This window comes from Salmo salar, chromosome ssa07 (assembly GCF_905237065.1).
Source record: "Salmo salar chromosome ssa07, Ssal_v3.1, whole genome shotgun sequence".
NCBI classification, from domain to species: Eukaryota; Metazoa; Chordata; class Actinopteri; order Salmoniformes; family Salmonidae; genus Salmo; species Salmo salar.
The window spans coordinates 66,390,906-66,462,047 of NC_059448.1; the positions used below are offsets into that span (position 1 = coordinate 66,390,906).

General features: G+C 42.2%; 4 protein-coding genes across 11 annotated transcripts; 1 reads left to right on the plus strand and 3 right to left on the minus strand.

The window, feature by feature from the left end:
* Positions 1–846: 846 nt before the first annotated feature.
* LOC106592662 (ras-related protein Rab-19) lies at positions 847–9,754 on the minus strand. Its single transcript, XM_045722483.1, has 4 exons — positions 9,303–9,754; positions 8,929–9,158; positions 3,596–3,779; positions 847–3,296 (listed from the first exon to the last, which is right to left on the minus strand). Exons 2-4 carry the CDS (start codon positions 9,130–9,132, stop codon positions 3,013–3,015), a joined length of 672 nt encoding a protein of 223 aa, XP_045578439.1. The 5' UTR covers positions 9,133–9,158; positions 9,303–9,754; the 3' UTR covers positions 847–3,012.
* A 2,657-nt stretch (positions 9,755–12,411) lies between these two features.
* Positions 12,412–19,175, minus strand: tsn8 (Tetraspanin-8). Of its 2 annotated transcripts, NM_001141205.1 has the most exon segments (9): positions 13,158–13,750; positions 14,315–14,398; positions 15,323–15,433; positions 15,803–15,901; positions 16,126–16,221; positions 17,260–17,334; positions 17,635–17,748; positions 18,023–18,088; positions 18,916–19,170. In NM_001141205.1, coding segments are annotated over 9 exon segments (834 nt in total). In that variant the 5' UTR covers positions 18,976–19,170; the 3' UTR covers positions 13,158–13,621.
* A 1,886-nt stretch (positions 19,176–21,061) lies between these two features.
* LOC106598666 (tetraspanin-8) lies at positions 21,062–40,738 on the plus strand. 5 transcript variants are annotated; one of them, XM_045722489.1, is made up of 10 exons: positions 21,062–21,350; positions 21,565–21,686; positions 36,709–36,774; positions 37,047–37,163; positions 37,498–37,572; positions 37,812–37,907; positions 38,213–38,311; positions 38,567–38,677; positions 38,847–38,930; positions 39,982–40,738. In XM_045722489.1, exons 4-10 carry the CDS (start codon positions 37,056–37,058, stop codon positions 40,108–40,110), a joined length of 702 nt encoding a protein of 233 aa, XP_045578445.1. In that variant the 5' UTR covers positions 21,062–21,350; positions 21,565–21,686; positions 36,709–36,774; positions 37,047–37,055; the 3' UTR covers positions 40,111–40,738. The 5 variants fall into 5 exon arrangements, with proteins under 5 accessions (XP_045578445.1, XP_045578442.1, XP_045578441.1 ...); XM_045722485.1 differs by lacking the exon at positions 21,565–21,686 and having other exon boundaries at positions 21,098–21,350; XM_045722487.1 differs by lacking the exons at positions 21,062–21,350; positions 21,565–21,686 and adding an exon at positions 34,675–35,891.
* A 23,071-nt stretch (positions 40,739–63,809) lies between these two features.
* Positions 63,810–70,198, minus strand: LOC106609751 (tetraspanin-8). Of its 3 annotated transcripts, XM_014208740.2 has the most exons (9): positions 69,997–70,198; positions 69,109–69,174; positions 68,803–68,916; positions 68,429–68,503; positions 67,494–67,589; positions 66,698–66,796; positions 66,208–66,318; positions 65,263–65,346; positions 63,810–64,416 (listed from the first exon to the last, which is right to left on the minus strand). In XM_014208740.2, the coding sequence occupies exons 1-9, from the start codon at positions 70,054–70,056 to the stop codon at positions 64,288–64,290; spliced, it is 834 nt and encodes a 277-aa protein (XP_014064215.2). In that variant the 5' UTR covers positions 70,057–70,198; the 3' UTR covers positions 63,810–64,287. The 3 variants fall into 3 exon arrangements, with proteins under 3 accessions (XP_014064215.2, XP_014064216.2, XP_045578446.1); XM_014208741.2 differs by lacking the exon at positions 68,429–68,503; XM_045722490.1 differs by lacking the exon at positions 66,698–66,796.
* Positions 70,199–71,142: the final 944 nt, after the last annotated feature.

The window sequence follows — 71,142 nt, forward strand, 5'->3', positions numbered from 1 at the left end:
ACTAACTGTCATACCTGCTGCAGAATCAAAGGCTCTCTCCTGGTACTAACTGTCATACCTGCTGCAGAATCAAAGGCTCTCTCCTGGTACTAACTGTCATACCTGCTGCAGAATCAAAGGATCTCTCCTGGTACTAACTGTCATACCTGCTGCAGAATCAAAGGATCTCTCCAGGTACTAACTGTCATACCTGCTGCAGAATCAAAGGCTCTCTCCTGGTACTAACTGTCATACCTGCTGCAGAATCAAAGGCTTTCTCCTGGTACTGTCATACCTGCTGCAGAATCAAAGGCTCTCTCCAGGTATTCACTGCCAAGCTATGTGCATTCTCCAAACTCACATTTCGTCCAGATGTTGCCGAGTTCTTTGTCGAGAGTAGAAGTATTATGTCAAAAGCAGGATGGTTTGGCAGGCCATACACATTTCAACAGAATTTCCGTATTTGGATAAATGAGTCTATACTTTTTTTAGCAACAAGAGGCCCTGTGATGTTAGGTCATAGCAGGTCTAGGAGTTACAGTATCCAGGCAGAAATACTGTGGCTGTTGTCAATGATGCTTAACTTGACTCATAATGATGGAGCTGCTTCGTTCTCTCTTCTTCTGATGCTCCGAAGTGGATAAGTGAATGTAGACCTACTACTCCCTCTAGTGGTATCCAGAGAGTTACACCGGTTTTCAGTGTCTTACCAAAGTGTACGCATGTCCTTATTCTCCTTACTGACACACAGGTATCGTACTTTTCCAAAGGCCCGACTTGAAAAGCCCGTAGTGCAGCACTTAGTTCAAACTGAACCTCAACCTTTTTCCTCAACGAATTACTGCAAATCATCTTTTACAATCTATGTATTCTTTTGTTGTTGATTTTATTTGATCTTTGAGAAACAATACAAAAGATACAAAATACATCACACCTTCCCAGACCCACTAGCTTCCCTTATCACTTTCTGCCACATGGCCTCAAATGAAAATCTAATTGAATGTCTATAACAATAGTATAACGTATGACCACTGACCAATGACGGTCACATATTAGGCATCATTGTACATAAAACATCACAAATGAAAATGTCTCTGGAGACGTCAGTAGTACGTCACTGATGTGCACGTTTGTTCTAATCCAATACCATAGCTTGCTCTGTGTGAGGAAGCTGCTGGGAGTCACACTACAGGCAATGTGCAGGTCCTGTTCAGGTCCTGTTCAGGCACCGTTCAGGCACTGTAGGCTTTCAGCAACAACATGGATAGCAGCAGGTGGAGCAGTAATGTAGTGTTTCATCCACTGCTCCAGTCCACTCCCCCCCGGGACACTCACAAGGTCACAGTGTCATAGATCCCCTGGCATAGCACGCACCCCCACAATAATAGGTTTTTTTCAAATCTTCTAAATACTTTCAATATTATTCATTTCCATGTCGGCTCTATGCCTGGAAATGCCCTGTCCTGAGCAAAGGATCCCAATTTCAAACTCCCCAAAATTAACTCCCCAATAATGGATATTAACTGAAACATGATCTTATGTAGTTTTATGCAATAGCCCTCTGTGACTTAAATGTAACATATTTGAACCAAAATTCATATTCTATCGTAATCTAACGAGGAGATGGACAAGGGGTCCTTATGGCATAGCTGACCCTCCTCATTCCTGATTCATTTCAGATTTTAGAAAGTTGTGAGAGAAATATTCTTTAAATGAGGATTTAGAGTCATAAAGCAACTGAGTAAAACATAATTGCTACTGTGTATACCACTTGAATTAAGCATCAATTTCTGTCCACTCTGTTAAGCATCAATTTCTGTCCACTCTGTTAAGCATCAATTTCTGTCCACTCTGTTAAGCATCATTTTCTGTCCACTCTGTTAAGCATCAATTTCTGTCCACTCTGTTAAGCATCATTTTTTGTCCACTCTGTTAAGCATCAACTCTGTCAGGTTTTTGTCTAACGCCAACTCCGAGTGCTGAAATTAATCATTTTCCATATTTTACTTTTTTTTTTATTGAACTCGTATTTTTAGAGGCAGTATCAGTATCTGTTGCCAACTACCCCTTAAGATTTTGTTGTTGTTGTCAATATTCAGACAAAATATTTGAATTGTTCTGCAACAGATGCTTAAAGAATTGTAATATTTGCTATGTTAGACGTAGGGGTGATGTTTGTTTTATAAATGTTGTTTTATGTCCTACATCTAGAAAACTAATCAAAAAGAAGTTTGGAGATTTGTATTACATATTTGAATAATCTAATGTTAGAGTGAAACAATCGTGGGAAAAAGTTGAGATTGTCGCGTCTTTAAAGAATCCCCGAGAACTAAAACAGCAACGTGTTCTCTCAGCAGAATATGGAAAAGAGCCTGAGATCAGCTATAAAACGCTACAGAGCATTTTTTTATTAAATTGCTCGTACCTTGTGGGGGGGGTCGGGGGTTTGAGAAACTGCGTTACACCACTGCATAGGTCATAGGTCAATAGTACCTAAAGGCACCCACAAAAAGGTGTGTGTGTACTGGGTAACAGTCTCAGCTTCCCCTATTCCAGGGTTCCCCAGCTGGCGGCACGCCGGTGGGTTTATTTGGCCCCCAAGTTAAAAAAGAAGAAGATATATTATATATATATATTTCTTTGTGTAATTTTCATTGTTGGACATTAAAGATTGTAGAAACACCAGGAAATCAGCTCCAAGTGATTTTAATTGAAGAAATCTGTTCCCAAGTATTCCCACGCATAATAGAGAGATACGTGATCGTATACAAATGTGAGCAAGGTTTGAAAAGATTATGTTTTAGTCAAACTATATCTGTTTGGGCTTCTGGCGGTCAATTTGTGGTTTACATATGAATTGTAATTGTGTTCCGGCCCTCCGACCATCCGTTCCAGAAAAAAATCGTCCCACGGCTGAATCTAGTTGATGATCCCTGCCTTATTCTGTCCTCCTCCAGGCAACACAGTGGCACACACATGTCCCCCCAGGTATCCATTCTTAAACTCCCTCTGTTGTCCTTCCTCCTCTCTATGTCAGCAACACGTCTTCTTGTCTGTGATCACCGCTGGCCCGTTGATTGGTCGTGAGTTGGCTCGGAGCAGGACGCGGGGCGAGTCATTGTTGCTAGGGGCCTGTTGCCGGACGGCCATGCCGTTGCGTGCCAGCAGCTCGCGGGCCATCATCATGAAGGCATCGTCCACATTCTGGGCCTCCTTAGCTGAGGTCTCTAACGCTGCCAGGATGCCTCTCTCCTCAGCCATACAGCATGCCTCCTGGAACAACACCTGACGCTCAGACTCCAGGTCAGACTTGTTACCTGGGAGGGAGAGGAAGGACATTGTTGGAAATGTGACTTGTTGCCTGGGAGGGAGAGAAATAGGTGTTTAAAGTTTTGTTTTTAGAACTGATTTGTCAAAAACCTTTATTTGAACAGGAAGGGGTCAGGGGTTAAAGTATTTTAAAGGTTTGAAGCTCTTTTCTGAGAGAGGCCCGGAAACCTTTTTATTTCAAATCTTTACATCACAATTATAGAAATACAAATGATAGAACAAACAGTTCAATTCAAAACAATGGCCCATCCACATAGCGTTAGCAAATATTTTTGCTCCCACTCACCAATGAGACAGAGCACTACATTGGCCGCGCCGTACAGCTCCACCTCCCTGATCCAATTGGACACGGAGTCAAAGGTTCCGTGGCGTGTGATGTCATAGGCGATCATGGCGCCGTGGGCGCTGCGGTAGTAACTCTGGGTGATGGTCCGGAAACGCTCCTGTCCAGCCGTGTCCCATACCTGCATCTGTTTTACACAGACACACACAGAATTAGATAAATATCGCACACACAAACACAATGATCTCACAGTCTAATATACTCCTGGAGGGAACAATACAAAACAATGATCTCACAGTCTAATATACTCCTGGAGGGAACAATACAAAACAATGATCTCACAGTCTAATATACTCCTGGAGGAACAATACAAAACAATGATCTCACAGTCTAAATACTCCTGGAGGAAAATACAAACAATGATCTCACAGTCTTATCTCTGAACACAAAACATCTCACAGTCTAATATACTCCTGGAGGGAACAATACAAAACAATGATCTCACAGTCTAATATACTCCTGGAGGGAACAATACAAAACAATGATCTCACAGTCTAAAATACTCCTGGAGGGAACAATACAAAACAATGATCTCACAGTCTAATATACTCCTGGAGGGAACAATACAAAACAATGATCTCACAGTCTAATATACTCCTGGAGGGAACAATACAAAACAATGATCTCACAGTCTAATATACTCCTGGAGGGAACAATACAAAACAATGATCTCACAGTCTAATATACTCCTGGAGGGAACAATACAAAACAATGATCTCACAGTCTAATATACTCCTGGAGGGAACAATACAAAACAATGATCTCACAGTCTAAAATACTCCTGGAGGGAACAATACTCTGTGTGAAGGCAGCACTACTGAAATGGCACCTTAACAAAATGATGATGTACTGTAAATGTTAAAAAAAGGCTGCAATATGCCACTGTACGTCTGAGGCATCTCCTTCAGCCTCTGCCTGACCTGCTCCTCTCTTCATGTTAGCATAGCAACAACTGCCATAGCAACCTGACACACCTGGCACCAGAGTTCCTAATCTCCCATGCTCACCTGGTCTTAACCTGCATTGGTTTCTTTATCACTCTCCTCACAGACTTTATCTTTGTCTTCCTCTAAAACCCCTGTTAACTCCGTTCATCTCTCTTTCTCCTAATCAGCCACACAACATGTACACAAGCACAGGAGAACTTGTTGGATAAAACATATTTTATATGCTTCCAAAAGCTACTGTAGGGATTATCTATGTCTTGATTCATATGTGCTGTAGTTGTAATGTACTAAACATGTCTCTGGCTTTGGGAGGGATAGCTTATATACAGGATGTGTGCAGTGATGCACAGGGGATTTCCACTGGTTCCTGTGTTTAACAATGACACACCTCTATAGGGCGGGAAGCAAAACACCCTGCAACTCCATTTCTGCCTGGAGCAAGAGCACTGCCTGGAGCAAGAGCACTGCCTGGAGCAAGAGCACTGCCTGGAGCAAGAGAACTGCCTGGAGCAAGAGAACTGCCGTTTTCATGCAAAGTGACTAAAGAAACTAATTAGAACTCTTTACAGCGGAATGATATCCATGTTCCTGTCAGTAAATAGAACTCTTTACAGCGGAATAATATCCATGTTCCTGTCAGTAAATAGAACTCTTTACAGCAGAATAATATCCATGTTCCTGTCAGTAAATAGAACTCTTTACAGCAGAATAATATCCATGTTCCTGTGAGTAAATAGAACTCTTTACAGCGGAATAATATCCATGTTCCTGTCAGTAAATAGAACTCTTTACAGCGGAATAATATCCATGTTCCTGTCAGTAAATAGAACTCTTTACAGCAGAATAATATCCATGTTCCTGTCAGTAAATAGAACTCTTTACAGCAGAATAATATCCATGTTCCTGTCAGTAAATAGAACTCTTTACAGCAGAATAATATCCATGTTCCTGTCAGTAAATAGAACTCTTTACAGCAGAATAATATCCATGTTCCTGTCAGTAAATAGAACTCTTTACAGCAGAATAATATCCATGTTCCTGTCAGTAAATAGAACTCTTTACAGCGGAATAATATCCATGTTCCTGTCAGTAAATAGAACTCTTTACAGCGGAATAATATCCATGTTCCTGTCAGTAAATAGAACTCTTTACAGCAGAATAATATCCATGTTCCTGTGAGTAAATAGAACTCTTTACAGCGGAATAATATCCATGTTCCTGTCAGTAAATAGAACTCTTTACAGCGGAATAATATCCATGTTCCTGTCAGTAAATAGAACTCTTTACAGCGGAATAATATCCATGTTCCTGTCAGTAAATAGAACTCTTTACAGCGGAATAATATCCATGTTCCTGTCAGTAAATAGAACTCTTTACAGCGGAATAATATCCATGTTCCTGTCAGTAAATAGAACTCTTTACAGCGGAATAATATCCATGTTCCTGTCAGTAAATAGAACTCTTTACAGCGGAATAATATCCATGTTCCTGTCAGTAAATAGAACTCTTTACAGCAGAATAATATCCATGTTCCTGTGAGTAAATAGAACTCTTTACAGCGGAATAATATCCATGTTCCTGTCAGTAAATAGAACTCTTTACAGCAGAATAATATCCATGTTCCTGTCAGTAAATAGAACTCTTTACAGCAGAATAATATCCATGTTCCTGTCAGTAAATAGAACTCTTTACAGCAGAATAATATCCATGTTCCTGTCAGTAAATAGAACTCTTTACAGCAGAATAATATCCATGTTCCTGTCAGTAAATAGAACTCTTTACAGCAGAATAATATCCATGTTCCTGTCAGTAAATAGAACTCTTTACTTCAGAATAATATCCATGTTCCTGTGAGTAAATAGAACTCTTTACAGCGAAATAATATCCATGTTCCTGTCAGTAAATAGAACTCTTTACAGCGGAATAATATCCATGTTCCTGTCAGTAAATAGAACTCTTTACAGCAGAATAATATCCATGTTCCTGTGAGTAAATAGAACTCTTTACAGCAGAATAATATCCATGTTCCTGTCAGTAAATAGAACTCTTTACAGCGAAATAATATCCATGTTCCTGTCAGTAAATAGAACTCTTTACAGCGGAATAATATCCATGTTCCTGTCAGTAAATAGAACTCTTTACAGCGGAATAATATCCATGTTCCTGTGAGTAAATAGAACTCTTTACAGCGGAATAATATCCATGTTCCTCTCAGTAAATAGAACTCTTTACAGCGGAATAATATCCATGTTCCTGTCAGTAAATAGAACTCTTTACAGCGGAATAATATCCATGTTCCTGTCAGTAAATAGAACTCTTTACAGCGGAATAATATCCATGTTCCTGTCAGTAAATAGAACTCTTTACAGCAGAATAATATCCATGTTCGTGTCAGTAAATAGAACTCTTTACAGCGGAATAATATCCATGTTCCTGTGAGTAAATAGAACTCTTTACAGCGGAATAATATCCATGTTCCTGTCAGTAAATAGAACTCTTTACAGCGGAATAATATCCATGTTCCTGTCAGTAAATAGAACTCTTTACAGCAGAATAATATCCATGTTCCTGTCAGTAAATAGAACTCTTTACAGCGGAATAATATCCATGTTCCTGTCAGTAAATAGAACTCTTTACAGCAGAATAATATCCATGTTCCTGTCAGTAAATAGAACTCTTTACAGCGGAATAATATCCATGTTCCTGTCAGTAAATAGAACTCTTTACAGCAGAATAATATCCATGTTCCTGTCAGTAAATAGAACTCTTTACAGCAGAATAATATCCATGTTCCTGTCAGTAAATAGTACAAGCAGTCTCAATAAATGCTGTTTGCATTGATCTGTCTCGTTGTGTGGTTACAGTCGTCACGTGGAGTTGTGTGTGGTACAGGGATAGCAACAATGGTCTAGTGTTGTCATCATGCATGATTTGCATACGTTCTGATGTGCGGTCAGTTGAGGCAACAAGGCCCTATTCACACAGAGTGGCCATAAACCAAATGGCACCCTATTCCCTATATAGTGCACTACTTTCGACCAGAGACATGGGCCCTGGTCAAAAGTAGTGCACTAGATTAGGAATAGGGTGCGCTCTGGGACAGAGCCCCAGACTGAGATACATTCTGAAGCCATCCACTTGCCTGCTCTTCCTTCCTTCCTGTGTCAAAGGTCAGTTGGTTGAGGATACGGTCAGTAACACAGAATGAAATAGAAGCCATTCTAGAATGAAGGAGGTATATGACACACAGTAGGCCCCTCTAGTAATAATGTACAGATACCACTCTTAAACAAAAAGGTGCTATCTACAACCCAAAATGGCTATTTGGCTGTCCCCATAGAACCCTTTTTGGTTCTTTCCACAGAGGCTTCTACATGGAACCAAAAAGGTTCTCCCTACGGGGACAGTGGAATAATCCTTTTGTAACCCTTTTTTCTAAGAGTGTTTCTCTATGGTTGGTAAGAGGAAGAGAGCGCACCATAAATACCTTCCTATCACCTTGCCTGGCAGGTTTGGGGAACAATACAGTTAGCAGGTGTAGGTAGAGGAGGGAGGGAGGTGCCCTCCAGCTACAAAATCATTTAAACCTAAAGTATCTCGAAAGTATTTAAACCTTCACTCTTAGAAAAAACGGTTCCAAAAGAGTTCTTCTGCTGACCCATAGGAGAACCCTTTTTGATTCCAGTTAGAACCGTTTTGGGCTTCAGGTAGAACCATCTGTAGAAATGGTTCTACATGGAACACAAAAGCATTCTACCTGCAACCAAAAAGCCTTTAAGGTTCTAGATAGTAAAAACAATGATAAGAGTGTAGCTAGCCCCTCATAGAGTTTCCTATTCAAGCATACAGTAGTTTGACCTCAATAGGTACTGACGTTTTTGGTCAGGGAAGAGAAAGAGGAATGACTGATGTGTTGTAGGAGAACCAGAAAGGCGAGTCCCTCATGAAATGCTGGTCCAACTTGTATTAAGTGTCAACTTAATTAAGGCCTGCAAAGCCTTCTTGGCAGTATCACAAGACAACAGCTGTATTTTACACCAACCACTCTAATGGCCTGGAAACTGAAGTATTCAGACAGCAACTAATCTGATCAGGAGGCAACACTTTGACATTTCAGTTATAAGTTATGTGTATAGTCAACAACAGAAGATGTGTTGTAGATGTTCAAACTATCAACAAACTACCAACTGCAGCTCTGTTGCTATGCAACAGCTTGCTGGAGTGACAGTGACTGTAGGGTTAGGTTTAGGGTTAGGCTGACTTTCATTGAACCCTTTTTAGTTCTATAAAGCACCATTTCTTCTAAAGGTTTGAGGCTGACTTCCTTACCTTAATTTTCTTGCCCTCGATGTCCACTGTCCGCACGGTGAAGTCCACGCCTATGGTGTTCTGTTGCCTCTCTGAGAACTGTCCTGACTTGAAGCTCTGGACCACGCAGGTCTTGCCCACGTTGGAATCTCCAATCAGGATGATCTTGAACAGGAAATCAAAGGATTCGTCCTGCTGCTCCACTCCTCCAGTTGGCTGCTGCATCGTGAAGAGGAGCGGGCTGTCTGGGCCTGGGAGCCACACCAACACACGTCACAATGCTAGGACTATGTTACAACTGTGTTATAAGCAAGTGCCTGATGTCTGCCTTACAATGCTATGGTTGTGGCTAGGTTATAATCACTGATGACATAGGGTCTCTTGTTGACTTGTACCTGTTAAGAATTGAGCACAGGTCTTTCAGTCAAGCCCAGAATGTTCCCTCCAATCAGGCCTCTCTCCCTCTCCCTCCCTTACATCCACCAGGTGAGGATAACAGCGGCTCAAATCATTCCCTTTCTGCTCCCGACCAGCCTCCTTCTCAGGTGTTGCCCCAGTTCATTTCCAACGGCAACAGAGTGCACTGAACAGCCAATAGTAAGCACTACTCTTCCACACAGAATAAGAAACAGATTGAGTCTCCTTTACACTGTCAAAAGAGCTGCCATCTTTCTCCTCCAGATTGTCTTTGTTAGTGGATGACTTTCTCTTTCTCCATCCACCTGTTGCCTTCCCGCCCTCACTATGTTTTTCCGTCTCTCTCTACACGCCCACCCTTAACTGTCCAACTGCACCGCAAACAATTTAATCCCGCCCTACCTGCTAATCGTCACGTGAGCCCCCACCTGTGGTATTGTGGGAAATGTAGTGTTTCAGTTCTCATTGACATTGCTCTCAAAACCTGGATACAATATGTTAAAAAGACTTTGTTAAAACACTTTCAAAATTAAATAGATAACAAAATAGATACAAAAACAGATAAACCGTTTTGATATATTATAATTATATATCATGTTATCATTATTGTTTTTAACTGAGAAAAACAACTTTCAGTATTTGTGGAAACTCTGCCTCACATTCTATTCAATGTTGGAACTCAGAACTGTAAAGCAGTTGCTTTGAATGAAACATTATATTCAAATGAATATCATCTTCCAGAACACTTAAATCAAAACATTCTCCACCACAACATAACTCCTTGTGGATTGGTGGAGCAATGGCTTGGTTACCATTGCAGAGTCTTGGGGACAGTGACAGAGAGTATGAGATGACGAGTGAGGATCTCCAGGAAAAGCTAGGAAAGAGTTTGGGGGAAAAAGAAACTATCAAAATAAAAAGAAAGAAAACTTAAAAGTAGAAGAAAATTAGTTTCAGAAGAAGAGGGAATAGATGGATGAAGAGAAGAAATAAGGGGAACTGGATGAGAAAGAAAGGCTGGAGCTTGCAGTAGACCGGGCAATACAAGCAGCGGGGGAGTGTGATCCATTAAGATCTGTGATACAGAAAGAGACTGAGAGAATCAGGAAGAGAAAGGGAAGAATGTAGTGCAGAGATAAAGCAGTCTGAGAGACGGAGACGGACATCTGAAGCAAGACGGGGAGTTGGAATGGCATCTAATTAAGATGGAGAGAGAGAAGGTTGTTAGAGGCAGAGTTGAGGAGGACAAGAGAAGAGAAGGAGGAGGTAGAGCTGGAGAAGGATAGAGAGAAACAGTGCATGTGGAGATGGAGAGAGCAGAAGAGAAGGAAGAGATAGAGCTGCAGCTGGAGAAGGAGAGAGAGAAACAGTGCATGTGGAGATGGAGAGAGCAGAAGAGAAGGAAGAGATAGAGCTGCAGCTGGAGAAGGAGAGAGAGAAACGGTGCATGTGGAGATGGAGAGAGCAGAAGAGAAGGAAGAGATAGAGCTGCAGCTGGAGAAGGAGAGAGAGAAACGGTGCATGTGGAGATGTAGAGAGCAGAAGAGAAGGAAGAGATAGAGCTGCAGCTGGAGAAGGAGAGAGAGAAACGGTGCACAGTGGTGATGGAGAGAGCAGAAGAGAAGGAAGAGATAGAGCTGCAGCTGGAGAAGGAGAGAGAGAAACGGTGCACAGTGGAGATGGAGAGAGCAGAAGAGAAGGAAGAGATAGAGCTGCAGCTGGAGAAGGAGAGAGAGAAACGGTGCACAGTGGTGATGGAGAGAGCAGAAGAGAAGGAAGAGATAGAGCTGCAGCTGGAGAAGGAGAGAGAGAAACGGTGCACAGAGTTAACCAGAAGAAGGAAAAGGAGATGATAGATTTAGAGGATAACAGAGTTAACCAGAAGAAGGAAAAGGAGATGATAGATTTAGAGGATAACAGAGTTAACCAGAAGAAGGAAAAGGAGATGATAGATTTAGAGGATAACAGAGTTAACCAGAAGAAGCTTTGGTTAGAGTGGAACAGCTAGAGAGAGATATGCTGGAGTACCAGCTATAGCTGGAGTACCGTCAGGAAAGTATGTTGGGGGTAATGGTGAGGTTTAGGAGTGTGAGTAAGATGATCAAATAATTGTAAAAGAAAGAGATAGAGGACAGAGAGTGGATAAAAGAGGAGAGCAAGGCAGCGCAGGAGGAGATCGAGTCACTCAGCAAACTCCTGGATCTAGCGATGGAGAGAGCGAGAGAACTGGAGAAGATGGAGGAGAAGAACAAGAAGAGAGAAGAGTGGGTGAGGGAACTGGAGGAGCAGAGAGTGGGACAGGAGGAAGAGGAGGAGAGAGGGGGAGGTGGAGCACTGAGAGAAATGCAATGGAGGAAGAGAACATGCATCTGAGGGAGACTATTGACGTGCTTAATACCATCATTGACTTGCAGGGCATGAAAAGCAATGGAAACATGGCGAGAACCATGCACCAGTAGAAAAGACCCTTCTTAATCTAGGTTATTTGGATAGTCCATCTGTGCAAACTTGTAGTGTATTCAAGGTTTAAAAAAGTATTCTAAAGTTTGTAATTTCCATTTAAAAAATGTCCAACTTGATTTGCCCTAATGAAAAATGTATCAACCCCTACAAAAAATGTCCATTAATTATAACCCACATAATAATTCAAATGTTTTCCTGCTGTGAAAAACGGGGGATAACAAACAAACTATCTGTTCATAAGCAACTGCTTGCTAAAGTTACGGTTAGGGTAAGGTTTAAAATAAGGATTAGGGTTAAGGTTAGAGTTACGGTTTGTAGACAGATGAAATGCTACTGATAGAAGTATCTGTAGAAGTATCAAGGGCCCTTCTTAGCCTGGGAACCAGTCTGTTTGTGCCATCATGCCTCTGCTTGTCATGCCAAACACATGATAACACAAACAGATCTGGGAACAGGCTAGGCCCCTCTCTCTCTCTCTAGGATGTGTGCATCTAACTAACTTGATGAGTTAATATCTACTGCCCTCCTGTGATTTTACAGTGCAATGCAGGTCATTTGGGGAGCCATGACGATGGAACCACAGCAGCGCAGCACATTGCCAAGGAAGCTTCTGCCACACAGGTAAATAGAACAAAGTAGTTTATTGAATTAACGTAAAATTATATTATGAGTAGGTACCACAGTAGCCTGGGTACCAGTCTGTTGAGTTAACATTCCACCCCTTGTACTGCCAAATGTTTAGCATGACAAGGAGTGGCAAGGAGTGGAATGATAGCTAAACTGACTGGTACCCGGGCTACAGCCACTGGTCTAATATCATACAGTTTACAGTCCTTCATTACTTCTTCATTGTTTTAATCAACTTTTCCCCCTGAGTCAGACTGTATTCAGTTGGAAGAAAGAGAAAGACAAGTTGAAGAAACAAGAGAAGGAGGAGAGGAAGAGAAAAGAAGCAGAGACAAAGACAGAGAAGGTAGAACAGAAGAGGAGAGAGAAAGAGCTGAGGGAGTGTGAAAGACAGGAGGAGAAGAGGGTGAAACAGGAAAAGAAGATGAGAGGAAGAGAGAGGAGGATGAGAGGAGAGAGCAGGAGGAAAAGAGTTAGAGAGAAGAGGATGAGAGGAGAGAGCAGGAGGAAAAGAGTTAGAGAGGAGGATGAGAGGAGAGAGCAGGAGGAAAAGACAAAGGCAGAAAATGAATAGAGGATGGGGAGAGGACAAAGGTCATTGGAGGAAATTCCATTTTTGTCCGAGTCTGATTGTGACTTCCTGTGATAATGGCAAAGTCATTTTGATTATACAGTTGGGTTTAGTAAACAAAATATATAATTTTTTTAAAGATGTTGGTTGTCGAATAAAGGAACATAATCTTAAAAGACGCTTCTCCCTTTATTCAAGACACTGTCACCAACACTGAGGCACTTCAATGGTTAAATGGTTACTAATTATTTACAACAGAAAAACAAACCACAGGTTTTATAGAACCCTTGACAGCCAATAAGAAGACTCTTGCTGGCAGTCAGATGGATAATCAGTTGAACAGTAATACTTTGGACAACACAGCAAAGATGTCTAATGTCTAATAATGTCCCTTGTTGTCATTTCAAGTGTGTTATGAGTATGTACATAATATGGATGCATTGCTAGCCTGATTCCAGATCTGTTTGTGGTCTGGACAATGACAACTCCATTGCTGTCATTGCCAAGCCAACTCTTTGTCACCCATTGTCATGTTTGGCTTGACACAAATGAGTGACAGGAGTTGTCATGATGGCACAAACAGACTGGCACTCAGACTAGTGCATTGAGTATCCTTCATAAGAGGACCATTTCATTTCAGACACTCTCTGCTGTGTCACACAGCTCTCTGTACTGAGGTGGTTGAGAGGTGAAGATCACAGGTGGCACATCAACCTTTCTTCTCATCTGGCAGAGTATTGTGATGGCCAGGGCAACTCCAATATCCTGAGGACCAGACACACAGTAACGGCTCAGTCAGGATTGATGGAGCAGGTGACTAGGTGCTGAGTGTGATAGATAATGGTTAAATCAAATAGGCCTACACTTGAGAGGTACGGTAAAAATCACTATGGTACAGCGCTGGGGTCAATTCATCCATCCTTCAGTTAGCATCCTGACTTTCAGATGTTTTAATTGTTCTTGTTTACTTGTATGTACTGTGTACTGCAATTCAGCTTTTAGCTGCCACATACGGCCTGCGTGTAATAATTATAATAAACTGTAACGGCTGTCGTAGAGAGGGGACCAAGGCGCAGCGTGTTGAGTGCTCATACTGAATATTTATTTTAACTCAGAATACTAAAGACAAAATAACAAACAGCCAACAGTTCTGTCAGGTACACAGACTAACTAAACAGAAAATAACTGCCCACAAACACAGGTGGAAAAAAAAAATACTTAAATATGATCTCCAATTAGAGACAACGAGGACCAGCTGCCTCTTAAAAACTGAATGGAACCCAACCCTGGAAAGGTTAAATAGTACAGACATAGATATGAAATACATACCCATAATGCTTGAAGTGCTACTAATGTTCCTATCATCAGGCTGATTCCATAGCCCACCAAAGAGAATAAGATGGGAAGACATGGCTGAAAAGGAAAAATTAAGAGTTTGTCATTTTGTGTGAAAAACAAGAGTATACAGCTCTGTATTATATCAGAACTTGAACAAATATCAGTTTATTGTTGTCACGCCCTGACCTTAGAGAGCCTTTTTATTCTCTATTTTTGATAGGTCAGGGTGTGACTAGGGTGGGTACTCTAGTTTTTTGTATTTCTATGTTGGCCTGGTATGGTTCCCAATCAGAGGCAACTGTCTATCGTTGTCTCTGATTGGGGATCATATTTAGGCAGCCTTTTCCCACCTGTTGTTTGTGGGATCTTGATTCTGTATTGTTGCTTTTTAGCCCTACAAGGCTGTACGTTTCGTTGGTTTCTGTTTTGTTGCTGGTTCACCTTAAAAAAAGATGATGAACCCAAACCACGCTGCGCCTTGATCTGACCATTCTTCCAACGACGTTCGTTACAATTGTATCAATGAGTACTGCAAAACCTTTGGCGCAAAATTTAAAATCAACTTTTTACTTCTTGACAGCAGAGAGACATTTATTTTTATTTTAGAGTTCATTTTGTGCAACTCTACACATTTTGACATTGGGTGAAGAGAAAATGTTGCCGTTTTAAAGCAAGTTTGCTGCAATTCTACACATTTTGCCATGGGGTGAAGAGAAAATGTTGCCGTTTTAAAGCAAGTTTGCTGCAATTCTACACATTTTGCCATAGGGTGGTGAGAAATGTATGCAGTTTTTAATATGACATGAGTGAGACTGACACACAACATCAATGGGGACCCCATGGGTGGTAATTCAGCCATGATAACAAGTTTCGATAGGTGGCCGGTAAACAAATTTAGCAATCTAAAAAATATTAGCTGACATGGCCTAATTGATCCAAGGGACTTCAAAATGGCTGCCAGTTGCCCATCCCCGGTGTAGTGGAATGACATGTTTTTACCTCTTTATATACCAGCATGTGTTCATCCATTAGTCCCTTGTGGTCATCATCCTCAGACATATCACTGTTGGGATAGTGAATAACAAATCTTGTATTGTTACCAGGAGCAACCTGAAATAGAATGTGACATGGTTTAAAACAGTGCTTTACTTTAGCTGCATGATTTCTTATTAGGCTGCATCATGTCATCCATGATAATTGTCTGGTCCAAATGTGTTCTATCGTTTTTGTTGCTTTTACAGTTTTGTCATGTACATCTTCTTCAGTTTATGTATGGTTGTCTTATCACTGTCCTCATCTGTTTTGTATTTTGTTTTAAAAATATTTATTTTTTTATTGCTCTTATCGAAAGACGAGAGATTTACACTTTCATATTTGAGTGATAACATTTTTAACACAGACTGACACATTGAAACCCATCCTCCTCAGCATACACATAACACCAGCAACAAGTTAACTTATTTAACGCAGCAGACTCACACATTTAAAGTTTGTTGAGTCCTCATCAGAACAGAGACAGGAGAGGGGGATGTCTGTGCCCCAGTCTTGGTAGCCTTGTACGAGCCCACAGCATTTGAACTGAAAGTGAAGGAAACAGACATTATAAAAACACGATTTACCAGGTATAGTTAAGGCCTAGTCCTGGAAGAACCTGGAGAAATCTCCAATGAAAGTGCTTTTAGTCCAGGCCTAGATTTACATAATATGGAAAACCGGCCCTAAAGATACATTGAATTGGCACTCTGGGGCTGTGAATTGGCACAAGCAGAGACCATAAGAAGCATTAAATAAAGGTGACTTACCTTAGTCTGTATGTTGTATAGCTCTTCTAAATCTGTTTGATTCGCTCCACTTAGAGGCATCATAGCTAGATGTTCCTCTCTGATTAACTCCTCCATCTTGAAATGAATCAAGTTAACATTGCGTTTTATATTCACAGCTGAAACCTAGAATCAGTTCTGAATTTGAAATGGACAGATACAGTACATTGAATTATCAAGAATCAGATGTATTGCACCATCATACAATAACTTCTCAAATATCTTTTAACCAGAACAGCAAACAAACATTCTCTCAAGGTTGAATTAGAAAGTTAAGATATATACAGGTAACTGCCAAAATAATGGAAACCCTTGAGTAAATGAGGGACATGGAGGATATTGAAAGTAGCTGCTTCCACACAGGTGTGGTTCCTGAGTTAATTAAGCAATTAATATCCCATAATGCTTAGGGTCATGCACAGTATGAAAATGATTTTGGCTACCATGACATGGCTATTTCCCCATGGCTAGGGCTCCCGAGTGGTGCAGCGGTCTAAGGCACAGCAGTACTAGGGGCATCACTACAGACCCGGGTTCGATCCCAGGCTGTATCATAACCGGCTGTGATTGGAAGTCCCATAGGGCAGCGCACAATTGGCCCAGTGTCGTCTGGGTTAGGGGAGGGTTTGGCCGGGGGGGAGGATTTGGCTGGGGGGGGGGCTAGGCCGTCATTGTAAATAATAATTTGTTCTTAACTGACTTGCCTAGTTAAATAAAGGTTCAATATAATAAAAAGGATGATATGCCCCCATCCAAAGGGCACGAGTGGTCTCTGAATGCTTTGATGAGCATGAAAACGATCAATGTAAACCACATGCCATTGCCGTCTCAGTCACCAGATCTCAACCTAATTGAACACCTATGTGAGATTCTGAAGCAGCTCCTGAAACAGCGTTTTCTACCACCATCAACAGAACCCCAAATGATGGAATTTATCGTGAAAGAATGGTCTCGCATCCCTCCAATAGAGTTCCAGACACTTGTAGGATCTATGCCAAGGTGCATTAAATCTGTTCTGGCTCGCTGTGGCCCAACACCCTATTAAGACACTTTATGTTGGTGTTTCCTTTATTTTGGCAGTTACCTGTGTGTGTGTATATATACAGACTACTGTACCTCGGGTTTGGCTTGATATGTTTTCACGGACTCCACAAACAGGTATAGGCTGGCCAGTGACATACCTACTGAAAACTACATACACATATAGGGGTTGTAAAGCAAAATCAATACTAAAGGTTAATTCAAACCTTATCACACTTTCTGGAAAACATGTTGGAAACAGGTCATGGGAAAAGCGTTGTTTTCATTTGAGTTGTATGGCATGCCCTTACCTATCAGAAAGGAACAGTTTGCAGTAGGGGAGATGTCAAGTCGGTAGCCAGATCCCAGATCTGTTTGTGCTGTATAGCCAACTCCTATGATAACTATCCAAGACAAACAAACAGATCTGGGATCAGGCTAACACTTTGGGACAGGTCTTGGCAAGCTTACCAGAACCACAGCCCATTTCTTCTCCTTGCGAGCGCCATAAACCCCAAAGATTGACAGGACCAGGGTTGCTGCTTCTAGGACATAAAGAATTGCTATCCCTGGCAGAATCTCTATCTGTGAATAGGAAGACAAGCCAGATTAATGATATGACAATTCTGGGTTTATAATCATAATATTACAATGATACTGCTGAAGTCTAGCCTGGTCTCAGATCTGTTTATGCTGTATAGCCAACTTCTATGGTTGTTGTCATACTAAACACTGTAGGAGTTGGAAAGACAGCACAAACAGATCTGGGACCAGGCTAGATGGACACATCATTATTATAACGAAATGTGTATGATATAATTAGTAAATGTAATAGGGGCTATAAAAATAACATAATTACTTCTTCTGATTTGTGGAAGTACCCATGTCCAAATAATGTGATGGCCAGCAAGAGGGTGCTGATGATCTGAAGAGAATACAACACATGATACAATCAATCATTACAATGTACAGGGTATTATACTGAGAATTCTACTGATATTGCACAGTAAAGGTTGATACAGTCATTTGTTTCAGAGGAGAGTTGAGGGATCTATTTCTTCATAACTTCAATAATGCATTTGACCAACACCATCTACAAATGGTTTGTAAGCAGACAGTAAATTGTATTTACATATATTATACCTCATTTATAAATAGACTAAGAAATTATACATTATTAAGAAATGAATAGCTGAGATATTTACTTAGTCAGCTGTTTATAAAAATCTAATATCAGTTATTGAGTAGCCTAATATTCTGACAAAAACGTGATAACTAAGGTCAGTAGGCCTATTTGAAGATGAGAATAAACATAACTCATAACTTTAAAATATTTAGCAGCTAAAAAACAAATAGTGGACAAATTAAAAGGCTGAAAAATAAATAAATAAGCTGAACACACCCACAAACCAGCGCTAAAAAACGTGTTCCAGTGAAAGATTAAAGCCCAGTAGCCTAATTGCAACATTAAATACAACATTTCAATTTAATTTCAGTGCTTGTTTTGATACTGCACTATAAAACAATCGGCTCATTATTGTTGATGAAAGCGGCACCACTCTTTATAGCGTCCCGTGTAAACGGCAACTCTCACTGCTTGCGTTGAAGTTACAAAAATAACCAGCAATAATGTAAACAAATAATGTCGTATTAAAAAACGTGTATCTACAGTCATAATTGGCGACCTGCTCCTATAAAAAATGGTTTATCTACTCGAATACGACCAGGCCAATAGAATGAACTTTCACTTACACCGATCAAGACACAGACGAAAATGAACGCCCGTTTTACGCAGATATTAATTCTTCCCATTTCTATATTTGGTTATAATAAAAACAACAGTTTGGATAAGCAGTTCACTTCAGAGTTGGTCTAGCTGAAGCCCAGAATCTTTAAGTCCAGAAAATAGATTGTCCGATTCCTTTAATAACTGTTTCTTCTTCTTCTCAACATGAGTGTGTTGACATGCTGCTGAATGGGGTTTTGTGTCATGGGAGGGACTAGCCCGCATGAACGCAACGCCCATGAACTTGACTTATATTTTCTTTAAATGGGCTCTTCCGGAAGTTAGAGAGAGATGTGCAACCACAGCAGCAAGATTTGTGGCCAGTTGCCCTGATAAAAGGGCAACCAGTGGAGCACAAACAACATTGTAAATATTGATGTGTTTATTGTCTGCCCTCCTATCTGTTGTCTTGACAGAACAAAGCATCTACTACGTGAATCCAGAATCCAGAGGTCCAGTCCAGAGCAAGGAGGCCTGAGTGAACATGAAATCAGTAATCATCCATTTCTGGATAACTCTGACCTCACCACTTTACGTCCAAAATGGCACCCTATTCCCTAGTGCTCTATAGCCCATGGTCAAAAAGTAGTGCACTATATAGGGAATAAATTGCTATTTGAGAAGCAGCCCCATTGGGTCCCTAGGAATCCAGAGAAGGGCCAATTGTTAAACAATGTCAATGCAACCCCCGCAAAACATCTGGAGCACATTTTGTACAGAGGAAGATAGTAACGGAACAGACTCAAGCATATGATAGTAACGGAACAGACTCAAGCATATGATAGTAACGGAACAGACTCAAGCATATGATAGTAACGGAACAGACTCAAGCATATGATAGTAACGGAACAGACTCAAGCATATGATAGTAACGGAACAGACTCAAGCATATGATAGTAACGGAACAGACTCAAGCATATGATAGTAACGGAACAGACTCAAGCATATGATAGTAACGGAACAGACTCAAGCATATGATAGTAACGGAACAGACTCAAGAATATTCCCCATTCACAGGAAAATGATGTACAAAGGAAGGATAGGTGGGCATAGTTATTTTACAGTAGGTTTGAAATGCTGGAAAGTAACTGTTCCTTTCTGGGTAACAGATTAGTTCAACAACTACATAACTGAGCACATACAGTATGCCCAGTTGTTTCCTGTGAGGTCTTGATTGTCAACATGACACTCAACACTCCTAATTAACACTCCTAACACTCCTAATTTCCTTTAGTAATCACTGAAATAACACATCTACGGTTAATCTAAAGTAAAATAAGAACTCAATGTTTATATCCCAGGACAAATTAGCTAGCAACAGCAAGCTAGCTAAATAGGACAAATTAGCTAGCTAGCAAAATTACACAAACAAAACAGCAAATGAATCCAATTCTTGATGTAATCATTGTGTGCTAAGAATATGGGACCAAATAAACTTTTGATAACTTTGATACACACAAGTGAACTTGTCACAATACTTTTGGGCCCCTAAAATGGGGGGGGGGAAAGAGTCCATGTACAAAAAGTGCTGTCATTTCTAAACGGCTCATATGGATGAAAATACCTTCAAATTAAAGCTGACCGTCTGCATCGAAGGTGCTGGAGTACATAGCCAAAACAAAACACACTGTCCCAATACTTTGAGCTCACTGTATCTCTGCTAGAGCTGACCTTATCTGCTATTGTCCCTTCTCAGTGTACAGGGCTTGAGAGGGATGCCTAAGGTAAAGCCAAACATGTTTAATGTTAAAATCTGCTACTCTTTTGGAACGCAGTATTGTCAAGATAACTACTTTTTACCGTGTGTAAAATTGCTTGTTTCATTTGAAAGCTTTTTATAAAAATACAAAAAATGCATGAAATGAAATGTATGCATTCACTACTGTAAGTCGCTCTGGATAAGAGCGTCTGCTAAATGACAAATGTAAATGTAATCTTCTGAAACGTTCACCACTCCACTTATGATATCACTGGTTACTCCAAGCCAATGAACGGAGGAGAGAAGGAAGCATGGATTGTGTAGTAGTTGGAAATGTCCCAAGTGTTTACCCGTGACAGGTCCCGCAGTACTAACTGTCACCACTAGAGGGTGTGTATTGCCTGTGACGGTTGTGTTTGGTGCTGTGTTTACATCTGCGTGCTGTTGACGTGGAAGAGACGCAGAAGAAAGATGGCGGCGCCCTCTGCAGAGCAGCAAAACGGACAAAGTGATGAATCTGATCTACAAAGCCCTATATCGACAAATGATGAGGACTCCGAAACAGGAGCGGGGGATGGAGCACTCCCCGACTACGTTGTCGACTTGATAGAGAAAGAAATCGGAGGGGATCTGAAGTCGCTGAAGAAAGTTAGCTCGCTCCTGGAGAAACTGACAGCGGAAAACAAGTTGCTGGAGGAGCAGGTAGCTAGCAAGCGCGTTGTTAACTTCATGTTGCACACTCAAATAAGCTTTCAATGCTGAATCAATTATTGAATTAAAATAATAGAATAGTTAATTATGAGAGTATTAATCTGCCCTTGACAGCAGCTAATTTAATGTAAGTAATAAAACATGATCTATCCAGCTAGCTAACCTTTGCTAGCTAGTTAAGGGTGTGCATTTCCCTTTCTGACAGGTCTCCCAGGTAGCACGGTGGATCTGGGCCGATTCCGGTTGAGCGTTAGACTCGGCCGACGTCATGCCTTTGGCACTATTACTTCTCGCTAGGATGCGGGGATTGAGCTCGCGCTGATTCCGGTGAGAGTTATCTGTCCCAAATGTATTACTTGGGTCTCGGGCCGATTGGGGCTACTCTCTGGCAGATGATTACACAGACTGCTTTATATAATTAACATTTCATTATTTATTTATTTTTCCATATTTTCTCATTGTTTCTGTGATCAAAAAATACAATTAACATTTAAATTAAAGTATTTTAAGAGAGGCCTGTTTAAGTAGTATTTTAGTATTTTGAAACTTTGTGCATGGCAATTGATAAGCATTAAAATCTTGGTGGATGAAGCCTCCCGAGTGGCGCAGCGGTCTACGACACTGCATCACAGTGCAAACTGCGTTGCATTTACATTACATTTAAGTCATTTAGCAGACGCTCTTATCCAGAGCGATTTACAAATTACTACAGATGCTAGTTCGATACCCGTGCCGGCCACGACCAGGAGACCTGCACAGTTGACCTAGCGTCGTCCGAGTTAGGGGAAGGTTTGGCAGGCTGATATGTCCTCCTCCCATGGCACTGTAGCGACTCCTGTGGTGGGCTAGGAGCATGCATGCTGACAGGTCACCAGGTGTACGGTGTTTCCACCAACACACATTTTTTTGGGTGGATGGGTATAATTTGTATGCATAAAATCTATATTAGTAATATTTAAAATTACTAAATTCTGTAATTTTGTATATGTTTATTTAAATTTGCATCTGGCCGCTTCTGGGGGATTCTGGTAAGATACTGCCAAAAGTCGACTGAGTTCACGTAGACGGAAACAGGACGATTCTTGGCAGTCATTCATTTTAATTTCGGGCTGAGTCCGACACCCGATTCCAGGTCGATTCAATCAGGGGGCCGCTTCTGGGCCGATTCTTCATTGCTAGCTGGGCTTCCTCCACCCACCATCTCAGGTTCTAAAGTTTGTGCTTCTGTGTCCCAGGCCAAGACCGGTCCCAACAAGTGGGAGTTAATGACCGGTCCCAACAAGTGGGAGTAAATGACCGGTCTCAACAAGTGGGAGTAAATGACCGGTCCCAACAAGTGGGAGTTAATGACCGGTCCCAACAAGTGGGAGTAAATGACCGGTCCCAACAAGTGGGAGTTAATGACCGGTCCCAACAAGTGTGAGTAAATGACCGGTCCCAACAAGTGTGAGTAAATGACCGGTCCCAACAAGTGTGAGTAAATGACCGGTCCCAACAAGTGTGAGTAAATGACCGGTCCCAACAAGTGTGAGTAAATGACCGGTCCCAACAAGTGTGAGTAAATGACCGGTCCCAACAAGTGTGAGTAAATGACCGGTCCCAACAAGTGGGAGTTAATGACCGGTCCCAACAAGTGTGGAGTAAATGACCGGTCCCAACAAGTGTGAGTAAATGACCGGTCCCAACAAGTGTGAGTAAATGACCGGTCCCAACAAGTGTGAGTAAATGACCGGTCCCAACAAGTGGGAGTAAATGACCGGTCCCAACAAGTGGGAGTTAATGACCGGTCCCAACAAGTGTGAGTAAATGACCGGTCCCAACAAGTGTGAGTAAATGACCGGTCCCAACAAGTGTGAGTAAATGACCGGTCCCAACAAGTGTGAGTAAATGACCGGTCCCAACAAGTGGGAGTTAATGACCGGTCCCAACAAGTGGGAGTAAATGACCGGTCCCAACAAGTGGGAGTAAATGACCGGTCCCAACAAGTGGGAGTAAATGACCGGTCCCAACAAGTGGGAGTAAATGACCGGTCCCAACAAGTGGGAGTAAATGACCGGTCCCAACAAGTGGGAGTTAATGACCGGTCCCAACAAGTGGGAGTTAATGACCGGTCCCAACAAGTGGGAGTAAATGACCGGTCCCAACAAGTGGGAGTTAATGACCGGTCCCAACAAGTGGGAGTTAATGACCGGTCCCAACAAGTGGGAGTTAATGACCGGTCCCAACAAGTGGGAGTTAATGACCGGTCCCAACAAGTGGGAATTAATGGCCGGTCCCAACAAGTGGGAGTAAATGGCCGGTCCCAACAAGTGGGAGTTAATGGCCGGTCCCAACAAGTGGGAGTAAATGACCGGTCCCAACAAGTGGGAGTTAATGACCGGTCCCAACAAGTGGGAGTTAATGACCGGTCCCAACAAGTGGGAGTAAATGACCGGTCCCAACAAGTGTGAGTAAATGACCGGTCCCAACAAGTGTGAGTAAATGACCGGTCCCAACAAGTGTGAGTAAATGACCGGTCCCAACAAGTGTGAGTAAATGACCGGTCCCAACAAGTGGGAGTAAATGACCGGTCCCAACAAGTGGGAGTTAATGACCGGTCCCAACAAGTGGGAGTTAATGACCGGTCCCAACAAGTGGGAGTTAATGACCGGTCCCAACAAGTGGGAGTTAATGACCGGTCCCAACAAGTGGGAGTTAATGGCCGGTCCCAACAAGTGGGAATTAATGGCCGGTCCCAACAAGTGGGAGTAAATGGCCGGTCCCAACAAGTGGGAGTTAATGGCCGGTCCCAACAAGTGGGAGTAAATGACCGGTCCCAACAAGTGGGAGTAAATGACCGGTCCCAACAAGTGGGAGTTAATGACCGGTCCCAACAAGTGGGAGTTAATGACCGGTCCCAACAAGTGGGAGTAAATGACCGGTCCCAACAAGTGTGAGTAAATGACCGGTCCCAACAAGTGGGAGTTAATGACCGGTCCCAACAAGTGGGAGTTAATGACCGGTCCCAACAAGTGGGAGTTAATGACCGGTCCCAACAAGTGGGAGTAAATGACCGGTCCCAACAAGTGGGAGTTAATGACCGGTCCCAACAAGTGGGAGTTAATGACCGGTCCCAACAAGTGGGAGTTAATGGTGTCAGGTCAAAGCAGCTCTGCCTACTCCACCGGATCACCACAAGGTTGCATGCTCTCTCCTCTCCTGTACATACTATACAGTAATGACTGTGGTAGCCAATATGAAAACAGGCACATCATAAAGTTTGCTGATGACTGTCATCGTCAGTCTACTACAGGATGGAGAGTCTGAGCATGGGCCTCTGGTAGATGACTTTGTGTCATGGTGTGAAAACTTCTTCCTCCAACAGAATGTCTCCAAAACTAAAGATATGGCCATTGACTTTAGAAGGCAGCCACTGAACCCCACACCCACTGTGGTCATGGGAAAGGACATTGAGCTGGTCAGTACCTACAAGTACCTGGGAACAGTGCTGGACAATAGTTGACGTTTAAGGAGAACACAGAGGCCGTCTGTATAAAGGGACAGCAGCGGCGTTTTGTTGTTGACAAAGATGAACTGTTTTAATGTCAGCAAGACAATGATGAGACTGTTTAGATTGGACAGGGTGGTTAAGGTGGCCAGACAGTGTGGTTAAGGTGGCCAGACAGTGTGGTTAAGGTGGCCAGACAGTGTGGTTAAGGTGGCCAGACAGGTCATCAGGGTGCAACAGGCACAGCTCTCAGTGACATTCAGAAAGCATGTGGTGGGGAGAGCTAACAGTATCCTAGACTGTCCTGATCACCTCCTCCTTGACCATTTTGTACTTCTCCCCTTAGGTTGACGTTTTAGACTTCCCAAACTCAATAGCAACAGATACAATAACTATTTTATCCCACAGCCCATAAACTTTCTGAATCTGCACATTAAATTAAATGTTGATTTATTGCTGCACTTCAGCACAATGATTGCTCCTTTATATCAATCTTATTGTTTCATGTTACATTTACATTTACATTTAAGTCATTTAGCAGACACTCTTATCCAGAGCGACTTACAAATTGGTGCATTCACCTTATAATATCCAGTGGAACAACCACTTACAATAGTGCATCTAAATCTTTTAAGGGGGGGTTAGAAGGATTACTTTATCCTATCCCAGGTATTCCTTAAAGAGGTGGGGTTTCAGGTGTCTGCGGAAGGTGGTGATTGACTCCGCTGTCCTGGCGTCGTGAGGGAGCTTGTTCCACCATTGGGGTGCCAGAGCAGCGAACAGTTTTGATTGGGCTGAGCGGGAACTGTGCTTCTGCAGAGGTAGGGGGGCCAGCAGGCCAGAGGTGGATGAACGCAGTGCCCTTGTTTGGGTGTAGGGCCTGATCAGAGCCTGAAGGTACGGAGGTGCCGTTCCCCTCACAGCTCCGTAGGCAAGCACCATGGTCTTGTAGCGGATGCGAGCTTCGACTGGAAGCCAGTGGAGAGAGTGGAGGAGCGGGGTGACGTGAGAGAACTTGGGAATTTTGAACACCAGACGGGCTGCGGCGTTCTGGATGAGTTGTAGGGGTTTAATGGCACAGGCAGGGAGCCCAGCCAACAACGAGTTACAGTAATCCAGACGGGAGATGACAAGTGCCTGGATTAGGACCTGCACCGCTTCCTGTGTGAGGCAGGGTCGTACTCTGCGAATGTTGTAGAGTATGAACCTACAGGATCGGGTCACCGCCTTGATGTTAGTGGAGAACGACAGGGTGTTGTCCAGGGTCACGCCGAGGCTCTTAGCACTCTGGGAGGAGGACACAAGGGAGTTGTCAACCGTGATGGCGAGATCATGGAACGGGCAGTCCTTCCCCGGGAGGAAGAGCAGCTCCGTCTTGCCAAGGTTCAGCTTGAGGTGGTGATCCGTCATCCACACTGATATGTCTGCCAGACATGCAGAGATGCGATTCGCCACCTGGTTATCAGAAGGGGGAAAGGAGAAGATTAATTGTGTGTCATCTGCATAGCAATGATATGAGAGACCATGTGAGGATATGACAGAGCCAAGTGACTTGGTGTATAGCGAGAATAGGAGAGGGCCTAGAACAGAGCCCTGGGGGACACCAGTGGTGAGAGCACATGGTGCGGAGACAGATTCTCGCCACGCCACCTGGTAGGAGCGACCTGTCAGGTAGGACGCAATCCAGGCGTGGGCCGCGCCGGAGATGCCCAGCTCGGAGAGGGTGGAGAGGAGGATCTGATGGTTCACAGTATCAAAGGCAGCAGATAGGTCTAGAAGGATGAGAGCAGAGGAGAGAGAGTTAGCTTTAGCAGTGCGGAGAGCCTCCGTGACACAGAGAAGAGCAGTCTCAGTTGAATGCCCAGTCTTGAAACCTGACTGATTAGGATCAAGAAGGTCATTCTGAGAGAGATAGCAAGAGAGCTGGCCAAGGACGGCACGTTCAAGAGTTTTGGAGAGAAAGGAAAGAAGGGATACTGGTCTGTAGTTGTTGACATCGGAGGGATCGAGTGTAGGTTTTTTCAGAAGGGGTGCAACTCTCGCTCTCTTGAAGACGGAAGGGACGTAGCCAGCGGTCAAGGATGAGTTGATGAGCGAGGTGAGGTAGGGGAGAAGGTCTCCGGAAATGGTCTGGAGAAGAGAGGAGGGGATAGGGTCAAGTGGGCAGGTTGTTGGGCGGCCGGCCGTCACAAGACGCGAAATTTCATCTGGAGAGAGAGGGGAGAAAGAGGTCAAAGCACAGGGTAGGGCAGTGTGAGCAGGACCAGCGGTGTCGTTTGACTTAGCAAACGAGGATCGGATGTCGTCAACCTTCTTTTCAAAATGGTTGACGAAGTCATCCGCAGAGAGGGAGGAGGGGGAGGAGGATTCAGGAGGGAGGAGAAGGTAGCAAAGAGCTTCCTAGCGTTAGAGGCAGATGCTTGGAGTTTAGAGTGGTAGAAAGTGGCTTTAGCAGCAGAGACAGAAGAGGAAAATGTAGAGAGGAGGGAGTGAAAGGATGCCAGGTCCGCAGGGAGGCGAGTTTTCCTCCATTTCCGCTCGGCTGCCCGGAGCCCTGTTCTGTGAGCTCGCAGTGAGTCGTCGAGCCACGGAGCAGGAGGGGAGGACCGAGCCGGCCTGGAGGATAGGGGACAGAGAAAATCAAAGGATGCAGAGAGGGAGGAGAGGAGGGTTGAGGAGGCAGAATCAGGAGATAGGTTGGAGAAGGTTTGAGCAGAGGGAAGAGATGATAGGATGGAAGAGGAGAGAGTAGCGGGAGAGAGGGAGCGAAGGTTGGGACGTCGCAATACCATCCGAGTAGGGGCAGAGTGAGAAGTGTTGGATGAGAGCGAGAGGGAAAAGGATACAAGGTAGTGGTCGGAGACTTGGAGGGGAGTTGCAATGAGATTAGTGGAAGAACAGCATCTAGTAAAGATGAGGTCAAGCGTATTGCCTGCCTTGTGAGTAGGGGGGGAGGGTGAGAGGGTGAGGTCAAAAGAGGAGAGGAGTGGAAAGAAGGAGGCAAAGAGGAATGAGTCAAAGGTAGACGTGGGGAGGTTAAAGTCACCCAGAACTGTGAGAGGTGAGCCATCCTCAGGAAAGGAACTTATCAAGGCGTCAAGCTCATTGATGAACTCTCCAAGGGAACCTGGAGGGCGATAAATGATAAGGATGTTAAGCTTGAAAGGGCTGGTAACTGTGACAGCATGGAATTCAAATGAGGAGATAGACAGATGGGTCAGGGGAGAAAGAGAGAATGTCCACTTGGGAGAGATGAGGATTCCAGTGCCACCACCCCGCTGGCTCGATGCTCTAGGGGTATGCGAGAACACGTAGGCAGACGAGGAGAGAGCAGTAGGAGTAGCAGTGTTATCTGTGGTAGTCCATGTTTCCGTCAGCGCCAGGAAGTCTAGGGACTGGAGGGTAGCATAGGCTGAGATGAACTCAGCCTTGTTGGCCGCAGACCGGCAGTTCCAGAGGCTGCCGGAGACCTGGAACTCCACGTGGGTCGTGCGTGCTGGGACCACCAGGTTAGAGTGGCAGCGGCCACGCGGTGTGGAGCGTTTGTATGGCCTGTGCAGAGGGGAGAGAACAGGGATAGACAGACACATAGTAGACAAGCTACAGAAGAGGCTACGCTAATGCAAAGGAGATTGGATGACAAATGGACTACACGTCTCGAATGTTCAGAAAGTTAAGCTTACGTTGCAAAAATCTTATTGACTAAAATGACGAAAATGATACAGTACTGCTGGCTGGTGGAGTAGGCTAGCTAGCAGTGGCTGCGTTGTAGACTTTGAACGTGTAGCTGGCTAGGTAACCTCGATAGTTTCAGTACTACACCTTGTCATGATACAAAGCAACTTTGTAGCTAGCTAGCTAACATAACACTAATCAAGACGTTCCTAGTAATGTATTTGGTTTCTACAATGCTACTCGTCGGTAATAGTTGGCTGGGTTAGGATAAATGGTGTCGCGGGGGACGGAAATAGCTGGCTAGCTAACCTCGATGGCTGGCTAGCTAACCTCGGTAATTACTAAACTACACAATTATCAAGCTATGACAAAGACAACTAAGTAGCTAGCTAGCTAACACTGCACTAGTCAAATCGTTCCGTTGTAAAGTATTAGTATTAGTATCTACAGCGCTGCTAGTCGGTAACGGTTGGCTAGCTAGCAGTGGGTTAATGATGACTAGGTGTGTTGACTAAGTCTGGCGCCGCGGCTGGCTAGCTCACCTCGATAATTACTCAAACTACACTATTATCTTAGATACAGAGACAGCAAAGACAACTATGTAGCTGGCTAACTAACACTAATACCACACTAATCAAGTCGTTACGTTGTAATGTAATAGTTTCTGCAGTGCTGCTAGTCGGTAGAAGTTGGCTAGCTAGCAGTGATGACTAGCTAGCTAGCAGCTAGCAGTGTTGGCTACGTTAGGAGGACGAAGATAGCTAGCCTCGATAATTACTCAATTACTCTAAACTACACAATTATCTTTGATACAAAGACAGCTATGTAGCTAGCTAAGAAGAATTGCTCAGATCAAACAAATCAAGCCGTTGTAATGTAGTGAAGTGTAATATTACCTGTGGAGCGATGCGTAGTGCGACTGCTCGCTCCAAACTCGCTCCATATCGTTTGTATGGTTGTCACTGTTTTTAATGTTGTCATTTTGTATTGTTGATCCCTGACTGCATAACAAATCTCCCAATGGGAACAATAAAGATAACTTGAGGGTTTAAGAAAGGATTTTTAACAGTGTGTGATATCAGTGGTCTTAATATTGACTGTCAACATGACATGAAAACATCCTTCAAATTGTATTTGTCACATGCTTCATCAACAACAGGTATGGACTATTAGTGAAATGCTTACTTACGAGCCCTTCCCACAATGCAGAGAGAAAGAAAAATAGAGAAATAATAGAAGAGTCAAACATGTAATAATAGATACACAATGAGGTATAGAGGTCCTGGATGGCAGGGAGCTCTGCCCCAGTGATGTACCGGGCCGTACGCGCTGCGGTCAACGTGGAGGATGTGTTGTTGCCGACACTCACCACCTGGGGGCGTCCCGTTGGGAAGTCCAAGATCCAGTTGCAGAGGGAGGTGTTCACCAGGATCCAGTTGCAGAGGGAGGTGTTCACCAGGATCCAGTTGCAGAGGGAGGTGTTCACCAGGATCCAGTTGCAGAGGGAGGTGTTCACCAGCATCCAGTTGCAGAGGGAGGTGTTCACCAGCATCCAGTTGCAGAGGGAGGTGTTCACCAGGATCCAGTTGCAGAGGGAGGTGTTCACCAGGATCCAGTTGCAGAGAGAGTGTTTTCAGTCCCTGGATGAGCTTGGAGGGCACTATGGTGCTGAATGCTGAACTGTAGTCAATGAACAGCATTCTCATGTAGGTGTTCCTTTTGTCCAAGTGGGAAAGGGCAGTGTGGAGTGCAATAGAGATTGCGTCATCTGTGGATCTATTGGGGCGGTATGCAAATTGGAGTAGGTCCAGGGTGTCTGGGATGATGGTGTTGATGTGATTCATGATAAGCCTTTCAAAGCTTTTCATGGCTACAGATGTGAGTGTTACGGGGCGATAGTCATTTACGCAGGTTATCTTGGCGTCCTTGGGCACAGGGACTACGGTGGTCTGCTTGTAACATGTAGGTATTACAGACTGGGTAAGAGATTGAAAATGTAAATGAAGACACTTGCCAACTGGTCAGTGCATGCTCTGAGTACGCGTCCTGGTCCTGGGGCCTTGTTATTGTTAACCTGTTTAAAGGTCTTACTCACATCGGCTACGGAGATCATGTATTTGGAAATACCATATTTATTTGTGTTTTATCATAGTACAATCGCAGTATAATGTATTAAATAAATAAACCCCCCAAGGTCAAAAGAGGTTGGTTGGTGTTATATTGATGAATTTATATACCAGTATGGAAACTTTCTGATAAAGTCAGAGGCAGGCTACTTGTTGGTCTTAGTTTTCTGTAAAGAAAAAGGGAAATAGTTGCTGTAAAAAAGGGGTAATACTTTCTGTTTTAATAGTACCGTTTTTTGCTAATGTTTGGGTTCCTTGTGTTGCCAACCTGAAATGTGGGAGAAAGTGAGGTATATGGTAGCCACATTTTAGGCATTTTGTAATCATTTACACTATTTATAGTCAATGGGTGTTCCGCTTGTTTCGGCACTCTGAGGAAGCCGCTTGCTCTAGTAGTGGTTGCTTCATGCACTCTCTCTCTACAGTGGCTCTCGCGCTAGCCTGCCTAGTCAGTGAGTCATTTGAATGAGTGAGAAAACTGAAGAGAGAAGTAAATATTTTAAACATTATCACAGTGAGCGAGTTATAAAGCATAGGATATGAAACACCAAGTTAAGCGGAGTGTAATGATATAATTGTTATTTTTTTGATGAGGTTCTGAGTTGAATTAATTTATAAAAGTCTTATCATAGAGCTAACGTTGGCTAAAGTTATCTCCAGTCAAGCTAGCCTGCCGTAGTAATGGCGACAGGACCAACGAACATTCACAGAAAGTGGAAACAAAGGGAAACATTCTAACTTGCTGTTTTTAGGGATATTCTGAGAATTACATTAAAATGTATCTATGAGATAAAATGGTAATTTATACCTTTTTACTAATAGTGTTTTAGTACGTTGGATATTTGGAATGTATAAGACTAGCCAAGTCAGTTGAACGGGAGAGAGACAACTGAAAACTGTATTGAAGAGAGAAGCACCAGATAAACTATTTTAAATCTTCAAGTTTTCGTCATTCTTCTCACCATACTCTATCCAGCTCCCTAGGTTTAAGAGGGTACACTACACTACTAGACCACGTGTGTTGTGGTTTTTCACCATGAGCTAAAGGGGTTAAAGAGAGTACTAGGCCTATGCTTTGCTGTTGCAGGGCGAGTAGTCAATATTGCATCATGTGAGTACCATAAATTACAACGTTTTTGGTCACTTTACCAGAAAAATGGTGGGACACAGACCATCATAATACATGGTAAACAACTACCATGCTTTCATGTTTCACCACGTGCTGCTAGTACAACATTTTACAGTAGCTAGTACAATTTAAAAATATATATATTTGGTCACTACCGCCACAATTTCTCCTGCCATAATAGTAACAATTTTATTTTCCTGCCATGCTAGTGACCAAAAAAACGACTGATATAAACTGAAGAAAAATATAAACGCAACATGTAGTGTTGGTCCCATGTTTCATGAGCTGAAATAAAATAACCCAGAAATTGTTCATATGCACAAAAAGCATATTTCTCTAAAATGTTGTGCACAAATTTGTTAACATCTCTGATAGTGAGCATTTCTCCTTTGCCAAGATAATACATCCACCTGACAGGTGTGGCATATGAAAAGCTGATTAAACAGCATGATCATTACAAAGGTGCACCTTGTGCTAGGGACATTAAAAGGCAGTTTTGTCACAACAACGCCACAGACGTCTCAAGTTTTGATCTAGCGTGCAATTGGCATGCTGACTGCAGGAATGTTCACCAGAGCTGTTGCCAGAGAATTTTATGTTAATTTCTCTACCATAAGTTGCCTCCAACGTCGTTTTAGAGAATTTGGCGGTTCGTCCAGCCGGCCTCACTGAATGTGAAAGGTAGTAATGGTTGAATCAAATAGGCCTACACTCAAAACCTATGGTAAAAAAAGTATGGTAGTGCATTTGGGTCAAATCAGTTTTCAATTCAGGTATAGTCAATTGAAATTCACTTCCTGAATGGAAAAATCCACATAAAAAAACAATGGACAATTTTCCAATTCAGGAATTGAATTCAATTGATTGAATTGAAAGCTGAATTGACCCCAACCCTGGAATGGTGAATTAGTAAAGACAGATTGGAAATACATACCGATAACACTAAGTGCTATTAATATTCCTATAAACAGGTTCATTATCAATGTTACTTCAGAGATCAGGATGGGAAGGCATGGCTGAAAGTGAAAAATTAAGAATTTGTAATTTTGTGAGAAAAACAAGAGTATAGAAGTCCGAATGATATCAGAATTTGAACAAAAAAAAACATTCATTGATTGAATTGATGTATCTGTTATTTAAATGTATCAATGATTATGTAAACTTTGTGTAGTTGTGTGTAACTATACCAAACTAGAAGTATGACAACCCACTGGGCACAGACGTCAGTTCAGCATCTAGTTTTGATTTACAATCGGTTGAGTTGTCATCTAACATGGATACAACATGAAATCAACCATAAAATTCACCATGTCATTAGATTAAGGTTAAAAGTTGGGTAAAATAATCGAAAAAAAGCCCTTACGTTGATGACTTTTGGCATAGCCAATCAGTTTTCCACGTTGATTCAACATCATGACATTTATTTTTGGGGTTGAAATGACGTGGAAACAACATTCATTCAACCAATTTTTGCCCAGTGGGAATGCAATGGTGTAGTGGAATGACATGTTTTTACCTCTTTATATACCAGCATGTGTTCATCCATTAGTCCCTTGTGGTCATCATCCTCAGACATATCACTGTTGGGATAGTGAATAACAAATCTTGTATTGTTACCAGGAGCAACCTGAAATAGAATGTGACATGGTTTAAAACAGTGCTTTACTTTAGCTGCATGATTTCTTATTAGGCTGCATCATGTCATCCATGATAATTGTCTGGTCCAAATGTGTTCTATCGTTTTTGTTGCTTTTACAGTTTTGTCATGTACATCTTCCTCAGTTTATGTATGGTTGTCTTATCACTGTCCTCATCGTCTGTTTTAGAAAGAAATAATAAAATCAAAAAATGAATTGCTCTTACCAAAAGACAACAGATTTACACTTTCATATTTGAGTGATAACATTTTTAACACAGACTGACACATTGAAACCCATCCTCCTCAGCATACACATAACACCAGAATCAAGTTAACTTATTTAACACAGCAGACTCAAACATTTAAAGTTTGTTGAGTCCTCATCAGAACAGAACAGAGACAGGAGAGGGGGATGTCTGTGCCCCAGTCTTGGTAGCCTTGTACGAGCCCACAGCATTTTAACTGAAAGTGAAGGAAACAGCACAACAGACATTTTAAAAACACGATTTACCAGGTATAGTTAAGGCCTAGTCCTGGAAGAACCTGGAGAAATCTCCAATGAAAGTGCTTTTAGTCCAGGCCTAGATTGACATAATATGGAAAACCGGCCCTAAAGACACATTGGGGCACTCTGGGGCTGTGAATTGGCACAAGCAGTGACCATAAGAAGCATTAAATAAAGGTGACTTACTTTAGTCTGTATGTTGTATAGCCCTTCTAAATCTGTTTGATTCGCTCCACTTAGAGGCATCATAGCTAGATGTTCCTCTCTGATTAACTCCTCCATCTTGAAATGAATCAAGTTAACATTGAGTGTTAGATTCACAGCTGAAACCTAGAATCAGTTCTGAATTTGAAATGGACAGATACAGTACATTGAATTATCAAGAATCAGATGTATTGCACCATCATACAATAACTTCTCAAATATTTTCCACCAGAACAGCAAACAAACATTGTCTCAAGGTCTAGTTAGAATCTATGCCAAGGTGCATTGAAGCCCTTTTGGCTCGTGATGCCCCAACGCCCTATTAAACCACATTATGTTGATGTTTCCTTTATTTTGGCAGTTACCTGTGTGTATATATATATATATATATATATATATATATATATATGTTATGGTTAAAAATGTTCATGTTTTACTGTGACTTGTTGTAGGCTCCTAAATGGACCATAAGGTTATAAACCAAACAAAATTAAGAAAACTAAGCTAAAAAACGAATAAATAAAAACTAAGTAACTCCGCCAGTGTCTCTTTTGGGTCACTTTTGCCGGTCCCAAGCCCGGATAAAGGAGGAGGGTTGGAATTGTGACATTAAATAAAACAAGAATCGACAGAAGAAAGTTCATTTGTAGTTCTAAACATATTTAGGGTGTTTTTTACTCACTTTTTGTCTCGCCCACCAAGTTATACAGTGTCCATCACAATTACATGCACATGGCCAATTATGCAAATTAGGCGATGGCGTCATTTAGCAACTTCTAGTGACTTTTAGGACAGCCAATAGCTACTTTCCTTACTGAGGAGTTGACAACACTGGAGGGGGGTTGATTCCTGTGCTACCGAAATGAAGCCTTGGCCTCAAACGATAGCAGTGAACATTTTGCAGAAACACCTCGAACGATAGCAGGCTTGCAGAAACAAAAAGCTATGTTGCATGTTCCTGCGCTACTGAAATGAAGCCTTGGCCTTAAACATTTTGCGGGGGTTGATTCCTGCACTACCGAAATTTTGCAGAAACATAACGTTTCTTCATGGAAAATCACGATATAGTTTGTTGCATAGCACTTGTAATATTGACAGCCTAATCCATTGGTTAACTGACCACAATCCATTTAATCAATATGAAGAAGTGTTGATTATTTGACTTCAGGAGAGCATAGCACATGAAAGAAAGCGGTGAGATATGCAGCACAGCGTTGTTTCCCCAAAGTGTTCACTGCTGGCGTGTGAGGCCAAACGTGCGGGGCGCTTCATTTCGGTCGCGCTGGGATCAAAACGTCAACAGTTCTGCGCTGCTATCACCATAAGTGCTGCAGGGCCAATGCAGATTGACCATGTAGTTCCTTTTAGCCTGCCTGATCTCTAGCCATCGTGCACTGGCCAACATAACATGTGGGCTAGTCCCTCCCATGTAACAAAACACCATTCAGCAGTATGTCAACATCAAACTCCTTGCTCCGGCAAAACGATACGCCACGCCCATGGACCTTAGTTTTTCTCCGAAGTATGTAGCGAACATAGAGCAGCGGAATAATTCAGTTTGAGTCGTCAGGCAATGTGAACACGCTCATGCTGAGAAGAAGAACCGGTTAAAGACATCGGACGATCTTTTTTCTGGATTTAAGTTAGCCGCTCTCTGAAGTGAACCACTTATCCAAAATGTTGTTTTTATCATAACCAAATATTAAAATGGGAAGAATTAATATCTGGGTAAAACGGGCGTTCATTTTCGTATGTGTCTTGACAGGGGTAAGTGATCTTCCAGTCTATTGGCCTTATTTTATTCCAGTTGATGAACTCGTTTTTTTTTATCGGTCACTTATGACAGTAGACAAGTTTTGTTATATCACTTCCATTCTTACATTTATTACAGCGCTTTTTTAGTTTTTATGAGCTCGGTGGGGTCCCCAAGCAGTGAGAGGTGCTGCTTACATTAAAAAAAATATTCGCCGATTGTTCTCATCTAGTTTACTGAACAAAGAACTAAAACAAAATATACATTTTGTAGCCTACGTAGTTACCCTTTGAGCTGTCAGCTGTCATGTTTAAACTTTCACTGGAATCTGTTTTTTTTAGGTGTGGCTTGTGGGGATGTGTTCAACATATTTATTTATTGTCTCAGCATATTGTACTTAAGCTGCAGCATGTTATAAAGTTATGTCATGCTTATTAACTCAGACACACGGCATACCACAAAGGGTTTGTAAGTATATTTGATTAGTAAACAGCCAACTAAATTAACATTTCAGCTATTCATGTCATCATTTATAGGCTATTTATAAATGATACATATGATATATTGTAAACTCATGAACCCCCTGCTCACAAACCCTGTAAATAATTCCATCCCTCATGACTCATGATGAAGCCTGAGTAGAATTCTCAGTATAATACCCTGTACATTGTAATGATTGATTGTATCATGTGTTGTATTCTCTTCAGATCATCAGCACCCTCTGAAACAAATTACTGTATCAACCTTTACTGTGCAATATCAGTAGAATTCTCAGTATAATACCCTGTACATTGTAATGATTGATTGTATCATGTGTTGTATTCTCTTCAGATCATCAGCACCCTCTTGCTGGCCATCACATTATTTGGACATGGGTACTTCCACCAATCAAAAGAAGTAATTGTTATTTTTATAGCCCCTATTACATTTCCTTATTATGTCATACACATTTTGTTATAATAATGATGTGTCCATCTAGCCTGGTCCCAGATCTGTTTGTACTGTCTTTCCAACTCCTACAGAGTTTAGCATGACAACAACCATAGGAGTTGGCTATACAGCATAAACAGATCTGAGACCAGGCTAGAGTCCATTAGTATCATTGTAATATTATGATTATAAACCCAGAATTTCCATTTCATGAATTTGACTTGTCTCCCTATTCACAGATAGACAAGATGCTGCCAGGTATAACAGTTATGTATGTCCTAGCAGCAGCAACCCTGGCCCTTTCAATCTCTGGGGTCTATGGAGCTTGTAAGGAGAAGAAGTGGGCTGTGATTCTGGTAAGCTTGCCAAGACCTGTGCCCTAAAGTGGTAGCTTCCCTGGTCCCAGATCTGTTGGTGTTGTCTTGGACAATGACCATAGGGGTTGGCTATATAACACAAACAGATCTGGGACCAGGCAAGTGTCTACCGACGTGACGTTTCCTCTCCTGCAAACGGTTCTTTTCTGACAGGTCATGGCATGCCTTAGAACTCTACTGAAGCCAATCAACAATTTTCCCATGACCTGTTTCCAACATGTTTCCCAGAAAGTTTGATATGGTTTGACGTGATTTTGATTTGAATTAACCTTTTGTATTGATTTTGCTTGACAACCCCTATATGTGTGTGTAGTTTTCAGTAGGTATGTCACTGGCCAGCCTTTACCTGTTTGGGGCTTGTGTGAAAGTATATCAAGCCAAACACGAGGTACAGTCCATAGCCTATATGTATCTTACCTTTTGAATTCAACCTTGAGCCAATGTTTGTTTGCTGTTCTGGTGAAAATATATTAGAGAAGTTATAGTTAAATGTTATAGTATTAAGCATGACGGGGGAATATATCTGACTCTTGATAATTCAGTCTGTTCCTAGCAAAGTCGTAGATGATTACTGTATAGGTTTTAGCTGTGAATATAACATTCAATGTAAACCTCATTCATTTCAAGATGGAGGAGTTAAGCAGAAAGGAAGACCTAGCCATGGTGCCTCTCAGTGGAGCGAAACAAAACGAAATAGAAAAGATGTACTACTTTCAAGCTAACGTAAGTCACCTTCATTGAGTACTTCTTAGGGTCTCGGCCAATCCAGGACAGGGTGTGTGCTTCCACCTTTGCAGTGATGTAGGTTTTTCTATGTGTGTGTCTTTAGGGCTGGTAGCAACTGTACAAATGGGGTTGTTTTGGATAAAAAGTGTCTGCAATGTGTTTCCCGGACACAGATGATGTAAACCTGGTCCTGGACTTAAAGCACTTTCATGTCTCCATGGAGTGTTCTTCAACACCTTCTAGTTCTGGAAATCATTAAATCGTTTTTAAAATGTCTGTTGTTCTGTTTCCTTCACTTTCAGTTCAGATGCTGTGGGCTCGTACAAGGCTACCAAGACTGGGGCACAGACATCCCCCTCTCCTGTCTCTGTTCTGATGAGGACTCAACAAACTTTAAATGTGTGAGTCTGCTGTGTTAAATAAGTTAACTTGTTGTTGTTGATGATGTTGTTGTTGTGTGTATGCTGAGGAGGATCAGATTCAGTGTGTCAGTCTGTGTTAAATAAGTTAACTTGTTGTTGTTGATGATGTTGTTGTTGTGTGTATGCTGAGGAGGATCAGATTCAGTGTGTCAGTCTGTGTTAAATAAATCTGTTATGTCTTTCGGTAAGATCAATTGATATATTTTTATGAACCCATGTCACATTCTATTTCAGGTTGCTCCTGGTAACAATACAAGATTTGTTATTCACTATCCCAACAGTGATATGTCTGAGGATGATGACCACAAGGGACTAATGGATGAACACATGCTGGTATATAAAGAGGTAAAAACATGTCATTCCACTACACCATTACAATGCCATAATTCTAGTTTGATACACAAATATGATTTACAGTACTCATTGATACAATAAACTTCTGATATAATACGGACATATATACTCTTGTTTTTCTCACAAAATGATAAACTCTTAATTAATTTGTCATTTTCAGCCATGTCTTCCCATCCTGATCTCTTTGGTGGGCTATGGAATCAGCCTGATGATAGGACCATTAGTAGCACTTCAAGCATTATGGGTAAGTATTTCATATCTATGTCTGTACTATTTAACCTTTCCAGGGTTGGGGTCCATTCAGTTTTTTCAATCAAATCAATTGAAATTCAATTCCCTAATTGAAAATTGTCCGTAGTGGATGTGGATTTTTCAATTCAGGAAATTAATTTCAATTGACTACCTTTTTTTTGCATTAGTAGTAGTACTGGTTTATTATAATTATTACACACAGGCCGTACTTGGCAGCTAAAAGCTGAATTGCAGTACACAGTACATACAAGTAAATAAGAACAATAAAATCATCTGAAAGTCAGGATGCTAACTGAAGGATGGATGAATTGACCCCTGTCGTGGAAATTCAGTACTGAGAGAGATTTGGTCCTTTCTTCAAACAATCATCTTTATTTAATATTGATTAATTATTGCAATAATGAGGCTGGTCGACCAACCCCCCCCACCCTTGAGTGTTGGACCGAGTAACCTAACCTTTACACAAATACAGAGTACTATATATAGCTGACACTAACAATGCTCAGTCATGGTTTGTTCAACCCCCTCTCATTCAGACCAAGGAGCATCATAAGCCACTCTGGCTTCATCCTGTCGTTATCTGCACTTGGGTTGTTGTCTTAACCCCACCCTGGCTTAGTTTCCCAGATGGAAGAATGATTTAGAGACAATGAGGAGTGGTTCTAAACTCCTCTATCTCAGTTACACCCACCACATCTTGTCTATGTAATGCAGTCTTTAACTCATTTGTCAGCTCAAGTCATCTCTGGTGACCAAATGCCCAGATTAGTTGCAGGGAACTAGAGTGGAGACCATAAAAACACAGACACTAACAGGACAGAAATATCCTTCTATCTATTAAGAATTAATTGCGAACTATTAATAATTAACAAATCAGGTAAACATGTAATTTTTCTATCACACCCCAGCGCTGTACCATAGTGATTTTTACCGTACCTCTCGAGTGTAGGCCTATTTGATTTAACCATTATCTATCACACTCAGCACCTAGTCACCTGCTCCATCAATCCTGACTGAGCCGTTACTGTGTGTCTGGTCCTCAGGATATTGGAGTTGCTCTGGCCATCACAATACTCTGCCAGATGAGAAGAACGGTTAATGTGCCACCTGTGATCTTCACCTCTCAACCACCTCAGTACAGAGAGCTGTGTGACACAGCAGAGAGTGTCTGAAATGAAATGGTCCTCTTATGAAGGATACTCAATGCACTAGTCTGAGTGCCAGTCTGTTTGTGCCATCATGACAACTCCTGTCACTCATTTGTGTCAAGCCAAACACGACAATGGGTGACAAAGAGTTGGCTTGGCAATGACATGGATTTAACATGGGCATGACCACAAACAGATCTGGGATCAGGCTAGCAATGTACTCATATTATGTACATACCCATAACACACTTGGAAGGACAACTAAGGACATTGTTAGACATCTCTGCTGTGTTGTCCAAAGTATAACTGTTTAACTCTGGGTCTTCCTTTCCTGTGGCTGTCACATCCTGACCCTAGTAAGATGTCATTTTCTAAAGTAGAGTAGGTCAGGGCGTGACAGGGGGTGTTTTGTGTCTTTCTATGTTTTCTATTTCTGTTTAGTTCTAGTGTTTCTATTTCTATGTTGGGGTTGTTTGGGGTTGATCTGCAATTGGACGCAGCTGGTCCTCGTTGCCTCTGATTCATTTTTAAGTAGGGGTTTTTCTTCCTGGGTTTTTGTGGGTAGTTGTTTTCCGTTTTGGCAAGTGTCCTGACAGAACTGTTGTCGGTCGTTTTGTTGAAGTATTTTCATTAAAAAGTAAATATGAGCACTATACACGCTGCGCCTTGGTCCCCTTCATACGACCCGCGTTACAGTGGCGGTCCTCATGAGAGCCAGTTTCATCATAGCGCTTGTTGGTTTTTGCGACTGCACTTGAAGAAACTTTCAAAAGTTCTGGAAATTCTCCGCATTGACTGACCTTCATGTCTTAAAGTAATGATGGACTGTCGTTCTTACCGTAATATGGACTTGGTATTTAACCAAATAGGCATATATTCTGTATATCACCCCTACCTTGACACAACACAACTGATTGGCTCAAATGCATTAAGAAGGAAAGAAATTCCACTAATTAACTTTTAACAAGGCACACCTGTTAATTGAGTCTGAAACCTTAAAGATTTAAAATAGTTTATCTGGTGCTTCGCTCTTCAATACAGTTTTCAGTTGGCTGTCTCTCGTTCAACTGACTTGGCTAGTCTTATACATTCCAAATATCCAACGTACTAAAACACTATTTGTAAAAAGGTATAAATTACCATTTTATCTCATAGATACATTTTAATGTAATTCTCAGAATATCCCTAAAAACAGCAAGTTAGAATGTTTCCCTTTGTTTCCACTCTGTGTGAATGTTCGTTGGTCCTGTCGCCATTACTACGACAGGCTAGCTTGACTGGAGATAACTTTAGCCAACGTTAGCTCTATGATAAGACTTTTATAAATTAATTCAACTCAGAACCTCATCAAAAAAATAACAATTATATCATTACACTCCGCTTAACTTGGTGTTTCATATCCTATGCTTTATAACTCGCTCACTGTGATAATGTTTAAAATATTTACTTCTCTCTTCAGTTTTCTCACTCATTCAAATGACTCACTGACTAGGCAGGCTAGCGCGAGAGCCACTGTAGAGAGAGAGTGCATGAAGCAACCACTACTAGAGCAAGCGGCTTCCTCAGAGTGCCGAAACAAGCGGAACACCCATTGACTATAAATAGTGTAAATGATTACAAAATGCCTAAAATGTGGCTACCATATACCTCACTTTCTCCCACATTTCAGGTTGGCAACACAAGGAACCCAAACATTAGCAAAAAACGGTACTATTAAAACAGAAAGTATTACCCCTTTTTTACAGCAACTATTTCCCTTTTTCTTTACAGAAAACTAAGACCAACAAGTAGCCTGCCTCTGACTTTATCAGAAAGTTTCCATACTGGTATATAAATTCATCAATATAACACCAACCAACCTCTTTTGACCTTGGGGGGTTTATTTATTTAATACATTATACTGCGATTGTACTATGATAAAACACAAATAAATATGGTATTTCCAAATACATGATCTCCGTAGCCGATGTGAGTAAGACCTTTAAACAGGTTAACAATAACAAGGCCCCAGGACCAGGACGTGTACTCAGAGCATGCACTGACCAGTTGGCAAGTGTCTTCATTTACATTTTCAATCTCTTACCCAGTCTGTAATACCTACATGTTACAAGCAGACCACCGTAGTCCCTGTGCCCAAGGACGCCAATATAACCTGCGTAAATGACTATCGCCCGTAACACTCACATCTGTAGCCATGAAAAGCTTTGAAAGGCTTATCATGAATCACATCAACACCATCATCCCAGACACCCTGGACCTACTCCAATTTGCATACCGCCCCAATAGATCCACAGATGACGCAATCTCTATTGCGCTCCACACTGCCCTTTCCCACTTGGACAAAAGGAACACCTACATGAGAATGCTGTTCATTGACTACAGTTCAGCATTCAGCACCATAGTGCCCTCCAAGCTCATCCAGGGACTGAAAACACTCTCTCTGCAACTGGAACCTGGTGAACACCTCCCTCTGCAACTGGATCCTGGTGAACACCTCCCTCTGCAACTGGATCCTGGTGAACACCTCCCTCTGCAACTGGATCCTGGTGAACACCTCCCTCTGCAACTGGATCCTGGTGAACACCTCCCTCTGCAACTGGATCCTGGTGAACACCTCCCTCTGCAACTGGATCCTGGTGAACACCTCCCTCTGCAACTGGATGCTGGTGAACACCTCCCTCTGCAACTGGATGCTGGTGAACACCTCCCTCTGCAACTGGATCCTGGTGAACACCTCCCTCTGCAACTGGATGCTGGTGAACACCTCCCTCTGCAACTGGATCCTGGTGAACACCTCCCTCTGCAACTGGATCCTGGTGAACACCTCCCTCTGCAACTGGATCTTGGACTTCCCAACGGGACGCCCCCAGGTGGTGAGTGTAGGCAACAACACATCCTCCACGTTGACCGCAGCGCGTACGGCCCAGTACATCACTGGGGCAGAGCTCCCTGCCATCCAGGACCTCTATACCTCATTGTATATCTATTATTACATGTTTGACTCTTCTATTATTTCTCTATTTTTCTTTCTCTCTGCATTGTGGGAAGGGCTCGTAAGTAAGCGTTTCACTAATAGTCCATACCTGTTGTTGATGAAGCATGTGACAAATACAACTTGATTGAAGGATGTTTTCATGTCATGTTGACAGTCAATATTAAGCCCACTGATATCACAGACTGTTAAAAATCCTTTCTTAAACCCTCAAGTTCAACTTATCTTTATTGTTCCCATTGGGAGATTTGTTGTGCAGTCAGGGTTCAACAATACAAAACGACAACATTAAAAACAGTGACAACCATACAACCGATACACACATAACATGAGATTGATAAAAAGGAGCAATCATTGTGCGGAAGTGCAGCAATAAATCTACATTTAATTGAATATGCAGCTACTCTTCCTGTGGTTTATTACAGATCCACATTAGTTCCTGCTAAGGCAGTCAGCCCTCAAAAACCAACAAGTCTTTAAACCAGACAGCTCTCAGAGCTAAACTATATGTACAAAAGTATGTGTATTCGGCTATTTCAGTCACACCCGTTTCTGACAGGTGTATAAAAACGGTATGTACCAGTCAGTTTGCTGTCTACAAATTATTTGTAGTTATGTTCCGGCCCCCCCGACCATCCGCTCGAGAAAAAATGTGGCCTGCAGCTGAATCTAGTCGATGATCCCTGGTGTACATAGTCATCATGGTTGGGTATGTTACTTTCTAAATGTAATCAGTTAAGAGTTACTAGTTACCTGGATTACCCAAACTCCGTAACATAACCTAATTACTTTCCGTTTAAGAAAAAAAGGATCCATCAAACGCATTTGGTGTGTCATCATAGTGGTCTCTGATTGGTGGTCATCATTTGGTGTGTTATCATAGTGGTCTCTGACTTGTGGACAGACACTCAGGTGGAACAAACTTAAATTTGCTCCTTTTTTCAATGCTGCATTGAATGTCATTGAGAAAAAGAAAAAAAATCTCAAACATCCTTTCTGAATTGAAAAGTAAACCAGTAAATATTTTTTTTCCCCCCTAAAGTATCTGTAATCTGATAACAATATTTTTGCGTTACAGCTTTTTGTAACCAAATCACATCTAATAGGATTACATGTAATCAGTTACTCCCCAACCTTGATACTCATAACATACTGTCACGTCCTGACCAGCAGATGGAGCTATTGTATTAGTTTTGGGGTCAGGACGTGGCAGTTTTTGTATGTGAATGATTCTGTTGTTGATTGGGACTTCCAATTGAAGGCAGGTGTGTTGAGTTGCCTTTGATTGGAGGTCCTATATAGGTGTGTGTGTTTGTCTTTGGGGTTGTGGGGAATTGTTTTTGCACTGCGTTTAATAGCCTGCAGAACTGTTGCTACCTTTATTGTTTTGTCAAGTGGATGCTTTACTCCTTTTTTGAAATTAAATATGAGTATTCACATACCTGCTGCGCCTTGGTCTTCTCTCCATGACAACTTCTGTTGTTACACATACTTGAAAGGACAACTAGCAGTGACGTGTCTTCTGCCAATGGGACATGATTAGACATTGGAGATCTCTGCTGTCTTGTCCAACATATTATCACAGAGTTTCTAAACCCAGAGGCTGTCACGACTTCCGCCCAAGTCGGTCCCTCTCCTTGTTCGGGCGGCGTTCGGCGGTCGACGTGACCGGCCTTCGAGCCATCGCCGATCCACTTTTCATTTTCCATTTGTTTTGTCTTTGTCTTACACACCTGGTTTCAATCCCCCAATTACCTGTTCATTATTTAACCCTCTGTTCCCCCATGTTTGTTTGTGAGTGATTGTTTCTATGTAGGAAGGTCTGTTATTGTGGGGTGTTTTTGTATTGCATTTATATTATGTTGAGTAAAATACGTTAATTTACTCATATCTGCTGTCCTGCGCCTGACTCCTATACACCAGCTACACATAGACCTCCTGACAGAGGCACAATGTCACGAGACATCCGAAAACGCTTGTGAAACAGACCAAGCAGACCAGGCTGTGGTTTGGGGTTTGAGATGTCGAGTGGAAAATTCTTCCTTAGTTATTCATTTTCCCAAAATCTAAAGGCACAACCTAGATTCGATCCAATGTTATTACTCCAATGGGTTATTACTCCATCCTCGTGAAATTGATAAACTGACACGTTTTCATGTTAGTCAAAAACAACTTTATGTTGAAGGAGTGCCTTTGATTTGACGGCCTGTACATGCGCAGTTCAGCGCGAGACAACCTTTAGACCCGATGATGTGTTTCTGTGTATGAGCTTAACTATCTTAACTAGTCACCATGACATCGCCTTCAGGTGTAATTGGTATTTCTATTGGAGAGGCAGTTTCTGCCTATCTTCAAACTGCACTGTCTTTGGTATTATTGTCCCAACTGATTTTTCAACAACGGTTCTGTAAAAACCTGTGGTTTGTTTTTCTGTAAATAATTGGTAACCATTTAAACATTGAAGTGCTCAATGTTGTTTACAGTGTCTTGAATAAAATGAAAATGTATTATAACATTATGGTCTTTCTTTATACAACAACCAACAACTCTCAAAATATAATTTGTTTTATAATTATCACAGTATTATCAAAATTGCCTGCGATTTTTATCACAGAAAGTCGCAATCAGACACAAAAATGGCATTTCTTCCAATGACCTTTGTCCTCTCCCCATCCTCGTTTCATTTTCTGCGTTTGTCTTTTCCAGCTACTCTCTCCTCTCATCCTCCTCTCTCCCTCTTTTCCTCCTTCTCTCTCCTCTCATCCTCCTCTCTAACTCTTTTCCTCCTGCTCTCTCCTCTCATCCTCTTCTCTTTAACTCTTTTCCTCCTGCTCTCTCCTCTCATCCTCCTCTCTCTTCCTCTCATCTTCTTTTCCTGTTTCACCCTCTTCTCCTCCTGTCTTTCACACTCCCTCAGCTCTTTCTCTCTCCTCTTCTGTTCTACCTTCTCTGTCTTTGTCTCTGCTTCTTTTCTCTTCCTCTCCTCCTTCTCTTGTTTCTTCAACTTGTCTTTCTCTTTCTTCCAACTGAATTCTGTCAGAAGGTGAGTGTAGCTGGTGCATGAAGTCAGGCGCAGGAGAGCAGAATGAGTGTCTGTCTGTCTGTCAGAAGGTGAGTGTAGCTGGTGCATGAAGTCAGGCGCAGGAGAGCAGAATGAGTGAGCAACATACTTTACTCCAAAAAAAAGGCACAAGGTAAACAAATGAAAGATGGATCAGTGATGGCTAGAAGACCGGTGACGTCGACCGCCGAACGCCGCCCGAACAAGGAGAGGGACCGACCAAATACAGTCTGACTCAGGGAGAAAAGTTGTTTAAAATAATGAAGACGTAATGAACGACTCTAAACTGTATGATATTAGACCAGTGGTACATACTCATAGGCAGTCCCCAAACAGTTGTTAGAGATGCTTGTTGCCACTTACTGTGTGGGCCGTGTCCTACTGTTCTGGAGTGTGAATTTATTAGCCTACAAAAAGTACAGGGGAAAAAGGAAGGGAAAAGGAAAGAAAAATAACCCTACGCCCATTAATACCTCACCACTATTCCACTACTTGGCCCTATCAGATCCTACACCCATTAAAACCTCACCACTATTCCACTACTTGGCCCTATCAGATCCTGCACCCATTAAAACCTCACCACTATTCCACTACTTGGCCCTATCAGATCTTACACCCATTAAAACCTCACCACTATTCCACTACTTGGCCCTATCAGATCCTACACCCATTAAAACCTCACCACTATTCCACTACTTGGCCCTATCAGATCCTGCACCCATTAAAACCTCACCACTATTCCACTACTTGGCCCTATCAGATCTTACACCCATTAAAACCTCACCACTATTCCACTACTTGGCCCTATCAGATCCTGCACCCATTAAAACCTCACCACTATTCCACTACTTGGCCCTATCAGATCCTACACCCATTAAAACCTCACCACTATTCCACTACTTGGCCCTATCAGATCCTGCACCCATTAAAACCTCACCACTATTCCACTACTTGGCCCTATCAGATCTTACACCCATTAAAACCTCACCACTATTCCACTACTTGGCCCTATCAGACCTTACACCCATTAAAACCTGTTAGGATTTGACCGACTATTTGTGTGCATATCCTATATAATATAACAATCTGTTTGCATAACCTATATAATATAACACAGATGCTATAATGATACGTTTTTAACTATAAGATAATTGAATACTGCTATATGTTAGAGGAAGTGGCTCATGTGATGGTGGGTCATGTGGACAGAATGCTGATGCTGTAGAAACAGGGTTTTGCAAGAGCTTTTCTGTAGAATAATAGCAATAACAGGATATGGGTGAAAGGTATATGCGGGGGGGTGTAAGTGTTTTAGGGAACTGTGCATTATGCAGTCACAAGATGAGACATCCGCCAGAGACAACAGCTACGCCAGGAAACAGGAGTGCGTCTAGAGGTTGGGACCAACCTGCACGCCAACGATAGGCTGGAATAAGTCTAAACCATATTCTAGCCTCTACTATGACAGGCCCTCTGGGAGAGGGAACTAAGTCTGTCCAGTATTTAAGGAAGAACTTGTAATGTCATTCCAGTTCTCTGTCTGCCCTGCGTGGTGTTACAGGGAGCCCGTATATACGAGCCACACATTTACCATTCAACTGTTTGCATTAATTAAAGTACCTAGAAATCAAAAGTTACTATGTGCTGACTATTTTGTTCTGATACCAGATTCGAATTGACGCGACCTGACAAACCTCACCACTATTCCACTACTTGGCTCTATCAGATCCTACCTCCATAAAACCTCACCACTATCCCACTACTTGGCTTTATCAGATCTTACACCCATTAAAACCTCACCACTATTCCACTACTTGGCCCTATCAGATCTTACACCCATTAAAACCTCACCACTATTCCACTACTTGGCCCTATCAGATCCTACACCAGGCCTCTTTTCCACGTTAATAGCATGCAGACGTAAACACAGCACCAGACCAATGTTTATCTATTATATTGACTAGATAGTGACCGCTCTAACAATGGAAATATACTGCTCAAAAAAATAAAGGGAACACTTAAACAACACATCCTAGATCTGAATGAAATAAATAATCTTATTAAATACTTTTTTCTTTACATAGTTGAATGTGCTGACAACAAAATCACACAAAAATAATCAATGGAAATCCAATTTATCAACCCATGGAGGTCTGGATTTGGAGTCACACTCAAAATTATAGTGGAAAATCACACTACAGGCTGATCCAACTTTGATGAAATGTCCTTAAAACAAGTCAAAATGAGGCTCAGTAGTGTGTGTGGCCTCCACGTGCCTGTATGACCTCCCAACAACGCCTGGGCATGCTCCTGATGAGGTGGCGGATGGTCTCCTGAGGGATCTCCTCCCAGACCTGGACTAAAGCATCCGCCAACTCCTGGACAGTCTGTGGTGCAACGTGGCGTTGGTGGATGGAGCGAGACATGATGTCCCAGATGTGCTCAATGGGATTCAGGTCTGGGGAACGGGCGGGCCAGTCCATAGCATCAATGCCTTCCTCTTGCAGGAACTGCTGACACACTCCAGCCACATGAGGTCTAGCATTGTCTTGCATTAGGAGGAACCCAGGGCCAACCGCACCAGCATATGGTCTCACAAGGGGTCTGAGGATCTCATCTCGGTACCTAATGGCAGTTAGGCTACCTCTGGCGAGCACATGGAGGGCTGTGCTGCCCCCCAAAGAAATGCCACTCCACACCATGACTGACCCACGGCCAAACCGGTCATGCTGGAGGATGTTGCAGGCAGCAGAACGTTCTCCACGGCGTCTCCAGACTCTGTCACGTCTGTCACGTGCTCAGTGTAAACCTGCTTTCATCTGTGAAGAGCACAGGGCGCCAGTGGCGAGTTTGCCAATCTAGGTGTTCTATGGCAAATGCCAAACGTCCTGCACGGTGTTGGGCTGTAAGCACAACCCCCACCTGTGGACGTCGGGCCCTCATACCACTCTCATGGAGTCTGTTTCTGACCGTTTGAGCAGACACATGCACATTTGTGGCCTGCTGGAGGTCATTTTGCAGGGCTCTGGCAGTGCTTCTCCTGCTCCTCCTTGCACAAAGGCGGAGGTAGCGGTCCTGCTGCTGGGTTGTTGCCCTCCTACGGCCTCCTCCACGTCTCCTGATGTACTGGCCTGTCTCCTGGTAGCGCCTCCATGCTCTGGACACTACACTGACAGACACAGCAAACCTTCTTGCCACAGCTCGCATTGATGTGCCATCCTGGAAGAGCTGCACTACCTGAGCCACTTGTGTGGGTTGTAGACTCCGTCTCATGCTACCACTAGAGTGAAAGCACCGCCAGCATTAAAAAGTGACCAAAACATCAGCCAGGAAGCATAGGAACTGAGAAGTTGTCTGTGGTCCCCACCTGCAGAACCACTCCTTTATTGGGGGTGTCTTGCTAATTGCCTATAATTTCCACCTGTTGTCTATTCCATTTGCACAACAGCATGTGAAATGTATTGTCAATCAGCGTTGCTTCCTAAGTGGACAGTTTGATTTCACAGAAGTGTGATTGACTTGGAGTTACATTGTGTTGTTTAAGTGTTCCCTTTATTTTTTTGAGCAGTGTACATCTCCTCAATGATTGAAGGCAGGCGAGATCAGGTTGTACCATTCTAGCCAATGAGAGGACAGACACACGTGTGAAAAACAAGAAAAACTAAGTTGTTTTACTTAAAGTTGCCAGAATGTCACTTGCATCCACTTATATCAGTACATTTGTAACAGCTTAAACATTACGGAACTATTAGATCAAATAAGCCTCACGTATTTGACGCTTCGCTAAGTTCCGCCTCACTTGGTTACTTTTGCAACCTCAGACATTTTCACTGAAGCCCAGTTCCCCATTCAACCACTGTGGAAATCCCCTCACAATGATCTCAAAGTGTGTTTCTAATACACAATGAAATTAAACACAGACTTCACCCTTGCTAACCAGGAAACTCTTGGGTATGTTGTGGTGGACTGTTATTATAATTGCTTCACTGGAACCTGGTCAAAGCTTCTGTCCTCCTCTGGGTACATTGACTTCAACACAAAACCTAGGAGTCTCATGGTTCTCACTCCTCTCCATAGACTTGCACAGTAATTATGAAAACTTCCGGAGGACGTCAGAGCTCTTCCAGCATGGACTGACATGTTGTCCACCCAATCAAAATATCAGAGAATGAATCTAGTACTGAAAGCATAAGCTACAGCTAGCTAGCACTGCAGTGCATAACTGTTGTTTCCTGTTTCCGGTCACAACTTGCAGACTTGTTTACGCTGCTGTGCGTTTTGTTGCCGATCTTACTTTGCTACCTGACGGTTTTTTACTTTTTCATTACCGTATATTTTTACTTTTTCGCTCACTCAACTTTTTTCATTCAACTTTTTCACCCCGGAGGTTTTATCTGGACATGGTTCGTCAGGACTTCAAACAGCCGAAGCTAAGTAACATTAACATGATGCCTTCTAATTGCAGTCGTTGTACTTATAATATACAGGAGAACGATCGCCTTACGGCAAGGATAGCTGTGCTGCAAGCCCAGCTTCAGACGCGATCGTTAGGCAAGGGTAATTTCAGTGTAGGAAAGGATGAAACAGCGTCTGTGCCACCAGTAAGTACAGATAGTAACGTTAGTATAAACCCCCTCGCACGGTCCCCGCAGCCGGACATCTTTCTCATGGCTTCTGGAGGGAAACGCTGTAGGAATGCTCAACCGGTGTCGCTTATTCAGCCGACAGAAACTTTCAACCGGTTCTCCCCATTAAGCGAGTCGGAGTCGGAGGCCGAGACTTCTCTGGTCTCTACTCCTCCCGTTGTGGGGTCTGAGACGCCGACGGCTCCCACCATTAGCTCTGACAAATTGAAAACCCTAGTCATTGGCGACTCCATTACCCGCAGTATTAGACTTAAAACTAATCATCCAGCGATCATACACTGTTTACCAGGGGGCAGGGCTACCGACGTTAAGGCTAATCTAAAGACGGTGCTGGCTAAAGCTAAAACTGGCGAGTGTAGAGAGTATAGAGATATTGTTATCCACGTCGGCACCAACGATGTTAGGATGAAACAGTCAGAGGTCACCAAGCGCAACATAGCTTCAGCGTGTAAATCAGCTAGAAAGATGTGTCGGCATCGATTAATTGTCTCTGGCCCCCTCCCAGTTAGGGGGAGTGATGAGCTCTACAGCAGAGTCTCACAACTCAATCGCTGGTTGAAAACTGTTTTCTGCCCCTCCCAAAAGATAGAATTTGTAGATAATTGGCCCTCTTTCTGGGACTCACCCACAAACAGGACCAAGCCTGGCCTGTTGAGGAGTGACGGACTCCATCCTAGCTGGAGGGGTGCTCTCATCTTATCTACGAACATAGACAGGGCTCTAACTCCTCTAGCTCCACAATGAAATAGGGTGCAGGCCAGGCAGCAGGCTGTTAGCCAGCCTGCCAGCTTAGTGGAGTCTGCCACTAGCACAGTCAGCGTAGTCAGCTCAGCTTTCCCCATTGAGACCGTGTCTGTGCCTCGATCTAGGTTGGGCAAAATTAAAAATGGCGGTGTTCGCTTTAGCAATCTCACTAGTATAAAGACCTCCTCCTTTCCTGCCATTATTGAAAGAGATTGTGATACCTCACATCTCAAAATTGGATTACTTAATGTTAGATCCCTCACTTCCAAGGCAGTTATAGTCAATGAACTAATCACTGATAATAATCTTCATGTGATTGGCCTGACTGAAACATGGCTTAAGCCTGATGAATTTACTGTGTTAAATGAGGCCTCACCCCCAGGTTACACTAGTGACCATACCCCCCGTGCATCCGGCAAAGGCGGAGGTGTTGCTAACATTTACGATAGCAAATTTCAATTTACAAAAAAAAAACAATGACGTTTTCGTCTTTTGAGCTTCTAGTCATGAAATCTATGCAGCCTACTCACTCACTTTTTATAGCTACTGTTTACAGGCCTCCTGGGCCATATGCAGTGTTCCTCACTGAGTTCCCTGAATTCCTATCGGATCTTGTAGTCATAGCAGATAATATTCTAATTTTTGGTGACTTTAACATTCACATGGAAAAGTCCACAGACCCACTCCAAAAGGCTTTCGGAGCCATCATCGACTCAGTGGGTTTTGTCCAACATGTCTCTGGACCTACTCACTGCCACAGTCATACTCTGGACCTAGTTTTGTCCCATGGAATAAATGTTGTGGATCTAAATGTTTTTCCTCATAATCCTGGACTATCGGACCACCATTTTATTGTGTTTGCAATTGCAACAAATAATCTGCTCAGACCCCAACCAAGGAGCATTAAAAGTCGTGCTATAAATTCTCAGACAACCCAAAGATTCCTTGATGCCCTTCCAGACTGCCTCTGCCTACCCAAGGACGTCAGAGGACAAAAATCAGTTAACCACCTAACCGAGGAACTCAATTTAACCTTGCGCAATACCCTAGATGCAGTTGCACCCCTAAAAACTAAAAACATCTGTCATAAGAAACTAGCTCCCTGGTATACAGAAAATACACGAGCTCTGAAGCAAGCTTCCAGAAAATTGGAACGGAAATGGCGCCACACCAAACTGGAAGTCTTCCGACTAGCTTGGAAAGACAGTACCGTGCAGTATCGAAGAGCCCTCACTGCTGCTCGATCATCCTATTTTTCCAACTTAATTGAGGAAAATAAGAACAATCCGAAATTTCTTTTTGATACTGTCGCAAAGCTAACTAAAAAGCAGCCATCGCAAATGGAGGATGGCTTTCACTTCAGCAGTAATAAATTTATGAACTTCTTTGAGGAAAAGATCATGATCATTAGAAAGCAAATTACAGACTCCTCTTTAAATCTGGGTATTCCTCCAAAGCTCCATTGTCCTAAGTCTACACAACTCTGCCAGGACCTAGGATCAAGGGAGATACTAAAGTGTTTTAGTACTATATCTCTTGACGCAATGATGAAAATAATCATGGCCTCCAAACCCTCAAGCTGCATACTGGACCCTATTCCAACTAAACTACTGAAAGAGCTGCTTCCTGTGCTTGGCCCTCCTATGTTGAACATAATAAACGGCTCTCTATCCACCGGATGTGTACCAAGCTCACTAAAAGTGGCAGTAATAAAGCCTCTCTTGAAAAAGCCGAATCTTGATCCAGAAATTATAAAAAACTAGCGGCCTATATCGAATCTTCCATTCCTCTCAAAAATTTTAGAAAAAGCTGTTGCACAGCAACTCACTGCCTTCCTGAAGACAAACAATGTATACGAAACGCTTCAGTCTGGTTTTAGACCCCATCATAGCACTGAGACTGCACTTGTGAAGGTGGTAAATGACCTTTTAATGACGTCAGACCGAGGCTCTGCATCTGTCCTCGTGCTCCTAGATCTTAGTGCCGCTTTTGATACCATCGATCACCACATTCTTTTGGAGAGATTGGAAACCCAAATTGGTCTACATGGACAAGTTCTGGCCTGGTTTAGATCTTATCTGTCGGAAAGATATCAGTTTGTCTCTGTGAATGGTTTGTCCTCTGACAAATCAATTGTAAATTTCGGTGTTTCTCAAGGTTCCGTTTTAGGACCACTATTGTTTTCACTATATATTTTACCTCTTGGGGATGTCATTCGAAAACATAATGTTAAATTTCACTGCTATGCGGACGACACACAGCTGTACATTTCAATGAAACATGGTGAAGCCCCAAAATTGCCCTCGCTAGAAGCCTGTGTTTCAGACATAAAGAAGTGGATGGCTGCAAACTTTCTACTTTTAAACTCGGACAAAACAGAGATGCTTGTTCTAGGTCCCAAGAAACAAAGAGATCTTCTGTTGAATCTGACAATTAATCTGGATGGTTGTACAGTCGTCTCAAATAAAACTGTGAAGGACCTCGGTGTTACTCTGGACCCTGATCTCTCTTTTGAAGAACATATCAAGACTGTTTCAAGGACAGCTTTTTTCCATCTACGTAACATTGCAAAAATCAGAAATTTTCTGTCCAAAAATGATGCAGAAAAATTAATCCATGCTTTTGTTACTTCTAGGCTGGACTACTGCAATGCTCTACTTTCCGGCTACCCGGATAAAGCACTAAATAAACTTCAGTTAGTGTTAAATACGGCTGCTAGAATCCTGACTAGAAAAAATTGATCATATTACTCCAGTGCTAGCCTCCCTAATTGGTGGAGTGCTGCAGAGATTGTTTTCCTTCTGGAAGGTATACAGAGGAACTCTGGAGCTCTGTCAGAGTTACCAAGGCCCTTCTCCTCCGATTGCTCTGTTTGGCCAGGCGGCCAGCTCTAGGAAGAGTCTTGGTGGTTCCAAACTTCTTCCATTTAAGAAAGATGGAGGCCACTGTGTTCTTAGGGACTTTCAATCAGGCCTTTATGGTAGAGTGGCCAGACAGAAACCACTCCTCATTAAAAGGCACATGACCGCCCGCTTGGAGTTTGCCAAAAGGCACCCTAAAGGACTCTCTGACCATGAGAAACAAGTTCTCTGGTCTGATGAAACCAAGATTGAACGCTTTGGCCTGAATGCCAAGGGTCACGTCTGGAGGAAACCTGGCACCATCCCTACGGTGAAGCATGGTGGTGGCAGCATCATCCTGTGGGGATGTTTTTCAACGGCAGGGAATGGGAGATTAGTCAGGAGCGAAGGAAAGATGAACAGAGCAAAGCACAGAGAGATCGTTGATGAAAACCTGCTCCAGAGCACTAAGGACCTCAGACTGGGGCAAAGGTTCACCTTCCACTAGGACAATGACCCTAAGCACACAGCCAAGACAATGCAGGAGTGGCTTCGTGACAAGTCTGTGAATATCATTGAATGGCCCAGCAAGAGCCCAGACTTGAACCCGATTGACCATCTCTGGAGAGACTTGAAAATAACTGCAGAGACGCTCCCATCCAACCTGACAGAGCTTGAGAGGATCTGCAGAGAACAATGGGAGAAACTCCCCAAATACAGGTGTGCCAAGCTTGTAGCATCATACCCAAGAAGACTTGAGGCTGTATAATCGCTGCCAAAGGTGGTTCAGCAAAGTATCAAATCAAATCAAATGTATTTATAAAGCCCTTCTTACATCAGCTGATATCTTAAAGTGCTTTACAGAAACCCAGCCTAAAACACCAAACAGCAAGCAATGCAGGTGTAGAAGCACGGTGGCTAGGAAAAACTCCCTAGAAAGGCCAGAACCTAGGAAGAAACCAAGAGAGGAACCAGGCCATGAGGGGTGGCCAGCCCTCTTCTGGCTGTGCCGGGTGGAGATTATAACAGAACATGGCCAAGATGTTAAAATGTTCATAGATGACCAGCAGGGTCAAATAATAATAATCACAGTGGTTGTCGAGGGTGCAACAGGTACTGAGTCAAGGGTCTGAATACTTATGTAAATGTCATATTTCAGTATTTTATTTTTCATAAATTAGCAAACATTTCATTAAAGCCTGTTTTCGCTTTGTCATTATGGGGTATTGTGTGTAGATTTATGAGGAAAAAATGATTTAATACATTTTAAAACAAGACTGTAATGTAACAAAATGTGGAAAAAGTCAAGTGGTCTGAATACTTTCCAAATGCAATGTACTTAACCCTTTATTTTTGGAAGTAAACAATCTCCATATATACTTCCATTCATATTTTCAAGTCTTGTGAGGCCTGTGTGTGTCCTTGAGCAACTGACATGTTCGAGAAAGTCTCATCTTTCCATAGAGGGGTCATAATAGTTTGTAGGCCAAACCGTTCAGACGATACAGACAATTTTGTGAGAAGACCGATTTTCGTGATGTCTCACGGTCTGACTAACACAGTTCTAGCTCTGTCACCTTTCACCACAGATGCGGAAGTGCCACATATGTTGATTGAGACGCAGCCTATGCAACAAAAATCCTATCTCTCGGGAACTGATAATTGGCGATTAGGCCTAGCTCACAGTCGCCATGATTCATCACCCCAAAGAACGCGTTTCCACTGCTCCAGAGTCAAATGGCGGCGAGCTTTACGTCACTCCAGCCGACACTTGGCATTGCGCATGGTGATCTTAGGCTTGGGTGTGGCTGCTCGGCCATGGAAACCCATTTCATGAAGCTCCCGACGACCAGTTCTTGTGCTGACGTTGCTTCCAGAGGAAGTCTGGAACTCAGTAGTGAGTGGTGCAACTGAGGACAGATGATTTATACATGTTAATTGCTTCAGCACTCGGTGGTTCCGTTCTGTGAGCTTGTGTGGCCCACCAGTTCACGGCTGAGCCGTTGTTGCTCCTAGACGTTTCCACTTCACAATAACAGCACTTACAGTTGACCGGAGCAGCTCTCGCAGGGCATACATTTGACGAACTGACTTGTTGGAAAGTCGGCATCCCATAACGGTGCCACGTAGAAAGTCACTGAGCTCTTCAGTAAGGCCATTCTACTGCCAATGTTTGTCTATGGAGATTCCATGCCTGTGTGCTCATACACCTATCAGCAAAGGGTTTGCCTGAAATAGCTGAATCCACAAATTTGACGGGGTGTCCACATAATTTTGTATATATAGGTTAACTCTGAGAGCTGTCTAGTTGTAAAGACGTGTTGGTTTTGGAACGCTGACTCTAAACGCTGACTGGCTCTGGAAGCTGGTTGGCTGTAGAGCTTGGTTGGACTGGAGGCTTGATTGCTCTGCGGTCAATTTTCAGCAATGGTTGTTTTTGTATGCGCTGACAAACATGGGCTCTTGGGAATGCCCATGACCGACACCTATGGGAGAGTGAGCGTCGCCATTCCCGCCATGCTCTATGGCATATGAAGGAACCTCTGTTATAGCCAAGGGCACTGGGCCAGCATTAAGAGCTGCAACATTTTGGTTACTGTTACGCTCTGTGCAGCATGATGGCTTGTTGAGTCGCAGCATCTAAAGCAAATGTAGTTGTCCTTTAGAAAACGTTTACGTTCTTCCAGAGGCTTTTGTCTGAATTCACTACAGCTCTTGAGATGGTGTGGTAGCTTGTGGATAGGACACCCTGCGTCTGCGTCCTCAACTGGATGTTGCTGGTAGGCAGGTTTACCAACTTCTGTTTAGTGTGCTGAGATGGGATTGAATCTTCATGTCTTACTTGGAGTCTCTCTGGTCTTGTCATGGATGTACTTGAGGTTGAAAGGGTAAAGCTGGGGTCGTTCCTCACGTTTGTCTCATTGCGGATGAAAAGGGAGAAAAGTGAAAAGGGGGGAAAGGCCACACGCTGTCGCTGTTTGTAGCTCATCCCGTGACACCCATTTCTCTTGAAGACTGGAGGGTAGCTTCTCTACAATGGGATTGATTCCACGTGCTGTATTTGCATTTGTATTTATACTTATTAATGATCCCCATTAGTTCCTGTCAAGGCAGCAGCTACTCTTCCTGGGGTTTAATATGGATCCCCATTAGTTCCTGCCAAGGCAGCAGCTACTCTTCCTGGGGTTTATTATGGATCCCCATTAGTTCCTGCCAAGACAGCAGCTACTCTTCCTGGGGTTTAATATGGATCCCCATTAGTTCCTGCCAAGACAGCAGCTACTCTTCCTGGGGTTTAATATGGATCCCCATTAGTTCCTGCCAAGGCAGCAGTTACTCTTCCTGGGGTTTATTATGGATCCCCATTAGTTCCTCCCAAGACAGCAGCTACTCTTCCTGGGGTTTAATATGGATCCCCATTAGTTCCTGCCAAGGCAGCAGCTACTCTTCCTGGGGTTTATTATGGATCCCTATTGGTTCCTCCCAAGGCAGCAGTTCCAAGTCTTTAAACCAGACAGCTCTCAGAGCTGAACTATATGTACAAAAGTATGTGTATTCAGCTATTTCAGTCACACCCGCTGCTGACAGGTGTATAAAATCGAGCACACAGCCATGCAATCTCCATAGACAAACATTGGCAGTGGAATGGCCTTACTGAAGAGTTTAGAGACTGTCAACGTGGATCAATCATAGGATGCCACCTTTCCTACAAGTCAGATCGTCAAATATTGAAATAATCTTGAAGCATAGATTCCGATTGGTCAGACCAACATTGAACAGTCCTTACCACAGGTACTTCCTGTTTAAATTTCTGCCTATAGGACGGGAGGAGCAAAATGGAGACGTGATCTGATTTTCTGAAAGGAGGGCAGGGGAGGGCCATGTAGCCATCCCAGAAGGGGGAGAAACAATGGTCCAGAGTTCTCGATGCCCGAGTAGACACAGGAGATGTGTTGATAGAACTTCGGTAGCATACTCCTCAGATGTATTTTATTAAAGCCCCCAGCTACAATAAATGCAGCCTCAGGATATGCGATTTCCAGTTTGAACAAAGTCCAGTGTAGTACTTTGTCCATCCTCAGATTTTTGGGGTGCATGACACCCCTGCTAGGGAGAAAGTTTTTGTAAAGTTACCCGTAATGTTACCCTAATGTTTGAGAGTGTCCAGTTTTCCGTTAGTTAGGGGAACCTTCTATCTCTATGTTAGGTTCTAAGTTATGGTGCAAATCCAATCAGACACCAAAGGAAGCTCAGACTAGATTTATTCCACCCAAAACTGGATGCTGCAGCTGCAAGCACACATAGAATTCACACAAGCATATATATATATATATACCTTTCGATTAGGAGTCACCTCCTTGTATGTCTGGAATACAATCAGTCTCTGTTGTTGGGCAGGAACTGAGTCAGGTCCCCCTATTGGTGTAATCGTGGCCCAGCCAGAGTCCAGGACCTTTATGGGCAGGGATGTGTGTGTGAGAGAGATAAGGCTATAGTTGAAGGGTTGATGGGATGTGCAACTCTAGCCTCCCTCGTAGAGGTTTCTTCTCTCTTCAACTTTGTCCTAACTTCGATGTTAATTCCACGTCTCTCCCAGCCCTAGTTCCACCGAAACTCGCCTGATCTTACCAGGAACTGAGACTCGCCTGATCTTACCAGGAACTGAGACTCGCCTGATCTTACCAGGAACTGAGACTCACCTGATCTTACCAGAAACTGAGACTCGCCTGATCTTACCAGGAACTGAGACTCGCCTGATCTTACCAGGAACTGAGACTCGCCTGATCTTACCAGGAACTGAAACTCGCCTGATCTTACCAGGAACTGAGACTCGCCTGATCTTACCAGGAACTGAGACTCGCCTGATCTTACCAGGAACTGAAACTCGCCTGATCTTACCAGGAACTGAGACTCGCCTGATCTTACCAGGAACTGAGACTCGTCTGTGGTTCTTTACCTACTTCCTTAGAAATGTTAATATACAGAAATAACATATCTGGCCATACAGTGACTTTCTGGACTTCCCTTTGTCTCTCCAGCTACAACATCCTAACCAATAACATATTATTACTACTAATAAACAGCTTTTGTAATTATAAACAGACTCATTATGCATCTAAAACTGGCTCAAGTCAAATAGACTCCAACAATCCTCCCTCTGGAACGTTCCACACCACCTATAAAGCATAATGACTTGAGCAGACTGAATATTTCTGGGATCTTTTATTTCAGCTCATGAAACATGTGATCAACACGTTTATATTTTTGTTCAGTGTACAATATTGATGTTTAATGGGACGTTGCAAGAATGTTCATGTGTCCAGTTTTGTAAGGGTTAGGAGAATATTCCATCAACGTCCCACCAAATATACACAGAACATGGTTGCTATGTTCTCAGAAACAAGTATGAAGTAAAGGAGAGCCGCACGCTCTATTAGCTCAGATGCAAAAATATTTATGTCCAACATTTCGACAGACAAGCTGTCTTCATGTTCTCAGAACATAAGATATTCATGTTCTAGACACGTTTCATGGGAACGTTGCAAGAACATTTCTGTGTATCAGTTGTCAGGACGTCGCCTGATGGAACAAAACAAATAGAAATAGTTTCATTACACGTCAAGCCTTGTCATGCCAATCAAGGCTCTGATTGGTGAACCACTGATCCATTCATGGTTCTTTTTGTTGGTAAGGGATACTCACACAGAATGCTTTTAACATCACATCATGTTTTCAAATTAGATATTTGACTACATTGTGCATGTTAGTTTATACAATCATTATTATTCTACAGTTCTCACCTGGGATTTGAACTCATAACCTCTTGTTTCACGGTATGTCTAGCTTCCTGCAACACCACCATGTCCATATCATGTACTGATTAATCTGACCATTCTCGTCATTGATTTGATTGACTTATTTCATCCATTTAAGGGCTTTCAGAACAGTTGTCTAATGTTGCTGGTGCATGTTAACCTGTTTAATTGGTACTCTTGAATCCCTTTTTCTTGTGTGTACTTTTAACAGAGGTATCAAGTTGTTTCAGACCTACACAAGTGCCTAGTGAGGAGGGGGTAGGGTTTGTTCTGGACAGGACAGGGCCTAACTATAGTGGCCCAATAAGCCAACATGTCCTAGAGATATCCCTTATTGGGACAGTGATAAAGGTGTTTGTCATTGGTCTTGGAGGCCTGTGTTCAAGACCCACTGAACAAAAATATGTTAATGTCATTGTTTTGTAATCAGTTACAACACACCTATCTGATCGAATATAAAATGAGTTTGTCATCAAACGATATGAATATGTACGTTTTCCCCTTGTGCACGAATTATAATTGACCACATTGCTACTACCTCATAAATGATCAGTATTTATTCATTCTACATAGCTGAGCATCTCAAAAATAACTCCATGGTCTTTTTGAAATCTACACCACATATACAACGCACAACAAACTTGTATCATTGACAAACTCATTTTGAATTAGATCAGATAGGTGTTTAACTGCTGCCAAATAATGACATTAACATATATTGGTAGGAATGTGAGAGTAGGTTGACTCCCCTATACAGTATTGAACCCAGGACAACAGCACCAATGTCAAACCCTAACCACTGTCCAATAACAGCTATCACTAGGGCATGTGCTTATTGGGCCAGTATAGTTAGGCCCTGTCCAGTAGAAACCATACGACCACCTCCTCCCTAGGAGGATATGAAACAACTTTATAGGTGATATGCAGAGCCGTTTGCACACTCTTGCATGCATCTAGCTGATCTAAGATGTAATCATTAGTCCAACAGTTGCAAATGTGAGTTTCTATTGGACAAATTCAGGTATATTTATCCGTTTCGTTCCGTTTGCTTCCGTTTAAGAAAAGTTTTTTAACAGAATCGGCGGAATGAACACACACCTTATCACACGCAAACAAAATTCACTTTCATAGCAGCCACATAAAAACAGCATGAACACTTTGCTCGTTGTATATATAATTCCTTCTTGCAACTATCGACTCGCTCTCATCCTCTCACCTTTTCCATTCGCTTGTGGACTTTAGTGCACAACACATCAGCTGTCTGTGACCAGGAGAAAAAACCTTTACAAGCCAAACCTTCATATCATGACCGCTAACCGCTACACACAGCCTATAACTTTGTCACGTCATAGTCAACATAGCTACTAGAACTAACATGTTAGTAAACCCGTTACAATCATGTAGTACAGTATACAGTTAGAAAGCAGTTTAGCGGTTACACCAGAGGGCCCCAGTGGCAATACATTTATAAAACCAAATGCTTACCTTGACTTGAAGGAGTTCCAGTGTTGGATAGCCATAGCCAGCTAGGTGAAATAGCATTCTTCTCTATTTGAGCAAGGTATTTGGGTAGGCTAAACTAGCTAGGTGCATTCGCTAGCTAAGTAAAAGTGAAAGAAAAAAATACAACACACATAGCTATCTCTCTCTCTCTTGCTTCTCCTTAATTTTGGAAGAAATGAATTTGTTCAAAACTGTTCAACTATTGTCTTTTTCTCTCATTGAGTCAACTACTCACCACATGTTATGCACTGCAGTGCTAGCTAGCTGTAGCTTATGCTTTCAGTACTAGATTCATTCTCTGATATTTTGATTGGGTGGACAACATGTCAGTCCATGCTGGAAGAGCTCTGAAGTCCTCCGGAAGTTTTCATAATTACTGTGCAAGTCTATGGAGAGGAGTGAGAACCATGAGCCTCCTAGGTTTTGTGTTGAAGTCAATGTACCCAGAGGAGGACAGAAGCTTTGGCCAGGTTCCAGTGAAGCAATTATAATAACAGTCCACCACAACATACCCAAGAGTTTCCTGGTTAGCAAGGGTGAAGTCTGTGTTTAATTTAATTGTGTATTAGAAACACACTTTGAGATCATTGTGAGGGGATTTCCACAGTGGTTGGATGGGGAACTGGGCTTCAGTGAAAATGTCTGAGGTTGCAAAAGTAACCAAGTGAGGCGGAACTTAGCGAAGCGTCAAATACGTGAGGCTTATTTGATCTAATAGTTCCGTAATGTTTAGGCTGTTACAAATGTACTGATATAAGTGGATGCAAGTGACATTCTGGCAACTTTAAGTAAAACAACTTAGTTTTTCCTGTTTTTCACACGTGTGTCTGTCCTCTCATTGGCTAGAATGGTACAACCTGATCTCGCCTGCCTTCAATCATTGAGGAGATGTATTTCCATTGTTAGAGCGGTCACTATATAGTCAATATAATAGATAAACATTGGTCTGGTGCTGTGTTTACGTCTGTATGCTATTATTGTTTAAAAGAGGCCTGGTGCAGGTTCTGATAGGGCCAAGTAGTGGAATAGTGGTGAGGTTTTAATGGGTGTAAGATCTGATAGGGCCAAGTAGTGGAATAGTGGTGAGGTTTTAATGGGTGTAAGATCTGATAGGGCCAAGTAGTGGAATAGTGATGAGGTTTTAATGGGTGTAGGATCTGATAGGGCCAAGTAGTGGAATAGTGGTGAGGTTTTAATGGGTGTAAGATCTGATAGGGCCAAGTAGTGGAATAGTGGTGAGGTTTTAATGGGTGTAAGATCTGATAGGGCCAAGTAGTGGAATAGTGGTGAGGTTTTAATGGGTGTAGGGTCTGATAAAGCCAAGTAGTGGAAAAGTGGTGAAGTTTTAATGGGTGTAGGATCTGATAGGGCCAAGTAGTGGAATAGTGGTGAGGTTTTAATGGGTGTAAGGTCTGATAGGGCCAAGTAGTGGAATAGTGGTGAGGTTTTAATGGGCGTAGGATCTGATAAAGCCAAGTAGTGGAATAGTGGTGAGGTTTTAATGGGTGTAGGGTCTGATAGGGCCAAGTAGTGGAATAGTGGTGAGGTTTTAATGGGTGTAGGGTCTGATAAAGCCAAGTGGTGGAATAGTGGTGAGGTTTTAATGGGTGTAGGGTCTGATAAAGCCAAGTAATGGAATAGTGGTGAGGTTTTAATGGGTGTAGGGTCTGATAAAGCCAAGTAGTGGAATAGTGATGAGGTTTTAATGGGTGTAGGGTCTGATAAAGCCAAGTAGTGGAATAGTGGTGAGGTTTTAATGGGTGTAGGGTCTGATAAAGCCAAGTAGTGGAATAGTGGCGAGGTTTTAATGGTGGAGGGTCTGATAGAACCAAGTAGGCTGAAAAGAGGAAGAGAGAGGAGGAGGAGAGAAGAGAGGAAGAGAGAGGAGGATGAGAGGAGAGAGCAGGTGGAAAAGAGGAAGAAAGAGGAGGAGGAGAGAAGAGAGGAAGAGAGAGGAGGATGAGAGGAGAGAGCAGGTGGAAAAGAAAGGCAGAAAATGAAATAAGGATGGGGAGAGGAGAGAGCAGGAGGAAAAGACAAAGGCAGAAAATGAAATAAGAATGGGGAGAGGACAAAAGTCATTGGAAGAAATGGTTGTTGAATAAAGAAGGACCATAATGATAAAAGATGCTTGTCCCTTTATTCAAGACACTGTAACCAACACTGAGGCACTACAATGGTTAAATGGTTGAACAGTTGAACAGTAACACTTTGGACAACACAGCAGAGATGTCTAATAATGTCCCTAGTTGTCCTTTCAAGTGTGTTATGAGTATGTACAAAATATGAGTGCATTGCTAACCTGATCCCAGATCTGTTTGTGGTCTGGCCAATGCCAACTGTCGTTCTGCCCCTGAACAAGGCAGTTAACCCACTGTTCCCCGGTAGGCCGTCATTGTAAATAAGAAGTTGTTCGTAACTGACTTGCCTAGTTAAATAAAGGCCATCGTGCCAGTCTGTCATTGCCAAGTCAACTCTTTGTCACTCATTGTCATGTTTGGCTTGACACAAATGAGTGACAGGAGTTGTCATGATGGCACAAACAGACTGGCACTCAGACTAGTGCATTGAGTATCCTTCATAAGAGGACCATTTCATTTCAGACACTCTCTGCTGTGTCACACAACTCTCTGTACTGAGGTGGTTGAGAGGTGAAGATCACAGGTGGCACATTAACCGTTCTTCTCATCTGGCAGAGTATTGTGATGGCCAGGGCAACTCCAATATCCTGAGGACCAGACACACAGTAACGGCTCAGTCAGGATTGATGGAGCAGGTGACTAGGTGCTGAGTGTGATAGATAATGGTTAAATCAAATAGGCCTACACTCGAGAGGTACGGTAAAAATCACTATGGTACAGCGCTGGGGTCAATTCATCCATCCTTCAGTTAGCATCCTGACTTTCAGATGTTTTAATTGTTGTTGTTTACTTGTATGTACTGTGTACTGCAATTCAGCTTTTAGCTGCCACATACGGCCTGCGTGTAATAATTATAAGAAACTGTAACGGCTGTCGTAGAGAGGGGACCAAGGCGCAGCGTGTTGAGTGCTCATACTGAAGATTTATTTTAACTCAGAATACTAAAGACAAAATAACAAACAGCCAACAGTTCTGTCAGGTACACAGACTAACTAAACAGAAAATAACTACCCACAAACAAAGGTGGAAAAAAAAAACTACTTAAACATGATCTCCAATTAGAGACAACGAGGACCAGCTGCCTCTAATTGGAGATCATCCCAAAAAACAACAACATAGAAATAGAAAACTAGAACTAAACATAGATATAGAAAACATAGAAAAACACAAAACACCCCCTGTCACGCCCTGAACAACTCTACCATAGAAAATAACATCTTACTATGGTCAGGACGTGACAGAAACAAATACTACTAAAGCTTTCAATTTAGGTAGTCAATTGAAATTCACTTCCTGAATTGAAAAATACACATGAAAAACTATGGACAATTTTCAATTTGGGAATTGAATTTCAATTGATTGAATTGAAAAAACTGAATGGACCCCAACCCTGGAAAGGTTAAATAGTACAGACATAGATATGAAATACATACCCATAATGCTTGAAGTGCTACTAATGTTCCTATCATCAGGCTGATTCCATAGCCCACCAAAGAGAATAAGATGGGAAGACATGGCTGAAAAGGAACAATTAAGAGTTTGTCATTTTGTGTGAAAAACAAGAGTATACAGCTCTGTATTATATCAGAACTTGAACAAATATCAGTTTATTGTTGTCACGCCCTGACCTTAGAGAGCCTTTTTATTCTCTATTTTTGATAGGTCAGGGTGTGACTAGGGTGGTTACTCTAGTTTTTTGTATTTCTATGTTGGCCTGGTATGGTTCCCAATCAGAGGCAACTGTCTATCGTTGTCTCTGATTGGGGATCATATTTAGGCAGCCTTTTCCCACCTGTTGTTTGTGGGATCTTGATTCTGTATTGTTGCTTTTTAGCCCTACAAGGCTGTACGTTTCGTTGGTTTCTGTTTTGTTGCTGGTTCACCTTAAAAAAAGATGATGAACCCAAACCACGCTGCGCCTTGATCTGACCATTCTTCCAACGACGTTCGTTACAATTGTATCAATGAGTACTGCAAAACCTTTGGCGCAAAATTTAAAATCAACTTTTTACTTCTTGACAGCAGAGAGATATTTATTTTTATTTTAGAGTTCATTTTGTGCAATTCTACACATTTTGACATTGGGTGAAGAGAAAATGTTGCCATTTTAAAGCAAGTTTGCTGCAATTCTACACATTTTGCCATAGGGTGGTGAGAAATGTATGCAGTTTTTAATATGACATGAGTGAGACTGACACACAACATCAATGGGGACCCCATGGGTGGTAATTCAGCCATTATAACAAGTTTCGATAGGTGGCCGGTAAACAAATTTAGCAATCTAAAAAATATTAGCTGACATGGCCTAATTGATCCAAGGGACTTCAAAATGGCTGCCAGTTGCCCATCCCCGGTGTAGTGGAATGACATGTTTTTACCTCTTTATATACCAGCATGTGTTCATCCATTAGTCCCTTGTGGTCATCATCCTCAGACATATCACTGTTGGGATAGTGAATAACAAATCTTGTATTGTTACCAGGAGCAACCTGAAATAGAATGTGACATGGTTTAAAACAGTGCTTTACTTTAGCTGCATGATTTCTTATTAGGCTGCATCATGTCATCCATGATAATTGTCTGGTCCAAATGTGTTCTATCGTTTTTGTTGCTTTTACAGTTTTGTCATGTACATCTTCCTCAGTTTATGTATGGTTGTCTTATCACTGTCCTCATCTGTTTTGTATTTTGTTTTAAAAATACTTTTTAAATACAATTTTTTTATTGCTCTTATCGAAAGACGAGAGATTTACACTTTCATATTTGAGTGATAACATTTTTAACACAGACTGACACATTGAAACCCATCCTCCTCAGCATACACATAACACCAGCAACAAGTTAACTTATTTAACGCAGCAGACTCAAACATTTAAAGTTTGTTGAGTCCTCATCAGAACAGAGACAGGAGAGGGGGATGTCTGTGCCCCAGTCTTGGTAGCCTTGTACGAGCCCACAGCATCTGAACTGAAAGTGAAGGAAACAGACATTATAAAAACACGATTTACCAGGTATAGTTAAGGCCTAGTCCTGGAAGACCCTGGAGAAATCTCCAATGAAAGTGCTTTTAGTCCAGGCCTAGATTTACATAATATGGAAAACCGGCCCTAAAGACACACATACTGTCACGTCCTGGCCAGTATAAGGGTTAATTGGTATTGTAGTTTGGTCAGGACGTGGCAGAGGGTATTTGTTTTATGTGGTTAGGGGTGGTGTTTTTCTAAAAAGGGCATTTGATTTAAGTATTCCGGGGTTTTTGGGCACTGCTTCTTGTTTACGTATTTCTATGTTGATCTAGTTAGTTGTATGTCTATGTTTGGTTAATTGGGGTGGACTTCCAATTGAAGGCAGCTGTGTGGTGTTGCCTTTGATTGGAAGTCCTATATTAGTTGGGTGTGTTTGTCTGTTTAATTGTGGGAGATTGTTCCGTGTATAGCATCAAGCCTTACAGGACTGTTTATTGGCGATGTGTTTCTTTTGTATACGTGTTTATTTTGGGTTTTCCTTCTTTCCATATAATAAAGAAGATGAGTTTACACATACCTGCGGCATTTTGGTCCTCCTTAACCGATGACGGCCGTGACACATACATTGAATTGGCACTCTGGGGCTGTGAATTGGCACAAGCAGTGACCATAAGAAGCATTAAATAAAGGTGACTTACCTTAGTCTGTATGTTGTATAGCCCTTTTATATCTGTTTGATTCGCTCCACTTAGAGGCATCATAGCTAGTTGTTCCTCTCTGATTAACTCCTCCATCTTGAAATGAATCAAGTTAACATTGAGTGTTATATTCACAGCTGAAACCTAGAATCAGTTCTGAATTTGAAATGGACAGATACAGTACATTGAATTATCAAGAATCAGATGTATTGCACCATCATACAATAACTTCTCAAATATCTTTCCACCAGAACAGCAAACAAACATTGTCTCAAGGTTGAATTAGAAAATGAAGATATAAACAGGTAACTGACAAAATAATGGAAACCCTTGAGTAAATGAGGGACATGGACTATATTGAAAGTAGGTGCTTCCACACAGGTGTGGTTCCTGAGTTAAGTAAGCAATTAATATCCCATAATGCTTAGTGTCATGCACAGTATGAAAATGATTTTGGCTACCATGGCTATGCCCCCATAGGATGATATGCCACCATCCAAAGGGCACGAGTGGTCACTGAATGGTTTGATGAGCATGAAAACGATCGATGTAAACCACATGCCATTGCCGTCTCAGTCACCAGATCTCAACCTAATTGAACACCTATGTGAGATTCTGAAGCAGCTCCTGAAACAGTGTTTTCTACCACCATCAACAGAACCCCAAATGATGGAATTTATCGTGAAAGAATGGTCTCGCATCCCTCCAATAGAGTTCCAGACACTTGTAGGATCTATGCCAAGGTGCATTAAATCTGTTCTGGCTCGCTGTGGCCCAACACCCTATTAAGACACTTTATGTTGGTGTTTCCTTTATTTTGGCAGTTACCTGTGTGTGTGTGTGTGTGTGTGTGTGTGTGTGTGTGTGTGTGTGTGTGTGTGTGTGTGTGTGTGTGTGTGTGTGTGTGTGTGTGTGTGTGTGTTTGACTACTGTACCTCGTGTTTGAATTGATATATTTTCACGCACTCCACAAACAGGTATAGGCTGGCCAGTGACATACCTACTGAAAACTACATACACATATAGGGGTTGTAAAGCAAAATCAATACTAAAGGTTAATTCAAACCTTATCACACTTTCTGGAAAACATGTTGGAAACAGGTCATGGGAAAAGCGTTGATTGTTTTCAGTTGAATTGTATGGCATGCCCTTACCTATCAGAAAGGAACAGTTTGCAGGAGAGGATTCGTCAGTAGCCAGATCCCAGATCTGTTTGTGCTGTATAGCCAACTCCTATGATAACTATCCAAGACAAACAAACAGATCTGGGATCAGGCTAACACTTTGGGACAGGTCTTGGCAAGCTTACCAGAACCACAGCCCATTTCTTCTCCTTGCGAGCGCCATAAACCCCAAAGATTGACAGGACCAGGGTTGCTGCTTCTAGGACATAAAGAATTGCTATCCCTGGCAGAATCTCTATCTGTGAATAGGAAGACAAGCCAGATTAATGATATGACAATTCTGGGTTTATAATCATAATATTACAATGATACTGCTGAAGTCTAGCCTGGTCTCAGATCTGGGACCAGGCTAGATGGACACATCATTATTATAACGAAATGTGTATGATATAATTAGTAAATGTAATAGGGGCTATAAAAATAACAATTACTTCTTCTGATTGGTGGAAGTACCCATGTCCAAATAATGTGATGGCCAGCAAGAGGGTGCTGATGATCTGAAGAGAATACAACACATGATACAATCAATCATTACAATGTACAGGGTATTATACTGAGAATTCTACTGATATTGCACAGTAAAGGTTGATACAGTAATTTGTTTCAGAGGAGAGTTGAGGGATCTATTTCTTCATAACTTCAATAATGCATTTGACCAACACCATCTACAAATGGTTTGTAAGCAGACAGTAAATTGTATTTACATATATTATACCTCATTTATAAATAGACTAAGAAATTATACATTATTAAGAAATGAATAGCTGAGATATTTACTTAGTCAGCTGGTTATAAAAATCTAATATCAGTTATTGAGTAACCTAATATTCTGATAAAAACGTGATAACTAAGGTCAGTAGGCCTATTTGAAGATGAGAATAAACATAACTCATAATTTTAAAGAATGTAGCAGCGCTAGAGGATTATACTGAGCAAATAAACAAATAGGGGAACTAAAAGACCGACATAAATAAATAAACTGAACACAGCCACAAACCAGAGCTAAAACGTGTTCCAGTGAAAGGTTAGATTAAAGCCCAGTAGCCTAATTGCAACATTAAATACAACATTTCTATTGTCGTGTTTCTTTCAATACTGCACTATAGATCAATCGGCTCATTATTGTTGATGAAAGTGGCACCGCTCTTTATTCAGTTGCGTGTGAACTGCAACGCTCACTGCTTGAACACCCCTCCGTGCGCAGAAGTTACAAAAATAACCGGCTATAATTACAAAAAATCTGCTCACATTAAAAAACGTTGTTCCTATAAAAAATCAACTCGAATATTAACAGGCCAATAGACTGGACGATAACTTACCCCGATCAAGACACAGACGAAAATGAACGCCCGTTTTACGCAGATATTAATTATTCCCATTTTAATATTTGGTTATGATAAAACAAAATTCAAAAGGCACTCGCACATCTGAGCAATCTTATTGCAGGTGCATGGCAACAGTTGAAACAGGATGAAGGAAAAAGGAAACCGCACACTGCTCTTGATAGTGTCACTGATATTTAATAAGCTTTTGTGAATTTTCTGAAAACAGCACCTCTATATAGACCTAGCCCCACCCACATCCGTTCCACGCATGGAAAGGGGTTGGAGGCAAAGGAAAAATAAATAAGTGCTACCAAACATAACAATATGCATTTCACAAACACTACAAACGTGTATAAATAAGACGCATTGAACACGTCCATAAAACCACAATGAGGACATAGCAAGTTTTCATTAATCATTGTGTACATCATACGAAAAACATCAGAGTAATCTTAAATAGACACATAATTCATGTTCAAATTCACAACATAACATATATAGGCATTTCATCATTAAGACCTTTAGGAAATAATGTCTGGAGGGTGAAAATCCCAAAACATTCTCTTTTGCTCAGAGTATTATTAATATCACCTCCCCTGTCTGACATCTTAACTTTCTCTATGCCACAAAATCTAAAGGTGGAAATGTCATGCTTTTGGTCATTAAAATGTACTGCGACTGGATAATCCCTGTCGTTTCTCCTGATTGAATTTTTATGTTCACTAATTCTCTGTTTGAGAGAACGAGAGGTTTTACCGACATAGCAGAGCCCACATGGACATTTAATAATGTAAATAACATGGGTGGTGGAGCACGTAATGATATCATTTATTTGAAACCGTTTTCCTGTGTGGGGGTGGCAGAAATATTCACACTTCATCATATTGTTGCACTGTGCGCATCCTCTGCATTTATAGCTACATTTGGTAGAGGGCGTAAAAGAGCCTGGCTGATTTTCTTTCGTGGCTGGCAGTTGGCATGAACCAATTTATCGTGTAAATTGCGACCTCTTCTATACACAATAAGTGGTGGATTTTTTAAATTCTGCCGGCAAAGCTGGGTCCGATGATAAAACATGCCAGTGTTTCTTGACCACACCTCCCACTTTTCGCGAGTTCAAAGTATATGTGGTTGTGAACA

What these genes read in the sequence shown, in the direction of transcription:
- LOC106592662 (XM_045722483.1), bottom strand. Translation starts at nt 9,132, where the DNA reads ATGCAGCAGCCAACTGGAGGAGTGGAGCAGCAGGACGAATCCTTTGAT. An exon ending in TCGAGGGCAAGAAAATTAAG is followed by an intron (nt 3,780 to 8,928) that starts GTAAGGAAGTCA and finishes TGTGTAAAACAG; the next exon opens with ATGCAGGTATGGGACACGGC. An exon ending in TGTAGTGCTCTGTCTCATTG is followed by an intron (nt 3,297 to 3,595) that starts GTGAGTGGGAGC and finishes TCTCCCTCCCAG; the next exon opens with GTAACAAGTCTGACCTGGAG.
- tsn8 (XM_045721349.1), bottom strand. Translation starts at nt 18,975, where the DNA reads ATGGGAAGAATTAATATCTGCGTAAAACGGGCGTTCATTTTCGTCTGT. An exon ending in TCGTCTGTGTCTTGATCGGT is followed by an intron (nt 18,089 to 18,915) that starts GTAAGTGAAAGT and finishes TATTCTCTTCAG; the next exon opens with ATCATCAGCACCCTCTTGCT. An exon ending in ACTTCCACAAATCAGAAGAA is followed by an intron (nt 17,749 to 18,022) that starts GTAATTATGTTA and finishes TCCTATTCACAG; the next exon opens with ATAGAGATTCTGCCAGGGAT.
- LOC106598666 (XM_045722485.1), top strand. Translation starts at nt 21,120, where the DNA reads ATGGCGGCGCCCTCTGCAGAGCAGCAAAACGGACAAAGTGATGAATCT. An exon ending in AGAAGTGGGCTGTGATTCTG is followed by an intron (nt 37,164 to 37,497) that starts GTAAGCTTGCCA and finishes ATGTGTGTGTAG; the next exon opens with TTTTCAGTAGGTATGTCACT. An exon ending in TAGCACTTCAAGCATTATGG is followed by an intron (nt 38,931 to 39,981) that starts GTAAGTATTTCA and finishes TCTGGTCCTCAG; the next exon opens with GATATTGGAGTTGCTCTGGC.
- LOC106609751 (XM_014208740.2), bottom strand. Translation starts at nt 70,056, where the DNA reads ATGGGAATAATTAATATCTGCGTAAAACGGGCGTTCATTTTCGTCTGT. An exon ending in AGAAATGGGCTGTGGTTCTG is followed by an intron (nt 68,504 to 68,802) that starts GTAAGCTTGCCA and finishes ATGTGTATGTAG; the next exon opens with TTTTCAGTAGGTATGTCACT. An exon ending in TAGCACTTCAAGCATTATGG is followed by an intron (nt 64,417 to 65,262) that starts GTATGTATTTCA and finishes TCTGGTCCTCAG; the next exon opens with GATATTGGAGTTGCCCTGGC.